At 44.9% G+C, this 72,089-nt stretch overlaps 1 protein-coding gene and 1 pseudogene across 1 annotated transcript; one reads left to right on the top strand and one right to left on the bottom strand.

Moving 5' to 3' along the window:
* Positions 1-18,725: 18,725 nt before the first annotated feature.
* On the top strand, positions 18,726-19,582 carry LOC128064764 (eukaryotic translation initiation factor 3 subunit F-like; annotated as a pseudogene).
* Positions 19,583-34,177: 14,595 nt separating this feature from the next.
* On the bottom strand, positions 34,178-56,366 carry SCPEP1 (serine carboxypeptidase 1). The gene is made up of 13 exons (XM_052658866.1): positions 56,270-56,366; positions 53,075-53,223; positions 51,104-51,193; positions 48,957-49,112; positions 48,503-48,577; positions 46,997-47,069; positions 41,786-41,823; positions 41,164-41,292; positions 40,463-40,556; positions 39,607-39,720; positions 37,513-37,650; positions 35,704-35,867; positions 34,178-34,758 (listed from the first exon to the last, which is right to left on the bottom strand). The coding sequence occupies exons 1-13, from the start codon at positions 56,343-56,345 to the stop codon at positions 34,696-34,698; spliced, it is 1,359 nt and encodes a 452-aa protein (XP_052514826.1). The 5' UTR covers positions 56,346-56,366; the 3' UTR covers positions 34,178-34,695.
* Positions 56,367-72,089: the final 15,723 nt, after the last annotated feature.

The following is a 72,089-nucleotide window of genomic DNA, read 5'->3' as shown; positions in this document are numbered from 1 at the left end:
AATAGAACTGCCTTATTGCCAGGATCCAGCCCTGGTGGATCCAGGGTAATTTGAAGAGGAGATGGAGTAGGCAAGGAAAAACTTATTTATTTAGAAATATAAAAGAGAGATTAGGAAAGAATAGTGTAGTAGGAAACTTAGTGGAGAAAAGAGGCTGAATAACTTGGTTTACCTGGAGAACTAATAAAGTTCCAAGACAAGGAACTTGCACCATCTACGTTAGGCCACCGGCGCCCATTTGAATAGCGGAGGGTGCCCCGCCTTGGGCTCCCTCTCTCATGGATCTTAGAAGCCCGGGCAAGTAAGTAGACATGGCGAGCCTCCATGCCTCAGATGGGAATTCAGCCAGAAAATAGAGTAAAGAAGACACGGGGGAAACCAGTCCAGTGACTGGCCCATCCTCTATTGTCTGGAAAGGCCTTATATACTTTTGATTTTATATAGAGATCAATGGATAATACAAAATTACGCAGCGTCAGCAGCCCTGACTCTTATCGAGACCAGGCTTTTTCTCTGCATACCTAGTTGTAGACATAAGTCTTAGGTGATTTACATCATCTTCCAGCCAGAAGGCCAATTAACATTTTACGGCCCTTTTCTGATAAGGGTTTGTCAACCCGAAGACTTATTTGCCTTAACAGTGTTGTTCTTCCCAAAGTCTGGTGCCACTCTCAGAAAGCACTAAATAAAGTTACATTCTTACATAGCAAGGATACAACATTTTATAACAAGAAAGTGGAGTACAGTGATTTATAACAAAGAGAAAATTAATTAACTCAAAAGTCTAGTATTGTTAACATCAAAACTACTATATTCCTATTTCTGCATCCTGATTACATTGATTAATATCCTCCCAGGTGCCTAAAAGATAAAGGATATGGAGGCCTGGCAGCAAACATTAACTCAACAATGGAACCCTTCACCAAACTAATTCTTAGCTCTAATAGGCTCTATATCTTTAAGATGTTTTAAGCTTCGTGCCTCTCAAGGTTGGGGGCGGTAAACAATCCATAAGTTGTAAAGTCCGGGCAAACCGGTCAGATAAGTTAGAAAGCCATCAAAGGGTTTTAAGCAGAGACATTCTTTTTATATGCAGGAGACTGTTAACTGGAGCTCTGAATTAACTCTCTCCAGAGAAAAGGTGGTAATATCAGAAGAATATAGTATAGCAGACAGTAAAGAGACAGATTTTGGTTTTGGGGTAGATGCTCAGACAGAGGACCCCTTGAGACCTGAGTTGCCTTGCCCATCAGGCCTCTCTGCATGACCTTGTCATGGGTGGGATCTCCTGTGCTGGCTTCCGGCACCTTACGACCCAGCAATTCCACTGCTGGGCATACACACCGAGGAAACCAGAATTGAAAGAGACACGTGTACGCCAATGTTCATCGCAGCACTGTTTATAATAGCCAGGACATGGAAGCAACCTAGATGTCCATCAGCAGATGAATGGATAAGAAAGCTGTGGTACATATACACAATGGAGTATTACTCAGCCATTAAAAAGAATACATTTGAATCAGTTCTAATGAGGTGGATGAAACTGGAGCTTATTATATAGAGTGAAGTAAGCCAGAAAGAAAAACACCAATACAGCATACTAATAAATATATATGGAATTTAGAAAGATGGTAATGATGACCCTGTATGCAAGACAGCAAAAGAGACACAGATGTATAGAATGGACTTTTGGACTCTGTGGGAGAGGGGGAGGGTGGGATGATTTGGGAGCATGGCACTGAAACATGTAATCTATCATGTAAGAAACGAATCACCAGTCTATGTTTGAATCAGGATACAGGATGCTTGGGGCTGGTGCACTGGGATGATCCAGAGAGATGATATGGGGAGGGAGGTGGGAGGGGGGTTCAGGACTGGGAACTCATGTACACCCGTGGCTGATTCATGTCAATGCATGGCAAAACCAATACAGTATTGTAAAGCAAAATTAAGTAAAAATAAAATTTAAAAAATATATATTATAAGTAATACATCCATCCTATTCTTTTGTCTCTCTAGGTACCTACATTCTACCCACCTCATTGAGCTCAGTTTAATTCTTCCTCCTAGAGAAAAGCTTTTCCTGGTCACCCCCTGTCTCTTTTGTACTACTATTATTACCACTTAAAATGGAGAGCCAGCTTTTTTGACTTGCCATCATCAAGGGGAATTCTCTGCTGGAAGAGCTGGGGTCTCAAGGGGGCAAGATGTCCCCTCATCCTGCTCCTTGCAGATATGATGCCGTGCCATGGTCCAGGCACACTAATCAGGCAAACGAAGCATGGGATATGCTTTAAAATGGTTCATTTCAGGGGATGCAGGCTAGAATAGGCGAAATGAATTTGTTCGTGAGTTGATAATTGTTGGAAAAGAGTGATAGATGCATGGTGATTCATTATATCATTGCCTCTACTTTTGTTTGAAATTTTCCATTTTTAAAAAAATATATACTTAGAATTTATTCCAGGTTCTAAAACTGGCCAGTTATGCAATTTCAACAGTTCATTTAATTAGGGTTTTAACAACCGGGAACAAGGCCATCAGTAAATTTTAAGGCAGGAGGCAAGTGTTATCACCTGCCTCAGTAAGAGCTGTTTCAATTGTAAGCGAAGGAAAATCTGATTCAAAATGGTTTAAACAATTTATTGGATCCCATATATGAGAAGTTGGAAAACACTTCTCACTTCAGCTTGTTAACCTAAAACAATAAACAACCAGTAATTTTTATCAGCAAAAAAGGGGTTTATTTGGGGGCAGCAAAAATTACAGTTTGTGACATGCAATTGTGGAAAACCACATGCAAGTCCCAGTAAAGCAAAAGAGAGGAAAACTTTTATAAAAGAGAAGGGGAAATGGAGAGGAACTATTATAAAAGTCCATTAGAGGAAAACGGAGTTTTCCAGAATAGAGGGTTTTCATTGGCTGAGCTGTTACCAGACAGTTCAGTTCCATCGCTCAGTCATGCCCAACGCTTTGCGACCCAATACACTGCAGTGCGCCAGGCCTCCCTGTCGATCATCAACTCCCGGAGTTCACTCAAACTCATGTCCATCGAGTCGGTGATGCCATCCAACCATCTCATCCTCTGTCATCCCCTTCTCCTTCTGCATTCAATCTGTCCCAGCATCAGGGTCCTTTCCAATGAGTCAGCTCTTTGCATCAGGTGGCCAAAGGACTGGAGTTTCAGCTTCAGCATCAGTCCTTCCAATGAATATTTAGGACTGATTTCCTTTAGGATGGACTGGTTGGATCTCCTTGCAGTCCAAGGGACTGTCAAGAATCTTCTCCAACACCACAGTTCAAAAGCATCAATTCTTCAGTGCTCAGCTTTCTTCACAGTCCAACTCTCACATCCATACATGACTACTGGAAAAACCATAGCCTTGACTAGACAGACCTTAGTCAGCAAAGTAATGTCTCTGCTTTTGAATATGCTATCTAGGGTGGTCATAACTTTCGTTCCAAGGAGTAAGCGTCTTTTAATTTCATGGCTGCAGTCACCATCTGCAGTGATTTTGGAGCCCCCCAAAATAAAGTCTGACACTGTTTCCCCTGTTTCCCCATCTATTTTCCATGAAGTGATGGGACCAGATGCCATGATCTTCGTTTTCTGAATGTTGAGCTTTAAGCCAACTTTTTCACTCTCCTTTTTCACTTTCATCAAGAGGCTTTTTAGTTCCTCTTCACTTTCTGCCATAAGGGTGGTGTCATCTGCATATCTGAGGTTATTGATATTTCTCCCGGCAATCTTGATTCCAGCTTGTGCTTGTTCCAGTCCAGCATTTCTCATGATGTACTCTGCACATAAGTTAAATAAACAGGGTGACAGTATACAGACTTGGCATACTCCTTTCCCTATTTGGAACCAGTCTGTTGTTCCATGTCCAGTTCTAACTGTTGCTTCCTGACATGCATATAGGTTTCTCCAGAGGCAGGTCAGGTGGGCTGGTATTCCCATCTCTTTCAGAATTTTCCACAGTTTATTGTGATCCACACAGTCAAAGGCTTTGGCATAGTCAATAAAGCAGAAATAGATGTTTTTCTGGAACTCTCTTGCTTTTTCGATGATCCAGCGGATGCTGGCAGTTTGATCTCTGGTTCCTCTGCCTTCTCTAAAACCAGCTTGGACATCTGGAAGTTCACGGTTCACGTATTGCTGAAGCCTGGCTTGGAGGATTTTGAGCATTAGTTTGCTAGCGTGGTAAAGCAGTGTCACTTCCTGCTGGAGACTCAGGATCCCTCTCTCCTGTTGGGATCTGAACTGTTTGCACATGTACTCACACTCAGTCGCTCAGTGGTGTCTGACTCTTTGCAGCCCCATAGACTGTAGCTGTCCCGACTTCTCTGTTCACAGGGTTTCCCAGCTAAGAATACTGCAGTGGGTTGCCATTTCCTACCACATGCCATGTCCTACCGCACGAGATCTCCTATTTCTGCTCTCCTGACTCGTTTTCATAGGGTTTCCCTTTATTACGTTTCACGAGGTGTTGTTTGACCCCGGGCTCAAACATGCCGTTGCACTGGCGCACTGCATCTGTCTCTTGGCTCTGACTTCTGCCAAGTTAGCTTTATCCCTGGACTTCACACGGTGCCTCCTCAGGCTCACACCTGCTCTGGTTCAAGTCCAGCAAAAACAAGACAGCAGCCGCTGCTGTTGCCACCCACTCTCCCATAAACACACACTCACACACACTATATTACATTCATTTCTGTATCCCAGCATCACCCAACACCGTCCATGTGCGTGAAACAGGTTCCACGAACACTTCTAAATGTTTTATTGAACGGAAAACTTTTTGCCAGTGTACAACTTCATGGCCAGCCAGGCAGACTTGGAAAAGGAATTTTGTGACACCATGGAGAGTAATTTCTTTAGACTATTCTGATGACCAATGTCTGATAATCCCATTGGGGGTAATACCATTTGCCAGGCTTCCCAAGAGGTAAGTCTTTCGAAAAAAAAAGGAAAATCCTCTTTCTGTGGAATGATTAACAATAACAACAGCTAGTGTTGACTGAGGACTTAGTTTATAAGCTCTGCATTTCTTCATCATAATAACCCTTTTATTATGTTAACCTCATTTTACAAATAAGGACCTTGAGGCACAGAACAATTAAGTCACTGACTGTAGGTCACCTGGCTAGTAGTGACGTGAGCCAGGATTGAATTCTGATGACAGAGCTTGCTCTTTTACCCACTTTGTTTCTTGGTCTTGTCAATACTTCTAAGCACTCTTTTGAACATTCTCCCTCGTGAGTCAGCCTCCAGCATCCGAAAGTTCGTGTTACAAGTTCTCACGGGGGTCTTCCTAGGCCCTCCGCTTGCAGTCTAGACCTACTCCTGAGCAATTGCATTAAGCCCCCTGGGTTCAGTTGCCATCAGTATCAGGACCGCGATTGCCTGTATACAGTTGACCCGTACCACGGATGCGGAACCCGCAGGTATGTGGAGGGCCAGCTTTGCATAATCTATCCTTGGATTTTGGTATCCTTGTGGGCAGGGTCCTACAACTGTTAGAGGAACCTGTGACTGAAACTGCCTACCCTGGCCAGACACGATGTAACCACTTGCGTGAGTTATTTTATAACAGGAGGTCCTGTAAGGAAAGAGGAACTAACTACTACCAATCAGAAGAATTTGGTTGAGGTCAAGAGAGAGGAGACTCCAGTCCAGATGCCCAGACTTCTCACTGGAGTCCACCTTGGCTGAGTGAGGCGCACCACCAGGAAGGACCCTGAGGCAGAATGATGGGCCAGAGACAGCCCTCAGGGTAAGACCTGAGGCTGCGAGCCACGTGCCGGAGTTCTCCTGGGTTCCCTTCCCCTGCTACTGTCCGTCCAGGCACCGCTTCCCAACAAAGTCTCTTGCTTTGTCAGCCTGTGTCTCCTTAGACGGATTTCTAAGTGTTGGACAGGAGTCCGCTCTCAGGCCCTGGAAGGGGTCCTCTTTCCTGCAGCAGAACGAATTCCCCATGGATACAGAGGGACAACTGTATAGCCGAAAAAGTGACTATACTAGCTCAACCAAAGGGGGGCTTGCTGTCTAGTAAGATTGAAAACACACGATCCGGGGCTGGCACCGCAGCCTGCCATGTCATCAGGGTCCGAGGGACCCTTGACTGTTCCCCTCTACCTCCCTCACATGTCACTTTCATTCTCAAGCTCTTTTTGCCTTAAATAACAGGATAGATGCTCTGCCCCTAGCTTCAAATCCATATCCCAAAGCAGGTATATGGGGGAATGACAAAGATGCATGAAAGTCCAATCTATCACTTTGTATAAACTTTCCTGAAACTCTCACCTGGCTACTTCTGTTTACCTGTCACTGGTCAGAACTGGTCATTTCCAGCAGTCAGGAAGTCAGGGAAAGTATCTTTTACCTGGGACATGGTGTCCTGAACAAAGTTAAGACTCTGATAGAATGAAGAAAAGTAATATATATACACACACAGTGGAATACCATTTAGCCAAGAGAAAGAAGGAAATTCAGCTGTTTGCAACAACATGGATGGAGCCTGTGGGCGTTGTGCTGAGGGAGACGAGCCAGACAGACAAAGACAAACTGTGTGGTGTCACTTGTATGTGGAATCTAAAAAGGTGACCTCGTGAAAAACAGAGCCGAATGGTGATTAGCAGGTGCTGCGGGTGGGGGGAGCCAAGTGGATGGGGGAACTGGGAAGATGTTTCAGGGTGCAAGTTTGCAACTGGTAAATACGTTCTGGAGATCTAACGCACAGCAAGTAACCATCATCAACAATGCTGTACTATAAACTTCAAAGTTGCTAAGAGACTAAATTTTAATAATTCTCATCACAAAAAGAAATGACAATTAGGTAACATGATAGAGGTGTTAGCAGACACTACGGTAGTAACCATATCGCAACATACAAATTATCAAAAGAACACACTGCATACCTTACACAGGTCATATATCAATTAGATCTCAAATGGGGAGAAAAAGAAGAGAAATTATATTGGGGAGCCAGTTAATATGCCATTTATATACCACTGATCCCAAAGGTATAATTCGATCTCAACCCCTGCAAAACTGAAGTTGAGTTTGTGCTGAAATCTCTGCCCTGTTGCAAATCTATCCTCACCACTTTAGCTAGTATTCAGCTTTGTTTATCTTTGATATCATCTGTTGTTCAGGCATACATTCTCTGCCTCTTTTTTTTTTCTTTACAGGATCCTTTGATCCTCAGATGTCCTTCATTTTCCATCGCAAAATCAAAGACTGTGGTGTCCTAATGTTTCTTAAGTAGGCTTCAGGCCCTTAGGCTGGAAAATCAAAAGTTAACTGTTTCTTTCTGCCTGCATTCCTGTTTTAACAACTCCAGTTCTTCCTGTGACATTTAAGATGTCTCTGGATCAGTAGAGAAGAAAACCATGAAGATGACTATTTCAAAATATTATCTTGCTGTAGATACAGAATGCTTGTGGCAATAAATATAAAGAGAAGCCAACAAGAGGTGAATGACATAAACTATTTTATATCAATTTCATAGAATTGCTATGAACAAATAAATTATATAATTACAAAAATTATATAAATAAACTGGAAAGTTTATTGTTGTTGTTTACTTACTGTTACTGGTTTATTATTCCCTGGAGAAGGAGATGGCTACTCACTCCAGTATTCTTGCCTGGAGAACGCCATGGACAGAGGAACCTGGCGGGCTACAGAACGTAGGGTCACGAAGAGTCAGGACACGACTGAGCGACTAACACTTTCACTTTCAGATGGAAGACATGCACAGGGCAAGGCGGGGGGTGAAGGGCACAGACCTTCCGTGTCCACTCTGGGTGCATCACCCTCTCAGCACGTGATGTGGTCACCAGTCTGAAAGCTCTTAGGATCCTGTTGTATGGGGGTTTTGTGGAGGTTTAATTACATAGGCATAGTCTTTGCCCACAAGTTGGGGAAACCCGAAACACAGGGGCTTTTATTACTGTTCGACTCTCCCACCACTGCTAGGAAAACAGCACGCAGTTCAGCTCACCTTGCTGATTTGTTCTCGCCTTCTTTGATCAGGGTCTTCCCTGGTGGCTACACTGGTAAAGAATCCGCCTGCAATCTGGGAGACCTGGGTTCAATCTCTGGGTTGCGAAGATCCCCCAGAGAAGGGAACGGCTACCCACTCCGGTATTCTGGCCTGGAAAATTCCATGGACTACATATACAGTCCATGGGGTCACAAATAGTCGGACACGACTGAGCAACTTTCACTTCACTTCACTTCTTTGATCAGAGTGGTGGCCTTCCAAACAGGATGCTATCTGTTCACCTTATGACTGTGATCCATAAACTAAGCAACTTTTTGTTGGTCAGTTGAGAATGGTTTACAAGGCATTTACAGGGCACTGTCCAAGTAATGGCAGAATCTGGCAGCTCCTCATACAGTTTCAAAGTCAGTCCTAGGGAAGAAGAGGCTCCTTGCTTGTGAGTCCTTGCATTCCACTGATAGCATGATGCTGTATAAACCATTTCACTTTCAGTTCAGTTCAGTCACTCAGTCATGTCCAACTCTTTGTGACCCCATGAATCACAGCATGCCAGGCCTCCCTGAGTTAACTCAAACAACTTCCAGAGTTAACTCAAACTCATGTCCATCAAGTCAGTGATGCCATCCAGCCATCTCATCCTCTGTCACCCCCTTCTCCTCCTGCCCTCAATCCCTCCCAGCATCAGGGTCTTTTCCAATGAGTCATTTCTTCACATCAGGTGGCCAAAGTACTGGAATTTCAGCTTCAGCATCAGTCCTTCCAATGAACACGCACGACTGATCTCCTTTAGGATGGAATGGTTGGATCTCCTTGCAGTCCAAGGGATTCTCAAGAGTCTTCTCCAACACCACAGTTCAAAAGCATCAATTCTTGGGCGCTCAGCTTTCTTCACAGTCCAACTCTCACATCCATACATGACCACTGGAAAAAACATAGCCTTGACTAGACGGACCTTTGTTGGCAAAGTAATGTCTCTGCTTTTGAATACGCTGTCTAGGTGGGTCATAAATTTCATTCCAAGGAGTAAGTGTCTTTTAATTTCATGGCTGCAATCACCATCTGCAGTGATTTGGGAGCCCCCCCAAAATAAAGTCTGACACTGTTTCCACTGTTTCCCCATCTCCCATGAAGTGATGGGACCAGATGCCACGATCTTCATTTTCTGAATGTTGAGCTTTAAGCCAACTTTTTCACTCTCCTCTTTCACTTTCATCAAGAGGCTTTTTAGTTCCTCTTCACTTTCTGCCATAAGGGTGGTGTCATCTGCATATCTGAGGTTATTGATATTTCTTCCGGCCATCTTGATTCCAGCTTGTGCTTCTTCCAGCCCAGCGTTTCTCATGATGTACTCTGCATAAAAGTTAAATAAGCAGGATGACAATATACAGCTTTGATGTACTCCTTTTCCTATTTGGCACCAGTCTGTTGTTCCATGTCCAGTTCTAACTGTTGTTTCCTGACCTGCATATAGGTTTCTCAAGAGGCAGGTCAGATGGTCTGGTATTCCCATCTCCTTCAGAATTTTCCACAGTTTATTGTGATCCACACAGTCAAATGGAAAAAAGAATTTCACTTTAGTTTATTTTAATTGTAGTATAGTTGATTTTTTAAAATTTCCATTTGATTATGGAACTCATCTGGGCAATGCGCTCCCTGATAGTGTTTTTCTGATGTCATCCAAGACATCATAGGCATTTCAGGTATCAAGATTTTTTTCCTATCCTTAAATCTTATGGGCAGTTTTGATTAATGTTTGATAGCAAGCTAGTATTGCCCCTCAGATGGAAATTCACTAACCTGGGAGGTGCTCACAGGCTTTTGCAATAAGTCCCAGTCTCTGGGCCACACACAGCTATTGCACAGAGAATTTGTCCATGTCAGGGCTCCGGTCTGTACTCTATACTGTTTGAGCTCAGGCAGTCTTATTGGTTTCAACCTAGCACATTCAATTAATACTGCCTGAAGGGTCGACTTACACACTTTCTGTTTTCAGAAACAGTTCCCTAGTCAGACACAATGTCCAGCCCCATAATCATTCAGATAAAAAGGATACAACCACTTCAAATATACAAAATTTCATCTAAACTTTCACCTTAACCCCATCAATCCTCACATCTCTAACTGTAGGTAAGGGAGGCAGTCCCCACTTAGACATGATATCCACCCCTCAGAATGTTCATGTAAAGAAGACACACTCTTTTCACATAAAGTCCATGTCAGCCTTAGAATTTTCACCCAAACCTTCATCTTCATCCTATCAGCCCATTTATCACTGTATTCTCTCCATCTCACTGAAGCCTGCCTCAGGCTTCACTGATACATTTTGGTACCACAGGGCATGGGGCTTCCATGTCCATGAGTCCTAGGGTTTTCTTCTTCATGCCCTTATTTCACCCACTTAAGTACATAAAGTCTTGGGTCCCCTTTGCAGCAAAGGGATGAGCCTGGGGACTCTGACCTTTTGTCAGGAGTATTAAAGAAAAAAATTCAACTGAGTAAAATTTAAAGATCTTACTGGCTTTATTCAGAAATTCATAAATTGGGGAACCTCAATCTAGCAATACATAGGAGCTTCAAAGAGCTGTACAAGGCAAGAATTATAGGCAGAAGGGAGCAGGAAGAAGTAAGTTACACTGGGCATTTGCAGCCTGGTTAAGCAGGGTTTCTTTCCGTGCATGGAGGAAAGGGAAGTCTTAGAAGCGCTGGGCCAGGTAACTTGCACTGAGCAGCCAAAAGCTGATGGCCTGCCTAGGTTCTCCTTTCCTGGGAGAGCCCAGCATAAACACTCAGTGCAGTTTTGGTTTGCTGACAAGTGGCTTAGCATGAATGACTCCATCTTGGCCCTAATCTGGTTACTTTAACAGCCTTTATCTTGGTTCACTGCCTAGCTATTGCCCCATCCCAGGTCAGGTTTCTCATTGCAATTCTTCATATGCCAGCTTCATAAATTAAAAAAAAAAAAAGTTCTTCAAACTGAAAGTAAATAGAATGAACTTATTTGGGTCCCACCAGGGGTTCCCTTTTGGACTTATTTGGAACCCACCAGGGGGTGAGGAGGGTCCCTTTTGTCCACCCAACCTTCAATCCTGCTGTATTAAGACTTTTGTTTCAATCCAATCCGATGTCCAGTTTAATTTATCTAATTTCTAAAGACTTCCACCCTGCTGGGTTGTGTTCCTTGACCCTCCGCCAACTTCAACATTTCCACATCCACTTGTTCATTAACCTGGTGTTTTATTAGCAACTGCAAAGCCCATGAGGAGAAGCTGAGACAGCGAATTCAAAAAGGCTTCCGGGGTTATTGCTGATTTCGCAGCAGTAAAGTTACATATGGTGCCCAGTGAAAAAGGGCACCTCCTTTCAGTTCAGTTCAGTTCAGTCGCTGAGTCGTGTCCGACTCTTTGCGACCCCATGAATTGCAGCACACCAGGCCTCCCTGTCCATCACCAACTCCTGGAGTTCACCCAAACTCATGTCCATCGAGTCAGTGATGCCATCCAGCCATCTCATCCTCTGTCATCCCCTTCTCCTCCTGCCCCCAATCCATCCCAGCATCAGAGTCTTTTCCAATGAGTCAACTCTTCACATGAGGTGGCCAAAGTACTGGAGTTTCAGCTTCAGCATCATTCCTTCCAAAGAACACCCAGGACCGATCTCCGTTAGAATGGACTGGTTGGATCTCCTTGCACCCCCCTTAACTATGGCCTTTATCATGACCTGGGTAACAGGTTGAAAATTAATAAACAGAACCCTCATTTAAAATGGAGTCAGGAGGCCAGAAGGGGGAGCTCTCAGGCACTAGCACCTGAAGTCAATTGTAGACCGTATAGGAAGCGATATTACCCTTGTATATCCAACGGGCAAAAGGTTAATACTTTACACCAAGCGGGAGGAGGAAGAATTTCTCCTTGCCCAGCAACAGCCCAGTCAATGAGAGCTTGTCATAACTCAGCCAATGAAAAGCCTCTGTATTTGGAACTTCCGTGTTCCTCCAATGGGCTCTTTTTGTTTTAATCCCTGCTGGTCAAGTCTTTTATTCATGTTTTTATTTTTGGCTGTGCTGGGGTCTTTGTTGTTGCGTGGGGACTTTCTGTAGTTGGGGCTAGCAGGGGCTACTCTTCGCTCTTTGTTGAGGCGTGTGGGGTGTCTCTTCGCTGTGGCTTCTCTCCTTGCAGAGCGCCGAGGCTCAGTAGTTGTGGTGCATGGGCTTGGTCCGCTTGCCCTGTGGAGTCTTCCTGGAGCGGGGATCGAATCTGTGTCCCCTGCATTGGCAGGCAGAGGCTCCACCACTGGACCACCAGGAAAGTCCACCAATGGACTCTATCTGCAACAGCTGTTCCCAGCTCCCCCTTTTCCTGTATTAAAAATAAAACCAAACAAACAACATTTTTTTTTCTTTTTCTCAAGACCTGGTGCTTCATCAAGGATTTTATGTCCTGATTTGAAGTTCTTTGGTGTTCCCAAATAAACCCATTTTTCTGCAGTCTTATTGTGCTATACTAACACGGGCATGGCAACCCACTCCAGTGTTCTTGCCTGGAGAATCCCAGGGACGGCGGAGCCTAGTGGGCTGCCGTCTATGGGGTCGCACAGAGTCGGACACGACTGAAGCGACTTAGCAGCAGCAGCAACACGGGCGTATTCAGCAGGTGAACATCCCCAGTTATCATAAAGTCGGTCCCACACAGCTTGCATCAGAACATACCAGCTGTCTCATGTGTGATGTTCATTTGGAATTTATAGGGAGAGTCAGACAGCCTCCCTTCTCAGGGTAAACAGAATTTAGTTGGCTTTCATTCACCAGACTGGTGTTTCCTTGGGAATAACCTACAACGATTCTGGATCTTGTATAGCCATCTGTGATTATTCCATAGTGAGCTGTGGGTCCTCCATCAACATAAACATGCTCTTCCACTTTGCAACCTTCAAAACCAAAGACATGCCCCTAAATTATTCTCATAATCTATTCTACTAATGGTTCTACAGGAAGCTGATACACCAAAATAAGGCAGATTCTTCATACTATACCCTCTTGTTTCCATAGTTTCTTGATTTTGCCCTCCGCCGACGTGGACCACCTCCATGGTGACCAGAGGTATTAGAGTTGCTCTGTTTTCCCACATGATCAATCCTTCCTTTTGGGGTAGCTTTGAGTCTAGAGGCTGAAGCTCAGACTGATAGATATCTGAGTTTGGTTCAGCATCAAGTTCTGATTCAGCACTCTTAATTTCATCTTAGTTTTTACAGGTAGTAATAACCAAAGGACTGTGTATTTGACTTTTTTTCGCATTAGTTGGTATTTCCTATGTATCCAGTGGACCAACGCCCCGTGAATGTTTAACTTTTACTGTTAGCATCAATAACTTATCCTAGCACAGCAGCTGCTCCATACTGTGGGTGACCACATGACCACCAGGGCTTAAAGGTTCCTCATACCCCATTCTTTCACTTTTCCCTCTTCCCAAACCATGTTTCACTGAGCAAAGACTGTTTTAGCAAACACCATATTTTCTTCATACAATGAAAGAACTGATTTAACTCATAATACTTTTCATGCCAAATGTGAGGGGTTCTTTCCCTCACCAACAACCAATTCTCTGTTTCTCTAACACCAATTAGGTGTCTTACAATTCAATTTAATTCTGACACTAACCACCTGAGTTAGCGTCAGAAGCCACAGGTTTAAGGGTTCTGTCTCATAATTCAGACATTAGTCACAAATGGGTGGTCAGGGTACCCACAGTTCAGTTCAGTTGCTCAGTCGTGTCCCACTCTTTGCAACCCCATGAATCACAGCACACCAGGCCTCCCTGTCCATCACCAACTCCCGGAGTTCACTCAGACTCACGTCCATCGAGTCAGTGATGCCATCCAGCCATCTCATCCTCTGTCGTCCCCTTCTCCTCCTGCCCCCAATCCCTCCCAGCATCAGAGTCTTTTCCAATGAGTCAACTCTTCTCATGAGGTGTCCAAAGTGCTGGAGTTTCAGCTTTAGCATCATTCCTTCCAAAGAAATCCCAAGGCTGATCTCCTTCAGAATGGACTGGTTGGATCTCCTTGCAGTCCAAGGGACTCTCAAGAGTCTTCTCCAACACCACGGTTCAAAAGCATCAATTCTTCAGCGCTCAGCCTTCTTCACAGTCCAACTCTCACATCCATACATGACCACAGGAAAAACCATAGCCTTGACTAGACGGACCTTAGTCGGCAAAGTAATGTCTCTGCTTTTGAATATACTATCTAGGTGGGTCATAACTTTTCTTCCAAGGAGTAAGCGTCTTTTAATTTCATGGCTGCAGTCACCATCTGCAGTGATTTTGGAGCCCCCAAAAATAAAGTCTGACACTGTTTCCACTGTTTCCCCATCTATTTCCCATGAAGTGATGGGACCGGACGCCATGATCTTTGTTTTCTGAATGTTGAGCTTTAAGCCAACTTTTTCACTCTCCTCTTTCACTTTCATCAAGAGGCTTTTTAGTTCCTCTTCACTTTCTGCCATAAGGGTGGTGTCATCTGCATATCTGAGGTTATTGATATTTCTCCTGGCAATCTTGATTCCAGCTTGTGTTTCTTCCAGCCCAGCGTTTCTCATGATGTACTCTGCATATAAGTTAAATAAGCAGGGTGACAATATACAGCCTTGACGTATTCCTTTTCCTGTTTGGAACCAGTCTGTTGTTCCATGTCCTATCTAAATTGGCCACAAATTGGGGGGTTCCTACAAATACCTCTCCAAGTTTCAATAATTCACTAGAACAACTCACTCAGGAAACATTCTTTCTGTTACTGGTTTATTACAAGGATACAACTCAGGAATAGACAAAGGGAAAATATGCATAGGGCACAGTATAGGCTCAGAGAGGGCAGTTTCCATGCCCTCTCTAAACACATGGTTCTCCCAGCACCTTGATGTGTTCACCAATCCAGAAGTTCCAATAACTAGAAAGTTTCATTTGAAATACTATTAAATGAAAAAAAAAGGTAGAGCATAAAATATAAATACACGATGATTAAAAACATAAAAAAATTAAATTTCCATATCGTTCCTGAGCTTGAACTCTTCTTGACCCCAGAAGAAGGTATGAAACTGCACCATGAATCCAGAAAAAGTTATTTGGAGAGTTAACTATTTTTTACAACTGTATTCAGATAATGATCATCAAGGATAGAGAAAAATCAGCTCAAGTGACTAATGGATTAATGAAGAAATCAAAGAGGAAATCAAAAAGTACCTACAGACATGTGAAAACGAAAACATAGCAATCCAAAATCTATATAACATTAAAAAAAACAATTCTAAGGGGAAAGTTTATAGTGATACAAGCTAACCTCAGCAAACAAGAAAAATCTCATACAAACAACCTAACTTTACACCTAAAGGAACTATAAAAAGATCAGAGCAGAAATAAATGAAATGGAGAGGAAAAACAGGATCAATGAAACTAAGAGTTGGTTCTTTTTTTTCAGTCTTTTAACAAGTATGTTAGCAACTGTTTTTATTGTATTAAGATTTATTTGTTTGTGGCTGCTCCGGGTCTTCATTGTTGCTGTGAGTGGGGGCTCCTCTTTGCTGCGGTGCGGAGGCTTCTCATTGCAGTGTCTTCTTTCATGGAGCACAGGCTCTAGGCACACGCGCTTCAGTAGTTGCAGTGTGTGGGCTCAGAAGTTGCAGCTCAAGGGTTCTAGAACTCTGGTTCAGTAGTTGTGGCACATGGGCTTAGCTGTTCCATGGCAAGCGGACTCTTCCCGGGCTAGGGACTGAACCCATGTCCCCTGCATTGACAGGCAGATTCTTTACCACTGAGCCACCAGGGAAGCCCAAGAGCTGGTTCTTTGAGAAGATTAACAACATTAATAAATCTTTAGCCAGACTCATCAAGAAAGAGAGAAGGCCCAAATTAATAAAATCAGAAATGAAAAATGAGACATTAAAACCAACACCACAGAAATATAAAGGATCATATTATTAACAAAATTGCTATGAACAATTACACAACAATAAAATGGACAACCTAGAAGAAATGGACAAACTTCTAGAAATGCACAATCTCTCAAGACTGAATTAAGAAGAAATAGAAAATATGGACAGACCAATTACCAGTAATGAAGTTGAACCAGTAATATTAAAACTTCCAACAAACAAAAGTCCAGGACCAGATGGCTTCATAGATGAATTTTACCAAATGCTTGGAGAAGAGTTAACATCTATCTTCCTCAAATAATTCCAAACAATTGCAGAGGAAGAAATGTTTCTGAACCCAATCAACAAGGCCAGCATCACCCTGATATACCAAAACCAGATAAAGCTATCACACACACACAAATTAAAGGCCAATACCACTGATGAACATAGATGAAAAATTCCTCAACAAAATATTAGCAAATTGAATTCAACAATACATCAAAAAGAGCACAGACAATGATCAAGTGGGATTTACCCCAGGGATGTAAGGGTGGATCAACATTCACAAGTCAATGTAACACATCATATTAACAAACTGAAGAACAAAAATCATATACTCATCTCATTAGAAACACAAACATTTTATTTAAAAGCTTTTGATAAATCCATAATTTAATTCATAATTTAAATTAAGTTTAATTAAATTCATAAATTCATGATTTAAATTTATGATTAAAAACTCTCCGGAAAGGGGATATAGAGGGAACATACCTCAAGATCATAAAGGTGATATACGCCAAGCCTATAGCTTAACACCATGCTGAACAGTGAAAAGCTGGGACTTCGTTGGTGGTCCAGTGGTGAACAATCCGCCCGCCAAGGCAAGGGACATAGGTTTGATCCCTGGTCCAGGAAGATCCCATATGCCAGGGAGAACTGAGCCCAGGCAGCACAACTACTGAAGCCTGTGCCCCCTAGAGCTCTGCAATGAGAGAAACCACCACAGTGACAAGCCCATGTATTGCAATTGGAGAGTAGCCCGACTCACTACAGCCAGAGAAAGCCCACGCACAGCACTGAAGACCCAGAACAGCCAAAACCAAACAAATCAATAAAATTTAAATGTTGAAAAGCTGAAAGTTCCTCTAGCATCAGGAACAAGATAAAGGTGTCCCCTCTCTCCACTTGTATTCAACATAGTGTTGGAACTCCCAGTCACAGAAATCAGACAAGAAAAAGAAAGAAAAGGAATCCAAACAGGAAAAGAATAAGTAAAACTGTCACAGTTTGCAGATGACATGCTACTATACATAGAATTTTCTAAAGATGCCATCAAAAAACGAATAGAACTCATCGATGAATTTGGTAAATTTGCAGGATATAAAATTAATATACATAAATTCTGTTGTGCTTCTAAAAACTTAATAGTTTCTTTAACTATTAGAAAGAGAAGGTAAGAAAATAGTCTCATTTAAAATCTCATCAAAAGGGCTTCTCAGGTGGCTCAATGGTAAAGAATTTGCCTGCCAATGCAGGAGTTTAATCCCTGATTTGGGAAGATTCCCACATGCTTCAGAGCAACTAAGCTTGTAGGCCTTAAGTATTGAGCCTGTGCTGCAGAGCCTGGGAGCCACAACTACTGAGCCCACATGCTGTAGCTACTGAAGCCCCCACGGCCGAGAGCCCACACTCCATCCATGGCAAAAGAAGCCGCTGCGATAAGAAACCTGAGCACCTCAACTAGAGAGCAGCCTCTGCTCAGCACAACTAGAGAAAAGCCCAGGCAGAACAGAGACCAAGCACAGCCAAAGCCTAAACAGATAAATAAACGAAATGAAATCTTTAAAAAGTAAAACTGCATCAAAAATAATAAAATACCTAGAAATAAACCTAATTAAGAAGGTGAAAGACCTGTAGTTGGAAACTATCAGATGCTGATGAGGGACATTGAAGGTGACGCAAACAGACGGACAGACACACTGTGCTCACGGACTGGAAGAATTAATATTGTTAAAATGACCATGCTCCCCAAAGCCATCTACAGACACAATGCAACACTTATCAAAATACCAATGGCATTATTTGTTGCAGAACTAGAATAAATAATTCTATAATTTGTAGGGAAGCACAAAAGATCTTGAATAGTCAAAACGATCTTGAGAAAGGAGCACAAAGCTGGAGGTCTCATGCACCCTGATTTCAAACTATACTACAAAGTTAAGAGATCAAAACAGTATCATACTCTTACAAAAATAGACATGCAGATCAATGAACAGAATATAGATCCAGAAATCAGCCTACATTTATATGGGCAATTAATCTCTGACAAAAGAGGCAAGAATATATCATGGCAAAAAGACAGCCTCTTCAATAAATGGTGTTGAAAAAACTTGACAGCTACATGCTGAATATGTCTCACACCACAGACAAAAATAAATTCAAAATGGATTAAAGACTTAAACGTAAGATCTGAGACCATAAAACTCCTAGAAGAAAACATGACCCAGTACACTTTTACATGAGTCTTAATAATATTTTTAATATACATCGCCTCAGGTGAAAAAAAGCAAAAATATGTAAATTGGGCTACATCAAATTAAACAACTTTTCACAGTGAAGGAAACTGTCAACAAAATGAAGAGACCACCTATTGAGGGGGAGAAAATCTTTGCAAACAGTATTTCCTATATGGGGTTAATATCCAAAATATGCAAAGAATACATACAACTCAACAACAAAAATGCAGAAAAACAGCCCAATTAAAAAGTGAGCAAATACCCTCTCGACAAGATGGTACACCAGCAGTACCGGCGAGCATGCCTCCTGCCGCCCCACCCAAAGCCCCCGCTGCGGCCTCATCCCCGGCCCCAGTGCAGACCTCCCCGTCTCCGCACGGTTGCTGTCTGGCCCTGCCCTCCCAGGCCCCTTCCCTGGTGGCTTTGTGGTCATCTTGGCCTCCATCGTGGACAGCGACGAGCGATGCAATGAGGGAGCTGCCCGAGTTATCTGGACCTTGCTGGGACCCGTTGACACGTACTCAGTGGAAGTCACCAACTGCCTTTTAGTGCCACACAATGAGTCAGGAGATGAGGTGACTGCTGACATGGAATTCGTTAAGAACATGTATCAAGTGCACAGGAAAGTCTCTCCAGAGGAGCTCATCCTGGGCTGGTACGCTTCAGCCCACGACATCACGGAGCACTCAGTGCTGATCCGTGAGTACTACAGCCCAGAAGCCCCCAACCCCATCCACCTCACGGTGGATACAAGCATCCAGGCCTCATCAGCACTTTAATGCATGTTCCCCGGAGGACCGTGGGGGCGATGGTCACCCTCTGATGGTGAAAGACCCATGTTAGACACTGGACGCATTGGAGCTGACCTGACCTGTTTTAGCCCCTACCGGGTAGTCGGCCTCTCCAGCGACCTGCGGCAAGTCGGCGGCCCCCCAGCACTGTGTTGCAGTGCACAGAGGACTCGCTGTCTGCAAAGGTGTCAGCCAACAGTACCCTGGGCCACTTCTTGATGAGTCTGGTTAACCAAGTGCCCAAAACAGTTCCCGAGGACTTCCAGACCATGCTCAACAGCAACATCAACGACCTGTTGCTGATGACCTATCTGGTCAACCTCTCGTAGTCACGTTGCCTGCAATGAGGAACCTGTGAATCTGTGAAGGCAGCCCTCCTGCCATACAGGGCCCCAGCCAACCCTGGGCCCAGATTGGAGGGAAGGAGAAATGGTGTCTTTGTGGTTTGAGTCACTGACTCAGTCAACTGCTTTGTGACTCTAAAGAAACACAGACTACCTTTTGTAAGTGAAAGAAAACAAGTGAGCAAATAATCTAAATATTTTCCCAAAGAAGACATACATATAGCCAACCAGCATATGAAAAGATGCTCAACAGCACTAACCAACAGGAAAATGTAAATCAAAACCGTAAGCAACAAGAACCTACTGTATACCATAGGGAACTATATTCAGTGTCTTGTAATAACTTGTATGGAAAAAGAATCTGAAAAAGTATATATTTAAGTTGAAGTGCTGTCAACTTTTCGCCATTAAATGTATATGTGCGTCTATGTGTGTGTATGTGTGTACACACATATCACTTTGCTATACACTTGAACACTGTAAATCAGCTATACTTCAAAAAAAAAAAATCCACAATGAGATATCACATCTTAGCTGTCAGAATGGCTACTGTTTGTTTTTTTAAATATAGAATGGCTATTACTAAAAGACAACAAGTACCAAGTGTGGGTGAGGGTGTGGAGAAATGAGAACTCTTTTTTATTGTCAATTAATGTTTGTTTCTTTATTTTTGACCATGTCGGGTTTTCACTGCGGCACATAGGTTCTTTCTTGCCGTGCACGTGCTTTCTCTAGCTGCAGTGAGCCGGAGATACTCTCCAGCTGGGGGCGCAAGTTGCTCGTCGCGGTGAGTTCCCTTGCGGAGCGCGGGCTCTAGCGCACGTGGGCTTAGTTGCCCTGCGGTATGTGGGGTCTTGGACCTCAGACTAGGGATCAGAGTCCCCTGCGTTGGCAGGTGGATTCTTAACCATCGGCCCATGAGGGAAGTCCTGAGCAATGACAACTCTTATGAACTGTTGATAAGCATGTAAGTTGTGCAGTCACCATGGACAATAGAATAGAGGTGCCTCAAAAAGTCAAAAATTGAACTACCAAACGATCCATCAATTTCACTACTGGGAATTTATCTGAAGAAAATGAAAACAATAATTAGAAAAGATATGTGCAGCCTATGTTTACTGTGCCATTATTTACAATAGTCAAAATATGGAAGCTACCTGAGTGTCCGTCAATCAATGAATAAAGAAGATATGACATATATACATACACAAACACACATGCACACAATGGAATTTTACTTTGCCCTAAAAAGGAATGAAATCTTTCCATTTGCCACAACGTGGACAAATCTAGAGGTTATTATGCTAAGTGAAACAAGTCAGACAGAGAAAGATAAATACTGCATAATCTCACTTATGTGTGGATTCCAAAACACAAAACAAGTGAACAAACTCAACAAAACAGAACAATAGATATAGAAATAAGCGGGTGGTAGCCACAGGGGAAGTGGTGGGGGGAGGAGAGAAATAGGTGAGGAAGATTAAGAGGCTCATATTTTCAGTTGCAAAATAAATGAGTCATGGGTATGAAAATTATAGTGTGGGGAACATAATCAATAATTACATAACATCTGTGTGTGGTGACAGATGGCAACTACACATTGTGATGATCATTTTGAAACATATAGAAATTTTCAATCACTATGTTGTACAACATGAACTAACGTAGCATTGCGTTGTAGGGTAATTATACTTCACAAACAATGCACAAACAATCTCATAGAAACAGAGATCAGATTGGTGTTTACCAGAGGTGGGAGGAAATGGCAACCCACTCCAGTATCCTTGCCTGGAGAATCCCAGGGACGGAGGAACCTGGTGGGTTGCCGTCTATGCGGTCGCACAGAGTCGGACACGACTGAAGCGACTCAGCAGCAGCAGAGGTGGGAGATGGGGTCGGGGAAACTGGACCAATTATAAAATAAAGAAGTACAGGGGATGTAGTGTACAACATAGTAAGTGTAATTAACACTGTTGTAGGGGGTTCCCTGGTGACTCAGCAATGAAGAACCCACATGCAGTACAGGAGATGTGGGTTTGATCCCTTAGGAAGATCCCCTGGAGAAGGGAATGGTAACCCTCGCCAGTATTCTTGCTTGTGAAATCCCATGGACAGAGGAGCCTGGCAGGCTACAATCCATGAGGTTGCAAAAGAGTCTGACACAACTTAGCCACTAAACAACAATGTTTTACATGGCAGTTGTTAAGAGGGTAAATCCTAAGTGTTTTCATCACAAGGCAAATATAGCTTCTTTCTACTTATTTCATTTTAAACCGATATGAGATGATGAATGTTCACCAAACTCATTGTGGTGATTGTTTCATGGTACAGAGAGATTATTAAAGACCTTTAACTTAAAACTGGGAGGAAAGATTCCATAGGAATCAAAATTGGAAGAGATTATTCTTAATCTCAGTAAACCCATTTCCTCATAAATAAAATAGGGTGGTGTTTTTAGGTGCCCATTTCTTGGGACTGATGTGAAGAATAAAAGGGATGAGGCATGTAAACACTTGCCCCAGCGTTTCGTACATGGCAATGGTTAGTTATTAGCAGTGTGTATGAAGAAATGTAAATCGTTGTAAGATGGAGAGTCAAGAAGGGCAAAAATACTTTTTTGTAAAGTTGTTTCAAGATCAACCAGTGATAAGAAAATAATTATCAGAAAACATTTTCAACTTAAAAAAATACCAAGTATCTGTGGATGGACTGCAGTCCTACGTATCTCCAATAAGACTTGGCATATCAAGGGACTCATCCAGACTCCAGGAGATAACAGTAGAAAATGCAACCCAAGCTAGGTTTCAAGTTGGGCCGTGCTAAATGTCAAATAGACGTAACACAAATGATACAACGAACATGCCCCAGGCAAGAGTCCCCCTAAGGTTATCGAGTGATCTGAGAGACGGGTGAAAGGATTGCGCAGTGAGGGGAAGTCTGACATCACCCAAGTCCCGAATGAAAATGGAAGCATTGAACTGGAGAGGCACTTCTCCACTACTTAGGTAGGTTCCAGGCTGCTGTGTGACGCTCAAGTTTAATTTGGTTTGTCGAGTGTTGGCCATGTGCTTTCAGGTACTGGGAAAGCCACAGGATCTGAAGATGAGTGAGATGTGTTCTGCTCCCGGAAGAGCTCTCCAGTCTGAGTGGTGATCCCAGGGAGTCAGTCTCTGAGCCGCGAGAGCCTTAGTCATCTGGGGACAAGGTGGCAGTGGGCTACACTCGGGGAAGACTTGCCCAGGTAGTTGAAGTAGCCTAAAATAGAAGACAGGTTCATTTTAAGACAGAGGACTTCTTTTTTAAATTTAATTTTTCTTAAAAATAGTTGATTTACATGTTATATTAGGGTCAGATGTATAGTGAAGTGATTCAGTTACATTAACATATATGCATATGTCCATTTTTCTAGATTCTTTTCCCAAATAGGTTATTACTGGAGTATGGACTAGAGTTCCCTTTGCTAAGTAGTAGATTCTTGTTGATTATCTGTTTTATATGTAGTAGTGAGTGTATGTTGATCTCAAACTCCTAATTTATCCCTCCCCCCGCCCACAATTTTCCCCTTGGGTAACCGTAAGTTTTGGTTTTGAAGTTTGTGAGTCTGTTTCTGTTTTGTAAAGAAATTCATTTTTATAATCTTTTTAGATCCCACAGGTAAGTGATATCATATGGTATTTGTCTCTGACTTATTTCACTTAGTATAATAATCCCTAGGTCCATCCCTGTTGCTACAGATGGCATTATTTCATTCTTTTTTATATCCCATTGTTATATGCATCACATCTCCTTTCTCCATTCCTCTACTGATGGACATTTAGTTTGCTTCCATGTCTTGTCCGTAGTAAATAAACATTGGCGTGCACGTTTCCTTTCAAATTATGATTTTCTCTGGATGTATGCCCAGGAATGGGCCTGCTGGATCCTGTGAGAGTTCTGCTTTTAGTTTTTAAAGAAACCTCCATCCTGTTCTCCAAAGCGGCCGTACAAATTTATGTTCCCACCAAGAGTGTAGGTGTAGGAGAGTTGCCTTTTCTCCGCACTCTCTCCAGCAGTCTTTGTGATAATGGCCATTCTGACCAGTGAGAGGTGAGTCCTCATTCAGAAAGTTTCTCTTATTGGACACTCGGCCTACAGCCTGCCTGATCACCTACCCTCAGCATAGGCTCCCTAAGGTGCAGCTAACCTCGCAACAGATGGCCCTAAGCCACAGTCCTTGGGAGAAATGCAGTTCTCCTCGCTGTCACTGAAGGCGCTGCTCCCAAGACTTCTGCTACAGTGAACTGCTACACCTGCCGAGAAAGCTGAAAAGAGAACAGCGCAGAAGAAAAACACATTTCTGAAATGAGAAAGTGTGGCCGGAAACTCCTTGGCGGTCCAGGGGTGGGGACTCTGCCCTCTCACTGCTGAGGGCCCGGGTTTGAGCCTCGGTCGGGAACCAATATCCCACAGGTCAGATGGCATGGCCTAAAGAGAGAGAGAGAATGTGACAAATTTCATGTGCAGACAAGACCAAAAGTGAGTGTCACTGAGGGGTGAAATTCCAGAGAAACGGGCTGTTCCCTGCCGCAGCAGTGGACAGAGGATGTTGAATTCATCTCTGCTTGCAGTGAGCGCCGAGGCAACTCAGGGATGAAAAGAATTCCTGCCACCTATCAGCCGCCAGCCTGCAGTTACTCCCTACGGTGAGCCCCGAGGAAACTCAGGCTGTGAAAATGCAGGGTACTGGCTCCAGATAGCTGAGCTGCATAGCACGGGGGTGCTTCTGTGAGCCCATGCTTCTGTGCCTCCCTATACATAGCTTGGGTTTTCTTTCTTTCTAAATATAAATTTATTTATTTTAATTGGAGGTTAATTACAATATTGTATTGGTTTTGCCATACATCAACATGAATCCACCACGGGTGTACATGTGTTCCCAATCCTGAACCCCCCTCCCCCCTCCCTCCCCGTACCATCCCTCTGGGTCGTCCCAGTGCACCAGCTCCAAGTATCCAGTATCCTGCATCGAACCTGGACTGGCGATTAGTTTCTTACATGATATTATACATGTTTCAGTGCCATTCTCCCAAATCATCCCACCCTCGCCCTCTCCCACAGAGTCCAAAAGACTGTTCTACACATCTGTGTCTCTTTTGCTGCCTCGCATACAGGGTTATCGTTACCATCTTTCTAAATTCCATATATATGCGTTAGTATACTGTATTGGTGTTTTTCTTTCTGGCTTACTTCACTCTGTATTATAGGCTCCAGTTTCATCCACCTCATTTGAACTGATTCAAATGGATTCTTTTGAATGGCTGAGTAATACTCCATTGTGTATATGTACCACAGCTTTCTTATCCATTCATCTGCTGATGGACATCTAGGTCGCTTCCATGTCCTGGCTATTATAAACAGTGCTGCGATGAACATTGGCGTACACGTGTCTCTTTCAATTCTGGTTTCCTCGGTGTGTATGCCCAGCAGTGGGATTGCTGGGTCATAAGGCAGTTCTATTTCCAGTTTTTTAAGGAATCTCCACACAGACACTGTTCTCCATAGTGGCTGTACTAGTTTGCATTCCCACCAACAGTGTAAGAGGGTTCCCTTTTCTCCACACCCTCTCCAGCATTTATTGCTTGTAGACTTTTGGATCGCAGCCATTCTGACTGGTGTGCAATGGTACCTCATTGTGGTTTTGACTTGCCTTTCTCTGATAATGAGTGATGCTGAGCATCTTTTCATGTGTTTGTCAGCCATCTGTATGTCTTCTTTGGAGAAATGTCTGTTTAGTCCTTTGGCCCATTTTTTGATTGGGTCATTTATTTTCCTGCTTTTATATTTTTGAGATTAGTTGTTTGTCAGTTGCTTCATTTGCTATTATTTTCTCCCATTCCGAAGGCTGTCTCACCTTGCTTATAGTTTCCTTCGTTGTGCAGAAGCTTTTAGTTTTAATTAGGTCCCATTTGTTTATTTTTGCTTTTATTTCCAATATTCTGGGAGGTGGGTCGTAGAGGATCCTTTCTTTAATTAGCAATAATCTTTTGATATTCAGCCTACCGGCCCTTCATTACAAAACTTCTACATAACCTGGCTCCTGCCCCATCTCCACCTCACCTCCTCGGAGCGGTTCTCTCTCTCAGGGTTACCTGAGATGCTGCCTCCCATGCTTGAAGTCCTAAAAAATTCCTGCCCAATAAAACACAACTCTCAACTTTTAGGTTGTGAATAACTCTTTAGTCAACACCAGACAGAGCCAGTGACATACGTAGGCGCCTGCAACAGCAAACTCAGGGGCCATACAAGCTGGAGGCGGCCCATTGTGTTCGTCCCTCACTCCTGCCCGGGGATGGCCGGTCGGCCAGCAAACGGGTGCACCTTGAAGGCCTGCTCTGTACCAGGGCCGCAGGAAGTAATCACCAGGAGCCTGAGGATCACAGGGTGCAGGTAGAGGTCAGGTGAGAGTGAGTAAGGGGGCTTCTAACTCAGCCTGGGGGAATCTGGGGAGGCTTCTGAGAGAAGGTCATGCTTACGCTGAGACCTGAAAGACGAGTAAGACGGTGGGGAGGGGCAGGAGGCCTTTCAGCAAGAAGGACACATGAGAAGTTCAGTGCTGGGTGCTGAGCAGGGGGCGGGGAAAGGCCTCTTCCCTGCTTAACGTTTCCTCTGAAGACTCCGAGGTCTTGCCCTACTTTAATCCTCTGCAAAGAGGAAGGCTGAGTTCCCCGATGGGTATCTATTTTGTCTGTCTCAGCCTACTGACAGTGATGCTATCTATCTGCGAGGAGTGCCTAGGGGCACTCACCTGGGCCCCCGCTACTTGTGATGAGTCTCCTCTTCTGCTACTAGAGCCAGTTGTTGTGGCTGGACCAGTTCCTATGGTTCTGATCATGATTGCACCTCACGGCAACACTCAGGGACATTTGAAAAGACAAGGGTTATTACTCACAAGACCTGGAGGGTACAGGCATGTCTGGGGCCACACTCTGAGGTCATGGCTAAAGAGAGCACAAAGCTGGATTCTGCCTTTCTTGGGGGTCAAGATGGGGTGCCTAGGGTTTCATGAGTTCACTCTTTATTGAAAGTGAAAAGTAAAAGTTCAGGTGTTAGTCACTCAGTTGTGTCCGTCTTTGTCCCCAAGGGCTGTAGCCCGCCAGGCTCCTCTGTCCATGGAATTTTCCAAGCAACAATACTGGAGTGGGTTGCCATTTCCTTCTCCAGGGGATCTTCCTGACCCAAGGATCAAACCCAGGTTTCCTGCAAGAATTTTTTTTACCATCTGAGCCATCAGGGAAGTCTCAATCTTAATTGGCGAATTTAAAACACAGGAATGGAAATGAGACACATAGGAGCAGGAAGGGAAAAAGCAGAATCTCTCAAGTAGTCAGTTATCTGGGTCACCCAGAGCTTTCTAAAGGGGGAACTCCACAGGTGGGGTGGTCTGGCTCTTTATGTAGCCATGTAGTGAGCAATGTGCTTTCTCAATCAAATGTTTAATGCCAGGCACCTATGATGCAACATATAAGCTACTTGTCAGGCACTTACATTACAGTATCATTCAAAGTTTAGTGCGGGAAATAGCACTGTAGATATTTTGGGCAGGGAAGGGTTTATCAGGTTTCACTGCCCACCCCTTGACTGGAAAGACCGGAAGGAGGGAAGAGCTCGCTCAAGGAGAGGGCATCCATGGGTGAGTCTAAGAACATGGAAGGACTGGTGCACAAGTGAAGCTCCTACCACTGGAGCCTCCGATTTCACAGAGATCTCCATAGTTCATGTCAGGGACTGCTGCTGCTGCTGCTGCTGCTGCTAAGTCGTCAGTCGTGTCTGACTCTGTGCGATCCCACAGACGGCAGCCCACCAGGCTCCGCCGTCCCTGGGATTCTCCAGGCAAGAACACTGGAGTGGGTTGCCATTTCCTTCTCCAATGCATGAAAGTGAAAAGTGAAAGTGAAGTCGCTCAGTTGTGTCCGACTCTTAGTGACCCCATGGACTGCAGCCCACCAGGCTCCTCCGTCCAGGGGACTTTCCAGGCAAGAGTACTGGAGTGGGGTGCCATCGCCTTCTCCGAAGTCAGGGACTAGGAGCTGTCAGATAAGAAGTTGTCGCCCCAGGGGAATTCCCTGGTGGTTCAGTGGTTAAGAATCTGCCTTGCAATGCAGGGGACACGAATTTGATTACTAGTCAGGGAGCTAGAATCCCACATGCTGAGTGAGGCACAGCTAAAGCCAGGCAGGAGAAGCCCGTGCCCCACAACTGCTGAGCCCACACGCTGCAGGGAAAGATCCTGAATGATGTCATGAAGATACCACGCACTCCAGTTAAAGACCCGAAGCAGTTGAATAAAAAAAAAAAAAAAAAGCAGCTGCCACCCCAACAGATCCTTCATATACAAAGGAAAAATGGATACTGGAACATTACTACAGAAAAATCTCTTGATTCCGTAACCTGGCTTGCCAGATAAATAAATAAGGGCCAGCATCTAATTTCCACTTTGCTTACAACCAGAACCCTAGGTGCAAAGGCTTCTGTGAGTATAGTTTAGCTTTCTGACTCTGCACTCAGGAAGGTGCCTATGAGGGCGGGCTGGAAGGTAAAAGCTGATTCACGGTGTTCATCGCAGTGGGGCACAGATGCTGGTCTACACTTCTTGACCAGGTTGAGCCTATTTACCCTAGATCCTGGCTTAGGGGATTTGGTTTTCTTTTTTCTCTCTACCAGTGATAGGGCCAGAGTAAGAGGACGAAGTCTAAGTGATTAAATCCCCCTAGAGGTCCCACTAGGGAACTGTGAGTAGAAAAAGTATGGGAGACCCCTGTTAGTTAACGATCACTCAAGAAAGCACATTTGCTTGGGCACAAAAAAACCAGGGAGACTTGCTTAGCGACAAAACCATGCAATAGAAGCACAAGATGTGCCCCCAAACAGTGAAACAATAGTGGCAGGAGCCCCATATCCTGCCCAGAGAGCTCAGCAAGTTAATAATCCCTAGGACATGCTCTCTGCACACGTGAAAAACAAGATTCGTGGATCTAGCTTGGCCATGCCGGGACAAGAAAACTGCCCTGGTCAACCTGGACGAGGAGCTGATGATGGAAGCATGACGTCTACTCAGGGAAGACCAAGAAGTTCTTCACCCCCTCCCCACTCTTCCATTGATTATAAAACCATAGCCCAGGAAGTTCTTGGGGAAGCACCCCTTGCCCACCTGCTTGTAAGCCTCACAAGCCTCTTATTGTAATAAATCACTTATCTATCACTTTGTCTCTCGCTGAATTCTTTTCTGCACTGAGACGTAAAGGACTATGGTACTGGAGCTCTTCGGAGCCCCTGAAACAACACCAGATGGTTTCACTAGAATGAGCAAGAGGCAGGGTCTGCCCTACACACTGCGTCGTTCCCTTGGATGGGCTGGTTCAAGGTCAATTAGCAAGTGCATTCTGATTCAAACGCTAAGCTCTGTCCCCTAATCTATTTTGGTTTTCTTATCTGCTGACTTTATTGTGTTGTTTTCAGTTGTTTCAGAACTTGGGTGAGAACGGGATAAAATTTATAGGGCCTTCCCAAGGAACACATCTTCTAATATGGCTGCAGTGAAAAGTGATGGGATAGAGAGACAGGAGGCTGAAGAGGCCCCTGATTCTATTAGGTCAGAGTCCCTTGGACTGCAAGGAGATCCAACCAGTCCATTCTGAAGGAGATCAGCCCTGGGTGTTCTTTGGAAGGAATGACGCTGAAGCTGAAACTCCAGTACTCTGGCCACCGCAGGGGATCACAGCAAAATCTAGGCACCTCTGCCATTAGTGAATAGGGCCCCAAGGAAGGTTCCCAATACAGATAGCCCACGACTTGCGACAGTTTGCCTTCCAATTTTCTGATGATGATGCAAAGCAAACTGCATTCAGTAGAAACCATACATCAGATTTTGCTTTCTTTTTAAAATTATTGACTTCTTTATTGACTTGTTTTCAGTTGCGCTGGGTCTCTGCTGCCGCGTGCGGGCTTTCTCTGGTTGCAGTGAGCAGGAGCTACCCTTTCTCGTGGGCTCCGTAGTTGTGGCTCTATGCCCGAGAGTGTGCAGGCTCCAGCGGTTGAGTGTAGGCCCAGCAGTTGCAGAATATGGGCTTTACTTGCTCCGAGGCAGGTAAAATCTCCCTGGACCAGGGGTCGAACCCGTGTCCCCTGCACTGACGGGGATTCCTATCCACTGCACCAGGGAAGCCCCGTCCTGTGCTGAACTGTGCTCTTTCCCTGGGTAGTGGTACCTGGTGCAACGCTCTTTTGGGGTGCTGGACAGTGGCAGCAGCCACAGCTCCCGGTCAGCCACATGATCGTGAGACCCCGACAACCACTCTGGTTTTCACTTTCAGTACAGCAGCCAACAGATCGCACGAGGGAGTCTGCACTTTATTATATAATAGCTCTATTGTATTGTTAGATGATTTCGCCCAACTGCAGGCTAATGTAAGTGTTCTAAGCTTGTTTAAGATAGGCTGGGGCTACGCTAGATAAGGTAGGTTCAGTTAGGTATATTAAATGCAGTTTCAGCTTACTATTTTATAACGTGTGATGGATTTGTCAGGATGTAACGCCATCAAAAGTTGAGGAAGATCTGTTCTTATTGCTCACGATCCCAGCATCTACCTCCCTTAGGCAGATAAACAACTAAACAGACCATATGGACCCATGACATCCAATCTTCCAGAATAAAAACTAAGGGAACAATCTAGAAATTAACCAAACAAACAGGATGGGGAATGAGATTATTCTATTACTACCCTCATTCAAAGGGTACCCGCATTCATATGCACAGACAAGCAAGCATGAAAAATACCCATAACCAATCTCGACTAAAATGGAGGAAATTAACACAAAAGACAGATGAAATAGACGAGGAACAGTCCTTGGAAGGTTTGCACTAGGCAATTCTAAATGCTTTGCTCCCACTCGAAGAAACTAAAGCAAACACGGAGTTCATGAAACAAGAAATTGGGAATCAGATGAGAAGACAAGAGTTAATAAGGTGAAATAGCCGCTCACATGAGTAGGGAAAAATCAATTTCCATCCTACAAATGTTATGGAATCTCCAGTCTTGTGGGCCATTCTAATCAGAAACGCAAAGGAAATTTAATTCTGGAAAACAGTTTGGCTGAAGTAAGTTGGAACATTACAAAGACTACGGTCGACCCCTTTTTAACTTGGTACCCATACATTGCCTGAAACCACATTTACTCTCAAATAGAGACAAAGACAACGCCATGCTCCTGTTTAACACGACACACTAGGCCTTCTACAACCAAAACCATTCTAACATCATTCCCAGGAAATCATCAGGGTCAGGGTCCCTTTTTTGCCTTTGGATAATGTTCATTCTTTTCCTAGCTGATTTACACTCCTGTGTTGACATCTTGTAACTTAAAATACTTACATATAAAGTGATTACGAGTCACGTCCGATTCAATGATGAGAGAGGAGATAAAACCATTTTGGTTAATATTTATTAAAATATATTCACATCAAAGTAAGGAAGAAATACTTATAACTATTAGAGGCCTCATTCCAGAGCTGGTCACAAGGCCACCTGCTAGTATATACAACTACTATGATCTACTATTCATTTCGTATTTCTTTTGCCTTCTGCAAGCACCTCAGTTGTTAGGTTCTTGCCTGGTGGGATGACTCCAGCCTTTTGTGAAGTCTGGGACATTCACTGTCTAAACTGGGGTGTCGTAGTTTTCCGTTTATCTTTTAGTTTTTAAACTGATGTTTAGTTGACTTACAATGTTGTGTTAATTTCTGCTGTACAGGAAAGTGATTCAGTTATATTTACATATAGATTCAGTTATATATATATATATATATATATTCTTAAAACTTTTTTTCCATGATTGTTTATCATAGGATACCAAGTTCTCTGTGCTGTACAGTAGGATCTTATTGTTTATCCCTTTTCCATTGGTCTTAATCAGAGGATATGGGAGTACTAAGAGGCACCCCAAAAGGTCTCCTGCAGTATCCCTTCTCACCCCCACTGTGTAGCAGCAACCCATTTTCCCCTTACTAGTTTGGTCAATCACCCCAGCCAATACTTTATTGATTCAGTGCCCAAAGATGCCAGATGGCAGCTTCAAGTTCCAATTTAATGCAGTCTTTGCTGCATCTCCCAGTGAAAGTGTTTTCCCCTTGGTAATGAAGAGCTTTAGACCAGCAAATGCTAAAGCTACAGAGATGGGAAGCAAAACTTTGTTGGATCATTAACCCTGAGAAGACTGACGTTCGTATTTATCGCTTGATTCCTGAACTTTGGAATCGAGGGTACGGGAGAAACTAACATTGATTTAGATCATTCACCGCCAACTGGTGGACACTGCCCCAGTCCTGCCCGGTGTCACCACCTACGCGGCGATATAACTGAATCTTCAAAAAGCCATTCAGTCAATCATCTGTCAAAGGGGTTGCTTCAAGACGATGGGGAATAAGGATGGACCAGTGAATTCCGAGAGCGAGAACCCACGGCTGCATTTCATTTGCAGTGAATTCCACGATGGCGGATGAGGCGTTCTGGAAATCCACAGAAGGCAGTTTTGGCAGAAGCTTTGTGGGCAGTGAAATCTATGTCCAGGGCAAGTGGCAGTTCCAGCAGGAGAGGCTGGCTGCCTCTTCCATAATGAAAGTGATTCAGGGTGATCAACCTGATGCCAGGTGGCTGGCTGAGTCCTTCCAACAATGGTGCTACGTTAGGGGCTCGGTGCCGCCTCCGCTGCTGGCAGATTGGGCACTCAGCAGTATGTGTAGCCAGGTCAGTCTTGATGGACACATGCTCCTGGTACTGAGCCCATACATAGCCCCCATCATAGCCAGGACCACTTCATTCACGAGCTCACAGGAGTTGCTGGGGAGACGGGCACTGTCTGATGTCTACCAAATGGGTCGTCCCAACCACTCGATTATTAAGCCCTTCCTCTGCCCTGTGATGAGCATTCTATGGAACTGAAATGTCTTCCTCCTCTGCCATTCAGAAGGCTCTATCCTCAGACCTCTTCTTCAGACCTTTCCATTTTTCCGTTGTGCTCCTCCCAGGTCCACTCTCCAACCAAACCATGATTTGGTGCAGACCCTTCCTTCCAGCCCCTTCTCCTTGCAGGCAAAATGAACCAACAGGTGAGCCGCCCCACATTCTGCCCACTGGGAGCACTCCCCTTCACCACCATCTGGGCTGTGCTGGAGAGGAGCTTCAGTGCCAAAGCTGCTCACTTTCAGGTGATGCACGGCAATCACGCAGAACCATCTGAAAACCAACCTGAGACTCTTCTCCCTGAGTCCACTGGCAGAAAATCTCCATGAAGGCATGGGCACAGCTTGAGAGGATATACTGTAGCAGCAACAGAGGCCTTAGGCAAGTCTGGGAATTGGTTACAGCATATCAGGGCAAGAGACTAACCTCCTCAGGCAGCGATAGAAGGGATTCCAGTGGCAAAAAAGCTCTGCAGTCCCAGCTTCATTGGACTCTGCTACGCATATGACATATTCTAACGCTCAAACTTGCATTCCTTTCCCCAGCATACCCTAACTTCCAACAAAAAAGACCCTGTGTGGTTGGGAACGCATATGACATATTCTAACGCTCAAACTTGCATTCCTTTCCCCAGCATACCCTAACTTCCAACAAAAAAGACCCTGTGTGGTTGGGAATTCAACTTGTCCACTTCAATGTCTCAAGGGCTCCTAAGACTCAGTAACTAGCTATACTCATAGCTAAATTTTTTCCCAGCAAAAGATACCCAGCAGAAGCAACAGAGACTGCCATTCATTGGCGGAGTCTCGGGGGACCCAGCACAAGACTCTCCGTTCTTCCTGGTCCACACAGGAGTAGACACACAGCACACAGGAGTTGCTGTCTCCCCAGCAGCAAACCAACTCATGGGGGAAAGTGTGGCGCACCGCCCAAGGGAGCCTGTTTTAGCATCAGGTCAGAAGGGGCTGGTCACACAGGCATAACCCCTCCTTCCCCACACTCAGCAGGGTAAGACTCTGGGCTGGGTTTTCAAATCCTTAGCTCCACAACTATCAGAAGTGGTATTTGTTTCAAGGCTATCATCGAAGCCTTTGCAGATCATAAGCCATGAATTAAAAGTCCCGAACTCACCATTTTAAAAATGTTACAATTCTTTGACCCAACCAGTTTACTAGGGAATTTTTGTAATAAAATGATAAGGATGTGTATAAAAATGTAACTATTCACCGTTTATAAAAGCAACAAACTAGGAGAAGGTAATGGCACCCCACTCCACTACTCTTGCCCAGAAAATCCCATGGACGGGGGAGCCTGGTGGGCTGCAGTCCATGGGGTTGCAAAGAGTTGGACGCAACTGAGCGACTTCACTTTCACTTTTCACTTTCATGCATTGGAGAAGGAAATGGCAACGCACTTCAGTGTTCTTGCCTGGAGAATCCCAGGGACGGGGGAGCCTGGTGAGCTGCTGTCTATGGGGTTGCACAGAGTCAGACACGATTGAAGCGACTTAGCAGCAGCAAAAACTGCTTACGGGCAACAACTGAGCATTTAGTAGGTAAATTACGGTACACCTATAAAATTGAATGCCCAGCACACAGTAAAATGTTATAGGAGAACAATTTATTGACAGGAAAAGGGGTTTAGGACATACTGATGTGTGAACAAAGTAGACCATGACATAACATAGCAATGACTGTGTTTTTGTAAAAAAATACGTATGTATATATAGCAAAAAAAGCACTGTAGGAAGAACACTTAACTGGTAACAGTGCTTGTCCCTGGGGAAGGAGCATAGAGATATTTATTTGGTTCTTTGTTTGCATTTCCAGTTTTCTCTGTAAGTCACACAATTTGCTTCTATAATAAGAAAATGTTAAGCTATTTCAACTCTTCATTTTGATTAAAACAAATCCATTTTTTGAAAAAAGTTTTCACAAGCAGAAATGATTTGCAAGTTGCTACAGAGGCAATGATTCTGTTCTCTGCCAAAGCTGACAGGAACTTTCACAATCAGCCCAAGTCAGCTTGTCCCCGGAGTCAGACTCGAGGGGAGAAGGGTGGTTCCTACAGCACCAGACTCCTCACAGGGGCTCCCGTGCCCTGAGGCCCAGCAGTTCACCTGCAGCCAGCCCAGGCCATCCTATTCTTGCTGAGTCACCAGCCTCATCATTTTCAGGGCCGCTTCCGGTTGGTCGGAAGGAACCTGGAAGCAAGGAGGATCCGCGTTAGTGCTCCCAGTTCCTTGCCTGGGGCTGGGGTCAGGGCTGGCTCTGAGACCTTGCTCCGGGAAGGGCCCAGCTTTCTGACAACACCCTGGGAGGACAGCCGCACCTGGGTGCCATCCTCAAGAGAGCACCCTTTCCGTGAAACGACCCCCGTGCTGGACACATAATTTCCCGAGCTCCCATGCTGCTGGGCTGCAGGGGTCCAGAGGAGTCAACATTCAGGAAGGAAACGTGCCTCCTTTTCCATAATTTCCAGAGCCACTGCTGCTGGAAATGCACCCTGCACTGCGCGCAGCCTTACAGATGACTGAGCTCGAATATCTCTCCCTCAAAACGTCAGGGAGGACTTCCCTGGTATTCCAGTGGTTACAAATCCTCCTGCCAAAGCAGGGGACACAGCTTTGATTCCTGGTCTGGGAAGATTCCACATGCTGCAGGGCAACTCAGCCCTTGTAGCCCAGGCTACTGAGCTGGTGCTCTGGAGCCCACAACCTGCAAAGACTGAAGCCTGTGTGCCTCAAGCCCCTGCTCTGCTATGAGAGAATCCACTGTTTTTCTCTTGTGAACCGCAACTAGAGAAAAACCTAGCGCAGTCAAAAAATCAGATAAATAAATAAAACAAAACGGTACAGCCGTTAAAAAAAAAAAAAGCAAAAAACGTTAGGGAAAGACAATTCCTCCCTCTCTCCTATTCAGGACAAACTGTCCAGAGGAAAAAGCAACATTCAACTCATCTAACCTGAAGAGCAGAGGGCAGAGACCCCAGCGTTAAACCTCTCAGCAGATTGGCTACTTCAGTGAAGCATTAACAGAGCTTCACCAGAGACCCTGAAGCACACCAAGCCCCACGCACCTATGAGACCAGCGCATGTGGCTCCCACCACCCCCAGAGCCATGAATCTGGAACAGACGCTGCCTCTCACCATGTGTCCAGCTCTGAGAATCCAGTAGAAGGCCAGGTTCTTGTAGGACTTCACAAAGGCAGATGTTTCTGAAGATGTGGGGTCACTGTGCAGGGGCTTCCACTTCAGCTGATTGAATTTGGGCAATTCTTTCCATTTCAGTTCTCGCATCCAGGACTCCTGACCTGGTGAGAGGGACAAAGCATGGCCCAGCATGATGGGCTGAGAAGAGCAGAAACCGAAATCCGGGTCCTATAACTCGGCATAGAATTCGAAAGCTGGGAGGCACAGAAAATGCGCTCGGGATCCTCCTAAAATGCAAACTCCAGTGTAGAACACCGGGCGGGACCTGAGACTCTGCATTTGCAGCACTGCGTGCCCCAGCCACAGCCAGGCTGCCCAGGACAAACCTGACAGCTGTGCTTTTTGCCCATGACCCTCCTGTGGCTCCCCGACTCCGAAGGAAGGAGCCAGGGACCCCTGGAGGCAGACAGGGCTGCCAGGAGGACACAGAAGCCCCAGGTAGGGAGACGGCGGACCATGTGCGGAGTTCATGGAAGCAATGCAGAACTGTTTCGAAATGTCCTCCGTGATCTCGGCTCACAAGTCGCAGAAACATTCAATGCTGCTCACACTCGCCAGATCACATGGCTCAATCTGTCTGAGCCTCTCCCTGGCCCTCCTGAAACCAGGAGATGGGCACAGGGTGGCAGCCAGGGTGGCAGTGACCCCACAAAGACCACGACCCCTGGGTCCTCAGCTTTATAGGGTCAGCAGTCTTCCCCTTGCAGTGTTACCTTGGCCTTGACACAAAAAGAGAGGTTTTCCCTTAGCTAACTGGTGTCTTTGTCCAATGGTCAAGGAAACGTCTTCTTTCTAAATTCGGAGGTGGGGGTGGGAATTATCCTTTTCTTTAATTATACCTCTAAAGGTCAACATTCAGAAAAATTCAACATTCAGAAAACGAAGATCATGGCATCTGGTCCCATCACTTCAGAGCAAATAGATGGGGAAACAGTGGAAACAGTGTCAGACTTTATTTTGGGGGGCTCCAAAATCACTGCAGATGGTGACTGCAGCCATGAAATTAAAAGACGCTTACTCCTTGGAAGAAAAGCTATGACCAACCTAGATAGTATATTCAGAAGCAGAGACACTACTTTGCCGTCAAAGGTCCATCTGGTTCAAGTTATGGTTTTTCCAGTAGTCATGTATGGATATGAGAGTTAGCTGAGTGCCAAAGAATTGACACTTTTGAACTCTGGTGTTGGAGAAGACTCTTGAGAGTCCCTTGGACTGCAAGGAGATCCAACCAGTCCATCCTAAAGGAAATCAGTTCTGAATATTCATTGGAAGGACTGATGCTGAAGCTGAAACTCCTACACTTTGGCCAACTGATGAGAAGAACTGACTCATTGGAAAAGACCCTGGTGCTGGGAAAGATTGAAGGCGGGAGGAGAAGGGGACAACAGAGGATGAGATGGTTGGATGGCATCACCGTCTCAACAGACATGAGTTTGAGCCAGCTCTGGGAGTTGGTGATGGACAGGGAGGCCTGGCATGATGCAGTCCATGGGGTCGCAGAGTCGGACACGACTGAGCGACTGAACTGACTGACTGAAGACCTCAAAAGAAGGACCAGCTGGACTTCTCTGAGGGGGTCACAACCTCAGGCAGCCCTGCCCTCTTCAAAGAGCGAAGGTCAGAGGTGGATGCAGGTAACGGAAAATGGCCTTTCTCCTGCCACATCAATATCACTCCCCACCCCCCAGTAAGGGGCCAGTTCTATCCACGACACCACCTCCTCACTCCCCTTGGACCGGTTCCTACCCATGGTGTCCACGATGAGGTCGAGCTGTCCATTATACACGGTCACGTTGACCCCAGCTTCCAGCAGCTCGTCCACAATGCTGACGACCGGCTTCATGAAGTCCCCCTCCATGTTCAGGAAGACGAAGGAGGCCTGGCCTGTACAAGGGGAAGGAGAAAGAGAGAGCGGCTTGGAACCTGCCTGAACAAGAGACACTCTTCAGTCCAGAGCCTCCAGGACCCCAAGAGTGACCGCCACGCACCACATGGGGAAGACTGAACACACAGCTGCTTCCCCAACAGAACCCGCTGGCCCAGAAATCCATGCCCCAGGCTGGCCGTGCAGAAGGCCAGCACCAACAGCGCACACGCTCTGCTCACTTGGGTGCTTGTGACGAGAGCAGATGCCGTTTGTCATGAGGGTTGGAAATCGAAAGAAGGCCAATGCCCAAGGAAACAGGACTGATCTCCTTTAGGATGGACTGGTTGGATCTCCTTACAGTCCAAGGGACTCTCAAGAGTCTTCTCCAACACCACGGCTTTGGGGTTAGCATTAGTTTTCCTCCTTTACTGAGTAACACCAAGGCTAAGGTTTCTGATTTTTGTTTGCCCCCAGGGCCAGGTGTTAAGTTCTGAACAAGTAGGGCTAACAGAAATCATCAACAAACCGGCCCTGAACCTAGCTGGAGCTTGTCCCTGGTACAGCTGCATGGATGACCAACCCTGGGCAACAGGGGAGGCGGTCTGCACAGCCTTCTTGTTGGATCCCTGACCACGTTGAAAAACAAGGGCAACAGCCACCACTGAATTTTATCTGCTAGTCACTGTGCTAAGTATGTCCTGTGTCAGCAACATCCCATGGCCTCCTTCCTTCATCAACTCTGTGCAAGGAACATGAGGCTCAGAGAGGCTGAGAAACACACCCTGGGCAACACAGCCCATGGCAAGCTGGGACAGCTACCCACACCTGGCAGACTACAGCCTGGGCTCAGGACACTGAGGGTGCCCAGAAAGGAGTCTCCTTTCCAGACCCTACACAGGCACACCCAGAGCCGGGGGAGTTCGCTCTTAGCAGTTTTCATCTGCAAAAGTCCCTGTGACGAGAGAAGCTGGGGCCAGACGACACAGCCATGAGGGTAAGAGGAGGCGGCTGAGCTGACAAGGTGTGTTCTCGTGAGCCTGGCCTGCACCTGGCCTCCCGGGGGTACTCACATCTGCTCTTCCTCAGCGCCACAGCCCCCCACGGCTGTCTGCACCCCTCACGGCTCTGAAACCGCATTCTTTTGTTTGAGCGAACTTTCCCTTTATTTCTAAAAAACTCCAGCGGGTGACGGGGACATGAAGACACCAGGTCTAGGGCGAGTGTTCTGCTGACCTCTCTGAGGGTTGGGAGGCTGGCCCAGTCCCAGGTCTCTACAGCTGTCAAGGTTCCACCCCACGGAGCATAGCTTTGGGGGCTCTTGGACATGAACAAAACCCTCCTAAGCTTGGCAGGTTCCCCCTCCAGGAGCATGGGAGATCTGCTTGCTCATGGCTTCCCAGTAAGATTGAGCAGGAACTTACGCTAGATTATTTCTCCCTGAGGACCCCCTATGTCCCCCTGTGACCTTCAGACCAGAAGGTCACAGATGCCAGCCCTCATCATACCCATCAGGATGCCTGCAGAGGCCGACCTGCTCAAACCCTGTCGAAAAATGATATTTTTTTTTTTCCCAGTACACTCACAACGAACCGTGGCCTTGGGCATGGCTTTTTAAAATCTCAAGTTTTTATTACAGAAAAGTTCACACTGATAAAAAAGTAACGAGGAGAGGGTGATGATGATTCTCATGGACCCACTCCTGGCTTCAGCAGTGATCAACTTATAACCAACCGCTTCATTTCTTTCCCCGCCCGCCTCCCTCACCAATCCTTTATTCTGAACCAGTTTTGGCACGCCACTCATTGTCTCTGTATGTCTGCCCATCTATCAAATGTGAACGGTAATAGTGTTCTACCTCCAACTAAACACACTATCACCACCAATAACACCCGTTCTACAAATCAAGGCTTTGAATTGTCACCTCTTTCACCCCTGGCTCTAGAAACACCACTTCATTAAGTCACACAAGTTACCTCCCCAGGTGCAAACGTCAGGAATAATTCTGAGCTTCTTCCTGATGGGACCATTCATGAGCTGACTTAAGGGATCCTGCTGCAGACGTCTCACGTGGCGTTGGAAAAGGTGAACTAAAACAAACTGGTACACGGTGAGTCAAAGGACTGGAAACGAGACGAAGAGGCCCTCCCTCTTTCCTAAGCGGCAGGGACGCTGTGAGAGGGAGGCTTGCACCTGGAAGATGAAAAGTGGTCCCCTGATTCCCCCCAGATGGGGGGCAAGTCAGGAACGTGTTCCAAGTGGAGAGGCTTTATTGGCTTTGACTGGGGCATTTTATGTCCTTTGGGGCCAGTAAGGTTCTCCAGCACGGCCTAAGGAAATCAGCTGAGTGGAACCTAGAGGCCTCTGGCAGCTTCTGTATAAAGGGAGGACATCAGGCATTCAGCACCCGCAGGGAAGACAACTCAATCCAGCCTTTAGGAGGCTTAACATTGTAATTCACTGTGTAGAAGCTGGTTTCCAAATTTCAAAAACACCGTGTAAGTGCAAGACTACCTCACGCGTGATTCCATCCACGTGAAATGTCCTGAACAGGCAAATCTAGAGAGACAGAAAGCAGGCTAGTGGTTGCCTGAGGCTGGAAGTGGGAAAAGAAATTGACTGCAGACAGACATGTGGGATCTTTCTGGGGTGATGGAAATGTTCTAAAACAGGCTTGTGGTGATGAAATGTTCCAAATACACTAAAACCTACTGAATTATACAACATAGGTGAATGTTATGGTAGGTAAACTATATGTCAATGAAACTTTTCCAAAAATTGGTAAAGGCAGGGAGGCTGAGATATGGTCTCACAAGGTCAAGGTCCACTCACCGAGGTGTATCTGGGTGAATCCTAGACTTGACGCCACTGCAGACATAGAAGAGTTCTTAGTTAAGATGTTATAGAAGTTCACCTCATCTGTGTTCTGAAACACACAAGAAATGAATTGGGTTATTTGTTTTCTTTGTTTATCCGTTACCAGAGCTGCAAAACAGTAAGGTACCTGGCTCCCCATCTTGTCCAAGGACAGCTTTAATTTTGTACATTTACTCAGACCAGAAGGAAATAAGCTCTGGAAGCCCAGAGACCAGCAGTGCCAGCCCAGTCTCCTGGGGGTAGCTCATCCAAGGAGGGCTCCAATGCCACAGGAGAAAACCAAGAACCTGTGTGTTAATTTCCAGGAAGAATCTGCAGAGGGTCCTACATACTCAAGTCCTCAACCTGCGGATTCTTCCCTCCTGGCTCACTGCGGCCAGAATGCTGGCTGGCAAGGACCCCAACACTCACCTTGGCGGGACATATTCTTTCTTACAGAATCCATACTTTCAGCTGAGGGACAGGCAAGTCTTACAGGCTGGGTGGCTTTCTGACCTTGTCATTGCTCAGACCGGTCAGATGTATCGTTTAGCTTGACATCATTTCCAGACTTGTGGGCAGTCTCCGGATAGACCCCAGCCCTGACAACACCAACCAAGGTCCCTTCACCCCCAGGGAAAAGCCAAGTAGGCTGGCCCGAACGCGTCCCCTCTTACCTGCTGAATGACCATTTCTGTGTTCTCCCACAGCCTGGTGGCCTTTTGGTAGAGTCCCTTGTTCAGGGCATCCAGGACTTCCTCTGCAGCCTGAGACACCTCTGCCAGACCTTGGTCATCTAGAAGAGACTGGAATGCAAACAAGAACACTCTGACTTTGCAAGAGACAGAACTCCGGCATCGCTCGGGGTAGGGATGGGGAACAGAAAGAGTGGGCGGCAGGAGCAAGGGGGACGTCCATAGACAAGCACAGCATAACAAGCGCTGTGTTTACTGATGAATACCAGAAAATCGCAACTGAGTCTCGGTGATGGGTATATGGGTATTCACCATGATCGTTCAACCTTTCTGCATATCTGGAAATGTCTATAATAAAAACCTGGGCATATTTTAAAACGTGCATGTCTAGTACCTGGAGCAATGGGATAACTAGGTTGATGTTTCTTTAAATTTGTCCCCAAGGCCGGCTGTTGCTTAGGGTTTTCAACCTGATTATTAGATAGGTCCCTAAGGGGCAGTGTCAACCGCACAGACAAACCCAACTAGCTTGGTTCCTCCTGCAGACAGACCCAGAGGAAGTCAGCTGGGCTGTCGGGGTGAGACTCTGGGCTCGTCTACTTACCACACTGTACAGGAAAGGTCCCCAGGAGAGCACCGAATCTAAAGGACAGCACGTAGGGACAGTGAGTTTTCTGTGATTGTCCCCCTTCAAAATACCTGACCAGCTTTCCTCCCAAAGCAGAGACAGAAGCAAGAAACACAATGGCTTTGGGTCTGAAGGCTCCTTAACCCACCAGGGCTCATGTCTTGGTGGCTGGGAGGTGGGGTGAGGGTGTGGAACCTTTCTGTTGAGTCAGGGCTAAAGGGCGACATTAATCTGGCCTGATACCGGCCCAGCCAGTGAGTCAGCGCTAGGGACGGCTCCACAGACAGGCCGTGCGTGTGCAGCGGCGGCGCTTATCTGCACGCTTCTAGACTGTGATGGTTTAAGGTATTTCCCCACCCTCTGCTCTGCTCTGCACCCTGCCCGCTCCTCCGAGGACACAGGCTTCTGCCAGGGAACTAATTAAGGATGAATACTGATTGCATTAAGTTTCTGGGGCTATACTGCCAATCAATTCATTTCAATTCCAAAAATACACTGAGAATTTAAAGGTGTGAGAATTGAAGTAAAGCCAATGACGAGTTTTATGAGACAAATGTGAGTAAGACAACACCTAACTTCCAGAGAACAGTGGGCTTGGTTTGGACAAGTTCACAGTTACCGTAACTACGTAGGGCTAGTCCCCTGATAGAAGTGCCAAGGAGGAAGCAAGCAGAACTTTTTTTTTTTTTTTTGCTTATGTGGTTTTCTTTTGTTTTCTGTAATTTTTCTTAAATTGAAGTACAGTTGACTTATATCAATGGAGAAGGAAATGGTAACCCACTCCAGCATTCTTGCCTGGAGAATCCCATGGACAGAGGAGCCCAGCGGTCTACAGTCCATGGGGTCACAAAGAGCTGGACACAACTGAGTGACTCACATACACTTTGACTTCTATGAAGGACCGTAACTTATAGAGCACATTGGAATACATGGCGCTCATGCTCTGTACTCAGTCATGTCTGACTCTTTGTGACCCCATGGACTGCAGCCCACCAGGCTCCTTTGTACATGGAATTTTCCAGGCAAGAATACTGGAGCAGGATGCCACTTCCTACTCCAATCATTAGGGTCAAGTAACAAAATAGCTTCTCCAAAAGGAGAAAAGAGTAAATGAAAACACAGCCCTTATTTATTCAATGTCTCTCTTTTATATCCCTGACAGCCATCATACTGGAGATGTTGAGCAACAGGAACATTTTTAGCTTACAAGAGGGCATTAAGATGACGCAATGGCCAATACACCACTCATTTGCTACAAAGCCTTCGACAGTTCCCCCAAAGCCCAAGCATCTCAAAGTCTGTTTCAAATAATCTCACTGCTGCAGGATGTTACCCTAGGTATTAACACAGAAATATGATTTGTTGGCTAAATACCTTTGAGGTTATGCAAGACAACACATTTTTTTTTTTTTTTAACTATAGGACTTATCAGAGCCTTTAATGTGCCTGTGAACCTTGAGGAGGTGGGGCCAGTATTTGGCACTTCCAAAACTTATCTGGCCATGGAGCCCTTTGCATAGCACTTCACTGGGCTGGTATTCTTCAGGACACACCCTGAGAAATGCAGACACACCAGGTCCTGCAGAAACTAGCCTTCATTCTCCTCTCCAGCTAAACCGTCAAGCCTGGGCCTCAGTTTCTTATAAAGAATCAACTGCAGTCCTCCAAGGCATCCCATTTCCTGCTTTATTTAGACCAGGGATGGGTAAACCATTTCTGTAAAGGGACAAACAGTAAATGTGTTTGGCTTTGCAGGTCACCTGCCTCTGTTGCAATTACTCAACTCTGTTACTGCAGGCTCCAAACAGATGACCTGTGTTCTACCAATGAATGGGCACGCTAGTGTCCCAGCAAAAAGCTTATTTACTAAAGCAGGGTGGCAGGACAAGCTTGACTTAGAAGCCGTAGTTTGATCCTGGATGTGTACCTATGATGGCCAACAGAACTTTCTGTAGTGACGGAAACGTTCTGTATCTGTGTGGTCCACAACAAGTCCACAGCCACCTGTGGCTACTGGATACTTTGAAATGTTAGCAGCGCAGACAAAAGATTGTGATTTTTATTGAATTTTAATTAATATAAATTTAAACGTCATATGTGGCTCAGTTCAGTTGCTCAGTTGTGTCTGACTCTTTGCGACCCCATGGACTACAGCACGCCAGGCCTCCCTGTCCATCACTAACCTCAGAGCTTGTTCAAACTCATGTCCATCGAGTCTGTGATGCCATCCAACCATCTCATCCTCTGTTGTCCCCTTCTCCTCCTGCCTTCAATCATTCCCAGCATCAGGGTCTTTTCAAATGAGTCAGTTCTCATCAGGTGGCCAAAGTATTGGAGGTTCAGCTTCAGCATCAGTCCTTCCAATGAATATTCAGGACTGATTTCCTTTAGGATGGACTGGTTGGATCTCCTTGCAGTCCAAGGGGCTCTCAAGAGTCTTCTCCAACACCACAGTTCAAAAGCATCAATTCTTCAGCGCTCAGCTTTCCTCATAGTCCAACTCTCACATCCATACATGACTACTGGAAAAACCATAGCTTTGACTAGATGGATGTTTGATGGCAAAGTAATGTCTCTGCTTTTTAATATGCTGTCTAGGCTGGTCATAGCTTTTCTTCCAAGGAGCAAGCATCTTTTAATTTCATGGCTGTAGTCACCATCTGCAGTGATTTTGGAGGCCAAAAAAATTAAGTCTGTCACTGTTTTCATTGTTTCCCCATTTATTTGCCATGAAGTGATGGGACCAGATGCCATGATTTTAATTTTCTGAATGTTGAGTTTTAAGCCAACTTTTTCACTTTCCTCTTTCACTTTTTTCAAGAGGCTCTTTAGTTCTTCAGTTTCTGCCATAAGGGTGGTATCATCTGCATATCTAAGGTTACTGATATTTCTCCCGGAAATCTTGATTCCAGCTTGTGCTTCACCCAGCCCGGCATTTCGCATGATGTACTCTGCATGTAAGTTAAATAATAAGCAGGGTGACAATATGCAGCCTTGACATACTCCTTTCCCAATTTGGAACCAGTCTGTTGTTCCATATTAAGTTCTAACTGTTGCTTCTTGACCTGCATATGGATTTCTCAGGAGGCAGGTCAGGTGGACTGGTATTCCCATCTCTTTAAGAATTTTCCACAGTTTGCTGTGAACCACACAGTCAAAGGCTTCGGCATAGTCAATAAAGCAGAAGTAGATGTTATTCTGGAATTCTCTTGTTTTTTTGATGATCCAACGGATGCTGGCAATTTGATCTCTGGTTCCTCTGCCCTTTCTAAATCCAGCCTGAAGATCTGGAATTTTATGGTTCATGTTCTGTTGAAGCCTAGGTTGGAGAATTTGAGCATTACTTTGCTAGTGTGTGAGATGAGTGCAATTGTACGGTAGCCTGAACATTCTTTGGCATTGCCTTTCTTTGGGATTAGAATGAAAACTAACCTTTTCCAGTCCTGTGGCCACTGCTGAGTTTTCCAAATATGTTGGCATATTGAGTGCAGCACTTTAACAGCATCATCTTTTAGGATTTGAAATAGCTCCACTGGAATTCCATTCCCTCCGCTAGCTTTGTTTGTGCTTCCTAAGGCCCATTTGACTTCGCATTCCAGGATGTCTGGCTCTAGGTGAGTGATCATACCATCGTCATTATCTGGGACATGAAGATCTGTTTTGTATAGTTCTGTGTATTCTTGCCACCTCTTCTTAATATCTTCTGGTTCTGTTAGGTCCATACTGTTTCTGTCCTTTATTGTGCCCATCTTTGCATGAAACGTTCTCTTGGTATCTCTAGTTTTCTTGAAGAGATCTCTAGTATTTCCCATTCTATTGTTTTCCTCTGTTTCTTTGCACTGATCACTGAGGAAGGCTTTCTTATCTCTCCTTGCTTTCTCTGGAGCTCTGCATTCAGATGGGTGTATCTTTCCTTTGCTCCTTTGCCTTTCACTTCTCTTCATTTCTCAGCTATTTGTAAGGCCTCCTCAGACAACCACTTTGCCTTTCTGCATTTCTTTTTCTTGGCGATGGTCTTGATCCCTGCCTCCTGCACAATGTCACGAACCTCTGTCCATAGTTCTTCAGGCACTCTGTCCATCAGATCTAATCCCTGGAATCTATTTGTCACTTCCACTGTATCATCATAAGGGATTTGATTTAGGTCATACCTGAATGGTCTAGTGGTTTTGCCTATTTTCTTCAATTTAAGTCTGAATTTTGCAATAAGAAGTTCATGATCTGAGCCCCAGTCAGCTCCTGGTCTTGTTTTTGCTGACTATATAGAGCTTCGCCATCTTTGGCTGCAAAGAATATAATCAATCTGATTTCGGTACTGTGGCTATGGTTACCACATTGAACTGTGCGGATGTTCTTGAAGGCATGAAGCAGGTCTGTGTATCTTTCCTAGCACGGAGCACAACACCTGCTCCCTAGCAAGCAATTAATAATTGCACATGGAAGTGAACAGCAATTCTCCTCCAAAAAGGGAGTACTTCTGGGGTAGAGGAGCGACACGTAAGGTGCACGTGGACAAAGGGACTCAAGGCTGGGTAGACAGACTCACAAGGGCAGGTGTGTCATGTGAGCTGCACTCGGGAGACTCTGGACCAGACAAAGAGGACCTGCAAAGGAGGAGGCTGACCTACTGGTCTCAAGGAGGAACGCACGGTGATGGCTAAGTGCTCGCTGCCTTCACGTGCATCCTGGGTTTAGCTGTGTGACTTTCGGAAAAATGCTTAACCCGAGTCTCAGTTTCATCACCTCCAAACCTGGGATAATAACACCAACCATCCCATGGAGATGTCGTTAAGCTTCAGCAAAGTTAACACATATAAAGTGTTTAGTATTGTTAATGCAGCTGAGATGAGACCCTTGAAGGACGCAGGAGGCCAGTTCTGTCACTCTGAGCGAGACACTTGGCAGGATACCTGCTGACCCCTTAGGTCTCGGGTCAAGGCTCCTGCAACGTCACAGTGTCCTAGGAGGTTCATCCAGAAAGGACACATAAAGGGCAGTCCTTTTCACAATGTGGACTGAAGGATGTCCCTGGTAGCCCAGTCGCTCCCAGTGTAGGAGGCCCAGGTTTGATCCCTGGTCAGGGAACTAAGACCTTGCACATGGTGCAGCTCAGCCCCATCAACACACCTTTCCCAACCGCCACCCCTGCCCCCTGCCAAAAAAGAAATCTGAAAATGTCCTACTTACTGATGGGAGAGATCCAAGAGTCACCCAGAGCAACCCCGGCAAAGTTGCACTGGATGGTCCTTTGCTGAATAGCCTGAAAGAGAAGCCAAGAAACATCCTTGTCAAGAAGACCCAGGGGCCTCCCTCCCTTCCTCACCAGGAGGGAGTCACTCCTTAATACACGGCCTTTCCTGAGCACATAACCGCTTCTGCCCACCTGGGATGCTCTGGGTACCCAAAGACCTCAGACACCCACTAGAGGACAAAGGTAACTGTCCTGCTGCCCACCATCTGCAAAATGAACAGGAATTGTGAAGTTCTCCCAAGGGTGTTGGCAGGCTTTGTGTGGGGCCTGGTGTAGCCCCTGTCTTCTTTAGAAGGGACACAGGAAATATACAGAGTATAATCTTTACAAACTGTAAATCATTATATTGTTCATGAGAGTCTTCCCTGTGGCTCAAACGGTAAAGAATCTGCCTGCACTGCAGGAGACCTGGCTTCGATCTCTGGGTCGGGAAGATCCTCTGGAGAATGGAATGGCAATCCACTTCAGTTTTCCCACCTGGAGAATGCCATGGACAGAGGAGCCTGGGGGGCTACAGTCTGTGGGATCACAGAGAGTCGGACACGACTGAGCGACTAACACTACCTCTACTATATTGTAAACAGGGAACATATAATATTGAACGTCAATTATACTTCAATGAAAAACAAAGGTCATACAAGTTCACTGTAAAATATTTACTCACAGAACTGCTGTTCTGGACTTCTCTTGTGGTCCAGTGGTTAAGACTGCCCCTGCCAATGCAGGGGACATGGATTCCATCCCTGGCCCGGGAAGATTTCGCATGCCTCGGGGCAACTGAGCCCATGAACCACAACTCCTGAGCCCTGCAGCTCATGAGCCGCAACTACTGAAGCCCACACACCCTCAACCCGTGCTCCACAACAGGAGAAGCCTGTGCACCGCAACGAAGAGTAGGGTCTGCTCACCGCAACTAGAGAAAGCCCCGGTGCGGCCACAGAGACCCAGCGCAGTCAAAACAAAACACTGATGTTTTATGCAAGGCAGGAATCCAACTTTACTAACTTCCAAAGTAATAGCCATTTATCTCCAAACCATTGGCTGAACCTTCTGTCTCTCCTTCAGTGATATGAAATACCACCCTATCATTTATATATGATCCTATGTAAGTATGACATATATGTATCACATACATACAGTCACATGCATATACACCCATATATACAAGTACAGATAAAATATGCTTCCAGACTCTTTAACCTGCTACATTTATCTGTGTTTGTTGCTATGCCAGCACCAAATTGCTTCACTCAGCTGAATAGCTTGTTTAATATTGGACAGTGCCAACTTCACTATTCTTTTTGAAACTTCTTATGGTATTCAGACTTACTCTTACTTTCCATGTACAAGGTCCTATTCAAAGTATATTTAATTATCAGGCGGGTACAAGTAACATAATGTTTCTGTCTGGAACCAAACAACAAAGTCATCTTCCCTGTTACCTTATGAAGTTCTAGAGCAATGCCAGCAGCCATCTTTCCTCCATAAGACTCTGAGAAAATGTAGAATGGAATACTCTAGGAAGAAAAGGAATTTATAAAGAATTAAATATCCTGAATGCCTTTTTTCTTTCCTGAATGCCTTTTAATTCATGTGAATCCATTTCAAATTTCTACTGCATGTAATGGCTAGGCAAAACAAATCTGCTTCTGTTTATCTTTCCTCCCATATCTGATTTTTATGTTTCAGGAGAACACTGGGTGCGGGGTCATTCTTTCAAGCTAAAACCATCTTTAGAGATGACAGAAACAGAAGCCTACAACCTGATCCCTGGGTACAAAAAGGCTTTCTCTGGAATGAGCTGGGCGTGTAACTCTTTGCGGGTGTTTGCACCTGATGGATTCAGTGCTATGACCACGAGCCCCTCGCTGAGCTGTTTCCAAGGCCCCCGCTTACCTGGAATTCTTTGTGATCATCAAAGAAGACCTTCAGGAGAAACATCATGTCTGATGTCACAGTGGCCAGGTCTTTGGCGTACGCATCAGCCTTGTCCACATAACTGAATCCAGCGCCCACGGGGTTATCCACAAACAGGAGGCTGGCCGACTGGAGCTACACGCCACCCCGGGAAAGTCAAATGGTGCAATCAGCCAGCCAGTCCCCAACTATCTTTTGATCATCTGTGAGCTCAACAAAAGCCACACATGTGAGGATATCAGTGTGGTTATGGTCTGTTATTAAAATGGGTTTAAAAAAAATCTGGACTAGGGACACGGACTAGTACAGCAAAGAAAAGGAGAGCCAAGAAGGAAAGAGTCACATATGCACGGGACTGAGGCATCCAGGCTGTCACTTTCACACGATACGGACGTCCTGGATGTGATGCGCTAGCGCAGAGAGAGCTGTGCGGTGTCAGTCTCAGCAACAGCTCGAAGAAGGAGGAGGTCCAGACCACACATATGCTTTCTTTAAGATGAATCCCGTTTCCACGTTGGCTGGCTTTGCGGAACACTACAAAAACAGAATCTATTCTACTACCTTTCCCACAGAAGTTTAGAACCCCTAGTAATAACACAGTCCAGCCATGTCCTTTACTGTTTAGGAAATCAAAGCCCAGAAAAGGCCCAGGACCTGTCCAGGGTCACAAAGCTGGATAGGTAATGGCAGCATCAGGACCAAGGCCAGCACCTCCTCACTTCCTGTTCCAGCTCTCTGCCCCAGTCACGTGGCTCTCTTTGTCATGGGAGGCTTGGGGACAAGCCAGAGGGGGCACTCTGCTACTGCAAGTGAAAGTGATATTTCACCTGGAAGCATGTATAAATAAGAATGTTTCAGGCTGAGGGAAGAGTCTGTGCAAAGCCCCTGAGTCAAAAGTAAAATCCACTTGAAGACCAGTGTGGAGACAGACAAGAAAATCAAAGGACTCTGAGGGGAGCTTCCAGAGGAGGTGTTCCTGCAGTGAGACTCAGGTGAACATGGTGAGCTGGGTGTGACTGGGTGGCCCAAGGAATGAAGTCGAGGCCCAGGAATCGCCCTTGCAAAGGCCTGAAGGAAGAGGGCACTGGAGAGGAGCTGGGAGGTGTGACTGGGGGCAGCAGGCGCCAATTTCTGTGTCGGAAACTGGATCTGATCTTCTGGGAACCTGAAAGAACTGAGGAGGGACTGGCATTGTAGAGTTTCACTCGTGCGGCATCTAGATTATGGGGTGGGGGTGGGGGAGACCTTTGAAAGCACCCCCAAAAGGCAGTCAAAGAGGGGTGGATGAAAAATATTAACAACCTTGGGTATTAAACACAGAGCTACAAAAGGACCCAGAAATTCCCCCCCAAACTGAAACTAGGGGACCCAACCAGTATTTGTATGCTAATGTTGCCCTCATTACTCATCACAGCCAAAAGGTGGAAATAACCTAAGGGTCCATCAGCAGATGGGGGTGGGGCAGAGGCACAGAGCAGAGGGTGGCCACGAGCCCAGAGCAAAACCCCCACTCGCCGAGCCCCTCAGCACCTGGCAGCCTGGGGGCAGAGGTCGAGCGTGGGGACAGCGGGACGGACCCCAGACTGGAGGGAGAAGGACAAGGGAGCCGGGGGGTGGGGGCTGGTCAGAGAGGGGCTAGGTGAGAAGGTGAAGCTAAGAGTGAAGGCACAGAGTCAGAGAACCAGAGAGGCGTCCGAAGGGCAGAAGACAAGGAGTCTGAAGTCTGGAGGAAGACAAGCGCTGAGATAAGAGAGGAGGAGGAGCAGAAAGAAAGGACTGGAGGTCGTGGCCAGAGGGTGGGACTCTGGTGTCTGAGACTGTAGGAAGGTCCAGCACCTGGGTAATGCCAAGGTCCAGGTGTCTGCTAGAGCAGACAGAGGTTTCTGCAGGGAAGTGGAGAGTGACGGAGTTGGGAAGGTGACCGGTGTAGGACCAGCTGCCTTCAGAAATGGAAGCAGCTGGTAGAGAGGAGGCCTGTGGACAAGCACCCAAGGGCCCCCTGCATACAGAGAAAGAGGGCGGGGGTGGGGCAGGGCCCCTCAACCTGGGGATGGGATGGGATCAGGTGGGGCTCAGTCTGCGAGAGGCCACGTGGCACTGAGAGTTCGGGGCCTTCCTCACTGTACCCAAGTGGTCTTTCGTGGTTGGAGATTCCTATCAAGTGGCCCGATTTCCTCAAAGTTTCCAAAGCCAGTGCTGGAACCACCTGGACCACCCTGTGGAAGAAAGAAAGAACCAAAAATGAACACGGAGAAAATGTCTGTCAAACCTTCATCATTACAACAATGACCACACTCACTGTAAACGATTTATGACTCAGCGATGGCTGGGTCAGCCTTACACACAGGACACAGCTGGTCCAGTGAACCAGGGATGCTGAAAGCTCAGCTTTTCTCTGAACCGGTGCTGAATCACATCTCAGAGACAGAGTTGTGGGTGAAGTAGAACAGGGCAGCTTTATCACTTCACCAGGTAATGGGGGACAGAGCAGGCTAATGCCTTCAAAACCAAGCATCCCAACTTGGGGAAGACAGTGACAAGTTTTATATTAACCGAAATTGTTCAAAGAGGGTGTGATCAGCTCATGGACATTCTTCTCATGGGTTGGTGGTAAGGTAAGGAGTCAACCTCATCAACCTTCAGGTCCAACTGGTCTGGGGTCTACACGCTGGTGAGCTATCATTAATCATTAACTTCTCCTACCTGGAGGGGGTTTCAATATAAGCAACATTGCTCAAAGGTACTGTCGTATGTAATCTTTGATGACGCCTTCATGGATCACAGCCTTGTTGTGGCAAAGGGGCCTGTGTAACTCAATGAAGCTATAAGCCATGCCAGGCAGGGCCAAGACAGGTGGTTCACAGTGAAGAGTTCTGATGAAATGCGGTCCACGGGAGGAGGAAATGGCAAACCATTTCAGTATTCTTGCTGAGAAACTCATGAAGAGTATGAAAAGGCAAAAATATATGACACTGGAAGATGCTCCTGCCAGGTCAGAAGGTGTCCAATGTGCTACCGGGGAAAAGTGGAAAGCAGTTACTGATAGCTCCAGAAAGAATGACGAGGCTGGGCCAAAGGGAAAATGACGCTCAGCTGCGGATGCGCCTGCTGCTGAAAATAAAGTCTGATGCTAGAAAGAATACTGCATATGAACCTGGAATGTTAGGTCCGTGAATCAAGGCAAATTCATATTGGGTATGACAGAAATCAAACCTTTACAACACTGTAAAGGGATCATCAATCAACTGAAAAAAAGTCTGTATCTATCGGCACAGCTGGGAGAACTGGGAAGCTGCTTAGGAACAATAACATCTTGGGATGAAGTGACACTTACATCTCATGGAGACGAGTACCAGGGAACCCCCACATACTGGTAAGCAACCCGGCACCCCAGCTAGGACGAGCCTGTAGTTTCCAGAAGGTGAAGCAAGACTTCGTTCCTCCACCCCTCCCTAGACTGTGGATTCCAGGTGGGTGTGGGCCAACTTCTGAGAGACATTTTAGGAATGGAAGGAAGGATCCTCTGCCTGCCCTTCCAAGAACTTTCAACCAGTTTCTCGGCTTCAATCCTACCACCAGAGCTCAAGATTAACACGCAAATACACTTTAAGGAGAAGCAAAGGGTCCCACACTCAACACTGATGCAAAAGGCTGAGTTCTTTCAAAATATCAATTTTCTAGGGCATGGAAGTCAGGTCGAGGAAAGGACTGGGAGGGGAGGGAGATGAAAGGCTGGTCAGGGTAGCTCAGTGTTTGCTTTGGAACCTTCCAGAAACACTTTGTATCAGCATATTGTCAAATGTGACTTTAAGAGCATCCGGTAAGGGTTCCTGCCCGTCTGGTTTGGGCTTAGTAGAAAAGGACCCCAGCAAAAGGCCAGAACCTCTCTCTCACTCTCTGATTTGGCTTCCTTGGCAATAACACTGCCTTTGTCTGCCTCAGAAGGATGCTGAATCCTGAGGTCTAGGAGACCCCGACCTCGCTGCTGAACCACATCAGTTCTGCACTGCTGAGCTGCGTGCCTTCAAAGGTGAGCAAGATGCTAAGTGGGGGAAACCTGGCCTCAACCTCAGGTCAGGCAGTAAAACTACTTTTACCTGAAGCCACATGATCAAGGGCAGTTCTGTGAAGTTCTTGTAGGAGCTGGCGGCATAATAGAGCCACCAGAACATGTGGGCATCCTTCCGGACAGTCAAATAACCCCAGACCTCGTCGCTCTTTTCCTTGGGCTGGCTGATGACAGCTCCTGAAACACAAACACGGCTTTCCTGAAGAATGTCCATGTCCGGGTAAATGCCAAGCCTAGGAGTGATGGCTGGGCTAGGTTGCAGGTCATTTGGTTTCTGTTTATGTATTTACTTCAATACATTGTGGAGAAAAAGAAAAAAAATTCAACTTAGAGTGAATAAATTTTCAACTTATGAAAAAACAAACCCAACTTAACAGAGGCCCAGGGGGCTGAAAGCTTTCACATTTTCCTCTACACCCTCTGAAATGTTTGGATTTTTAACAGGAAAGCATGAAACATGCTCATAATTGTTTAAAAGAGAGAGAGATTTACATTTAGGCGAAAAAAGAAAAAATCTCAAAATCCATCACATTGATTTTGGTTTCTCACTTAGTATACAATTAAACAGGCATCGACAAGTGAGTGGGGCAAAATTACTCAATATATTATCCCAGGGCAACTGTTAGCTTCCTTGAAGCAAAAAAAAAAAAAAAAGAAAGAAAGAAAAAAGAAATACAGATCCTCTCTTAACACTATTAACCAAAATGAATTCCCAGTGGATCAAATATTTCATTTTTAAAATTTAGATGTGAAAAAAATATGAAAATAGAGTTGAATGTTTTTTTGACCTCTGGATGGGGAAACGATTTAAGCAGACTTCCAGAGACTATAGAGCAAAATAGCAAGTGCTGAGGACAGAAACTTGTTACATTTCTATACAATGAAAATAAAAGGCAAAACAACAAATAAAGATTAGAAATAAATATGAAGAAGGGTACTTCCTTAATCATTAGATCAATTAAAAAATATAAGATATTTGCAACAATCACGATAGTTGGCAATGCCTAGCAAGGAAGTGGCAACCCACTCCAGTACTCTTGCCTGGAGAATCCCATGGGCGGAGGAGCAGTCCATGGGGTCGCTGAGGGTCGGACACGACTGACGAGACTTAGCAACAGCAGCAGCAGCAGCACTTACTAGGCATTCAATAAATAGCAGTAGTCATAACAACAACAACAAAAGCAAGATCTTAATAATTAAATGGATAAATGCCACAAGAAAATAATTCATGAAAACAAAAATATGAATGTCATAAGTAGGTGAAAAAAATCACTAATATTCAAAGATATGAAAATTAAAAGCAATAGTGAGGTTACTAAAAAATCTTTGCTTATTTGACAGATGGCAGCGGCTCTATTTGCACGAGACAGGAGACCGGCCTCACCACTGTGGGCAAAAGTGCATACTGGCACATAATTTTCTGAGGAGGCAACTTGGCAGAAAATTTACAGAAGCCATACATATATTCTTTAATCCCGCAACTCCAATTTTCCTCCAATTTAGAGTTAACCAAAGTTAACTTTTTTAGCATTTGCAAAATATGTATCAGAAAAGAGTAGGTTAAATACATTAACTATGTCACCTTTGCTAAAGTAATAACTTCCAAGCTGTGATACCTTTTCTTTTCTCAAATACCACTCTGGGTAAAAAAGGCTAATGTCAAACTGTAACGAAAGCGTGATCCTTGGTTACCAGAGTTTTCTGCCTCTACTTCCTCTTTTTTGAATTTCATGCCTCTGTGGCAAGTGAAAGGACAAAAACTGGTCCCCAAAATAAGACAGAGTAGGTGAGGAGACAATGTTGTTTCGAAACTTAATAAGGATGGAGATTAAGGCAACCAGAAAGTGGTCTGATGAGCAAAACAGAAAGGCTGGAAAGTTTATTTTAGGTATGGCTGTAAGATAGTACATACCAAGTAACATAAAATTACAGTCTCCTTGAAAATGGCAGATAAGGCTTGGTCTGTTTTAACTTAAACTCTGGCACTCCTCCCTTTGCTGATAGTGTTTGTTGTTGCTGTTTAGACCCTAAGTTGGGTCCAACTTTTTTGGGACTATAGCCCACCAGGCTCCTCTGTCCATGGGATTTCCCAGTCAAGAATACTGGCTGCTGCTGCTAAGTCACTTCAGTCGTGTCTGACTCTGCAACCCCATAGACGGCAGCCCACAGGCTCCTCCATCCCTGGGATTCTCCAGGCAAGAACACTGGAGTGGGTTGCCATTTTCTTCTCCAAAGCATGGATGTGAAAAGTGAAAGTGAAGATGCTCAGTCGTGTGGGACCCTCAGCAAACTCGTGGACAGCAGCCTTCCAGGCTCCTCCGTCCATGCGATTTTCCAGGCAAGAGTACTGGAGTGGGGTGCCATTGCCAGAATACTGGAGTGGGTTGCCATTTCCTTTTCCAGGGGATTTTCTCAACCTGGGGATGGAACCCACATCTCCTGCATTGCAGGCAGATCCTTTACGGCTGAGCCACCAGGGAAGCCTCCCTGCCAGTGACCACTGTTAAAATCTGATGGGCAACCTACTGGATAGTTCCCAGGCAGAAGCACAAGAGTCATATGATCCCCATTTTACAGAAGGGAAAACAAGTAAAGCAACTGGCCTCAGATCACAAGACAAGTCTGTGGCCAGTTGGAACTCTCAGTTCTTGATTCAGATCAGGAGTCATTTCGCTTGAAGAAAAGACTGAAAATCAACTTGCAAGCCATCATATTAAACATGAACTTGTTTTTGTCAAAAAGGACTGCAATGAGGGACGATATTATCTTGCCTGTTCTGATGAGGTACAGGGAGAAAGTCTTACTCTCAATAAAGTGTCCCATTCCTGGTATTATTTTTTAGAGTCTTCTGGACAGAGTGTTTCAGCTGAAAACAACAACTTTATAATCTCATTTTGCAGCCAATCACGGCAGGAAGAGGGAGGTGGCCCTTAGATAGTGGAAACTTCATTGATCATCAGCTTCTTCAAACCTTACACGTTGCAAAACTGCTTCTAACTACGCGCAGGGAAGAAAGGAAGCATCAGAATACCAGGAGTCAGAAAAAAGCAGAAAAATAACTCCGAATTAAAAAAACAGTGAGTTTCAAAAGCGAAATAATGCCACAAGGTAGAAACAGGGGGAAAGGAATATAGTTTAAAAAGCACAAACCCACTAACTGATTCTCATCCCTGGAGGAGAGAAGGAGGCACCGGGCGCTGAAGCATCTTTTGCCCAAACCTACCCGTGCTCAGGCCCAAAAGCAGCAGCAGCAGCAGCAGCAGCAGCGGCACGGGACAGCTTCGCGGGGCCAGCTCCATGATGAATACCTCCCGACTGCATCAGCTACCGGCTAGTCTAGGCGCCTCACCACGTGACTCCGGTGGGTGGAGCAAAGCTGGGCGGGCGGAGGCGGGGCCTGGTTGGGGGCGGAGCGGGGATTCGGGTGGGCGGGGCTTGGGAGAGGCTTAACGGGTGATGGGGAGAAGCTCGGCCGGGCAGAGCGGCTGGCCCCGTTCCGGGCGCCCTCTGCAGATCGGTCCCACCGGCATCTCTGCAGCCGCGCCCAGGGTGTTCCGTTTCGCCCCGCTACGCCTGTCTTTCCGTTTTGGGGACAAGCAGACAGGAAGAGGCGCTTAATGCATTGATTTGACTTGGTTTGTACGACAGGACTGAGACGCTACAGAGAAATAACCAGAGGACCGTTCTTCCTGCGCCGCCCATCTCTTCCTTCCCCAACAAAAGACCTTTCCTTTCCAACTGCTGCATCTGCCCCAAATCAGATTAAGAATGGTCAGATGGTCATTGGAAGCTGTGGGCTTCCATTTTCACAGATTTGTTCTTAAAATTATTTTTCCTTTAAAATTACGTATATTATAGACATATCGGAAATTAGGAAAAAATTTAGGCACTACTTAAACATTGTTAGCATTTGAGATTCCCCCCACCCAGTGCTTTACGTCATCCTTTAAAATACAATAGTAAATGTTTTTTATTTTGTTTTTTTCTTGGTAATTTGTCATCAGCTTAATTCTGTGTTGTTAACACGACAACAGTCATTTCAAACAGGCAGTTAGAGGTTTGGGAAGGGGAAGGGAAAAAAGGATGCAAGTTTGTGTGTGTAGGTCATTTTTATCTTAGGGTGTACCGAATAAGTCCTCTTACAGCTAGGAAACAAAACTGTGCAGGGCTGTGTGAGGGTCAGGTTACTCCTAAATCAGTTCAGTTCAGTTGCTCAGTCCTGTCCGACTCTTTGTGACTCCATGGACTGCAGCACGCCAGGCTTCCCTGTCCATCGCCAACTCCTGGAGCTTGCTCAAACTCATGTCCATAGAGTCAGTGATGCCATCCAACCATCTCATCATTTGTCATCCCTTTCTCCTGCCTTCAGTCTTTCCCAGCATCAGGGTCTTTTCCAATGTGTCAGTACTTCGCATCAAGTGGCCAAAGTATTGGAGTTTTAGCTTCAGCATCAGTCCTTCCAATGAATATTCAGGACTGATTTCCTTTAGGATGGACTAGTTGGATCTCCTTGCAGACCAAGGGACTCTCAAGAGTCTTCTCCAACACCACAGTTCTAAAGCATCATTTCTTTGGTGCTCAGCTTTCTTTATGGTCCAACTCTCACATCCATATATGACCACTGGAAAGACCATAGCTTTGACTAGATGGACCTTTGTTGGCAAAGTAATGTCTCTGCTTTTTAATATGCTGTCTAGGTTGGTCATAACTTTTCTTCCAGGGAGCAAGCGTCTTTTAATTTCATGGCTGCAGTCACCATCTACAGTGATTTTGGAGCCCAGGAAAATAAAGTCTGTCACTGTTTCCATTGTTTCCCCATCTATTTGCCATGAAGTTATGGAACTGGATGCCATGATCTTAGTTTTCTGAATGTTGTTTTAAGCCAGATTTGTCACTCTCCTCTTTCACTTTCATCAAGAGGCTCTTTAGTGCTTCTTTGCTTTCTGCCATAAGGGTGGTGTCATCTGCATATATGAGGTTATTGATATTTGTCCCTGCAATCAAATAATGGAAATAGTGACAGACTTTATTTTTGGTTGGATGGCATCACCGACTCAACGGAAGTGAGTCTGAGTATGCTCTGGGAGTTGGTAATGTACAGGGAAGCCTGGTGTACTGCAGTCCATGGGGTTGCAAAGAGTCAGACACGACTGAGTGACTACCTTCTGATACTCATCATAATTGTTTTAAAATAATCATTTGTGCAGTTATTTATTTTAATTTTCTTTTCCTCGCTAATCTGTGCACTCCATGAGACTGGGGATCAGGCCGTACTGGGTGGTTGGCCAAATAGAAGCATAAAGTCGGATTTGAGAACACTCTGTGAGAGCCATGTGGGCCTATTGAAACTACTCTGCCATGATGTCAGGGAGGCAAACAGCATTTTTCCTTTTTCCAAGTTTAAGATAAATTATACTTATACTGTATGTAAGCCCTCAAAGGCCACAGTATATTCAGGGAGCTACAGTCTGGGCCTCCCTGGTGGCTCAGATGGTAAAGAATCCGCCTGCAATGCGGGAGACCTGGGTTTGATCCCTGGGTCAGGAAGATCCCCTGGAGGAGGGCATGCAACCCACTCCAGTGTTCTCACCTGGAGAATCTCCGCGGACAGAGGAGCCTGGCATGCTACAGTCTATGGGGTCGAAAAGAGTTGGACACAACTGAGCGACTAAACACACAGCACACACAGTCATGGGGGGGATTGTTGGAGAATAAAGTATAAAGGGATTTGGGTAAGTCTGGATCAGAACGTGGGATCCTGACTACTGCTGCTGTTGTTTAGCCCTCCTGGCTCCTCTGTCCCTGGGACTTTGCAGGCAATAATATTGGAGTGGGTTGCTATTTCCTTCTCCAGAGGATCTTCCCAACCCAGGGATCAACCTGCATCTCCTGCACTGGCAGGGGTTGGCAGGTGAATTCTTTACCACTGAGCCACCAGGGAAGCCCCTGACAAGCTACCAATTCACTGCCAGTGGTGTGAATCTGGAAAGAGGTGTAGGCAGGCAGTCTCATCACCAGATCTGTGTGGCAGGCAATTTTGTTGCATAATTGCAACAAAAGTGTCTTTTCTCTTCTTCAGGGCTAATTTCCTGAAGGAATAGGGCTAGAGGGCACAGCACCTGATTTCCAAAACTCAAACAGGATCATAGCAGGCAGGGAACCATAACAAAGCCCACAAGTCAAGGAGGAGGGACGATACAAAGGGCATGACAAAGCTGAGTGAGAACAGGAAAATACAGGAGAAGAAATGGACTGGAAATAGTTCTTAGGAGTGAGGAAAACCCAGAGAAGCCAAAGCTATTTTTCATGCTCCCTATTTTCAGCTTCAGTTTCTAAGTTTAAATCCGGTAGGTGCTACAACAGGGATCCACCTCTATACGTGCGGTGTCTCAGAATGCAGCTTGTTTTTCAAATTTCCAAACTCATATAAAAATAAATTAGGAGCCAAAGACAAATGAGCTTGCCTAAATCCATTTATACTTGTCAGCCAGGACAGGGCCTTATGTAAGGAAGCCCCACCATTGGCAGCAGCAGTGAGGCCTCCCTGCCACTCCCACCTTTGGGTGTTAACAGAGCCCAAGTAAGGAACTCGGACTTCGGTCCCCAACTGGCAGTATCTCCCCTCCCCACCAGAGCAGAATCAGAGAAAGCCAGCAGGATAAGATCTGGACTGTCCGACCATAATGTGAAAATGTTCAGATTCTAACTTCTTCAATTTCATACCCAGAACCAGTAAGACATCAGACTGAAAAAAGACAATTAATAAATGCTGACACTGAGATAAGGGAGATGTTAGAATTATCTGACAGGCATTTGAAAGCAGACAAGATTATCACATTTGAAATGAATGAAAGGATAGAAAGACTCAGCAAGGAAATAGAAAGTCCCAGCAATGGAATAGAAGATGAAAAAAAAAAAAAAAAAAAACCAAAAGGAAATTTTCTTGTGTTTATTTTTGTTTCTTTTTAAAAATTTTTTATTGAAGTATAATTGATTTACAATATTGTGGCAATCTCTGCTGTACAGCAAAGTGACTCAGTTATACATATATAGACATTATTTTAAAATATTCTTTTCCACTATGGTTTATCCCAGGATATTGAATATAGTTCCCTGGAGGACCTCCTGTATGGTAAGACCTTGTTGTTTATCTGTTCTGTATGGAATAGTTTACATCTGCTAACCCCTAAACTCCCAGTCCTTCCCTTCCCCAGCGCCTTCCCCTCTTGGCAACCACAAGTCTATGTTCTGTGAGTTTGTTATGTTTTAATTTTTTAATTAACTAATTAACTTTGGCTGCACTGGATCTTCACTGCTGAGAGTGGACTTTCTCTAGCTGCAGTGAATAGGGGCCACTCTCTAGTTGTGATACACTGGCTTCTCACTATGGTGGCCTCTCTTGTTGCAGAGCACAGACTCTAGAGAGCAGGCTCAGAAACTGCGGTCCCTGGGCTTAGTTGCCCCATGGCACCTGGAATCTTCCCAGACTAGGGATCAAACCCGTGCCCCCTGCATTGGCAGGCAGATTCTTACCACCAGACTACCAGGGAAGTCCTATGCCATGTTTTAGTTTCCACGTATAAGTGATATCATACGGTGTTTGTCTTTCTCTTTCTGACTTACTTCGCTTGGTATGATAATCTCTAGATTCACCCATGTTGCCACAAATGGCAATCTTTCATTCTTTTTTATGACAAATGTACTGGTCATAGCAAACACCCTCTTCCAACAGCACAAGAGAAGACTCCACACGTGGACATCACCAGATGGTCAACACCAAAATCAGATTGATTATATTCTTTGCAGCCAAAGATGGAGAAGCTCTATACAGTCAGCAAAAACAAGACCGGGAGCTGACTGTGGCTCAGACATGAACTCCTTATTGCCAAATTCAGACTGAAATTGAAGAAAGTAGGGAAAACCGCTAGACCATTCAGGTATGACCTCAATCAAATCCCTTATGATTATACAGTGCAAGTGAGAAATAGATTTAAGGGTCTAGATCTGATAGATAGAGTACCTGATGAACTATGGACTGAGGTTCGTGACATTGTACAGGAGACAGGGATCAAGACCATCCCCATAGAAAAGAAATGCAAAAAAGCAAAATGGCTGTCTGGGGAGGCCTTACAAATAGCTGTGAAAAGACGAGAGGCAAAAAGCAAAGGAGAAAAGCAAAGATATAAGCATCTGAATGCAGAGTTCCAAAGAATAGCAAGAAGAGATAAGAAAGCCTTCAGCAATCAATGCAAAGAAATAGAGGAAAAGAACAGAGTGGGAAAGACTAGAGATCTCTTCAAGAAAATTAGAGATACCAAGGGAACACTTCATGCAAAGATGGGCTCGATAAAGGACAGAAATGGTCTAGACCTAACAGAAGCAGAAGATATTAAGAAGAGGTGGCAAGAATACACAGAAGAACTGTACAAAAAAGATCTTCACGACCCAGATAATCATGATGATGTGATCACTAATCTAGAGCCAGACATCTTGGAATGTGAAGTCAAGTGGGCCTTAGAAAGCATCACTACAAACAAAGCTAGTGGAGGTGATGGAATTCCAGTTGAGCTATTTCAAATCCTGAAAGATGATGCTGTGAAAGTGCTGCACTCAATATGCCAGCAAATTTGGAAAACTCAGCAGTGGCCACAGGACTGGAAAAGGTCAGTTTTCATTCCAATCCCAAAGAAAGGCAATGCCAAAGAATGCTCAAACTACCTCACAATTGCACTCATCTCACATGCTAGTAAAGTAATGCTCAAAATTCTCCAAGCCAGACTTCAGCAATACATGAACCGTGAACTCCCTGATGTTCAAGCTGGTTTTAGAAAAGGCAGAGGAACCAGAGATCAAATTGCCAACATACACTGGATCATGGAGAAAGCAAGAGAGTTCCAGAAAAACATCTATTTCTGCTCTCTTGACTATGCCAAAGCCTTTGACTGTGTGGATCACAATACACTGTGGAAAATTCTGAAAGAGATGGGAATACCAGACCACCTGACCTGCCTCTTGAGAAATCTGTATGCAGGTCAGGAAGCAACAGTTAGAACTGGACATGGAACAACAGACTGGTGCCAAATAGGAAAAGGCTGTATATTGTCACCCTGCTTATTTAACTTCTATGCAGAGTACATCATGAGAAACGCTGGACTGGAAGAAACACAAGCTGGAATCAAGATTGCCGGGAGAAATATCAATAACCTCAGATATGCAGATGACACCACACTTATGGCAGAAAGGGAAGAGGAACTAAAAAGCCTCTTGATGAAAGTGAGAGAGGAGAGTGAAAAAGTTGGCTTAAAGCTCAACGTTCAGAAAACGAAGATCATGGCATCTGGTTCCATCACTTCATGGGAAATAGATGGGGAAACAGTAGAAACAGTGTCAGACTTTATTTTTTGGGCTCCAAAATCACTGCAGATGGTGACTACAGCCATGAAATTAAAAGACGCTTACTCCTTGGAAGAAAAGTTATGACGAACCTAGATAGCATATTCAAAAGCAGAGACATGACTTTGCCGACTAAGGTCCGTCTAGTCAAGGCTATGGTTTTTCCTGTGGTCATGTATGGATGTGAGAGTTGGACTGTGAAGAAGGCTGAGCGCCGAAGAATTGATGCTTTTGAACTGTGGTGTTGGAGAAGACTCTTGAGAGTCCCTTGGACTGCAAGGAGATCCAACCAGTCCATTCTGAAGGAGTTCAACCCTGGGATTTCTTTGGAAGGAATGATGCTAAAGCTGAAACTCCAGTACTTTGGCCGCCTCATGTGAAGAGTTGACTTATTGGAAAAGACTCTGATGCTGGGAGGGTTTGGGGGCAGGAGCAGAAGGGGACGGCAGAGGGTGAGATGGCTGGATGGCATCATGGACTCGATGGACGTGAGTCTGAGTGAACTCTGGGAGTTGGTGATGGACAGGGAGGCCAGGCGTGCTGCGATTCATGGGGTCGCAAAAAGTCGGACACGACTGAGTGACTAAACTCAACTGAACTCAATACTCTGTTATATAGAGGACACAGCCTCTTTATCTCTTCCTCTGTCGACGGACATTTGGGATATTTCCACGTCTTAGCCAGCGTGAACTTAGGGGTTCATGGGTATTTTTTAATTCAAGTTTTGTCTGGGTATACACCCAGGAATGGGATTTCTGGATCATATGATAATTGATCTAAAACTAGAACCTATTTTTAGTTTTCTGAGGAACCTCCACACTGTTTTCCACTAATAGTGTCAGAGGGTTCACTTTTCTCCACACCTTCTCCAGCATTTAATTTGTAGACTTTTTAATGATGGCCATTCTGACCAGCATGAGGGGATACTATTAGGCAAGAAGTTAGCTGAGAGCAACCAGAAGCAACCCTTTCAGCTAAGGATCTAATAGCCACCTAATCCCACCAAACAATTCACCAACTCCACGCCTAATGAGCCCCCACAAGTACTCCAGAAATAGTCAGGGGGCTGTAAAACACTCCCATCCACTGACTGGCTGGACTTTTCCTGTTCTAGCCCATGGGCACACAAATCACACCGTGTGTTAGTTGCTCAGTCGTGTCCGACTCTTTGTGACCCTATGGACTGTAGCCCACCAGGCTCCTCTGTTCATGGGATTCTGCAGACAAGAATACTGGAGTGGGTTCCCTCTCATTATCCTGTGCTAAACTAACCTTGGGCAGCCATTAGACTCATTAACTGCTCATAGATAGTCCCCGAATACACACATATTATTAGACTGAATTATGGGAAGGACCGGAGAAGGCAATGGCACCCCACTCCAGTACTCTTGCCTGGAAAATCCCATGGATGGAGGAGCCTGGTGGGCTGCAGTCCACGGGGTCGCGAAGAGTCGGACACGACTGAGCGACTTCACTTTTACTTTTCACTTTCATGCATTGGAGAAGGAAATGGCAACCCACTCCAGTGTTCTTGCCTGGAGAATCCCAGGGACGGGGGAGCCTGGTGGGCTGCTGTCTATGGGGTCGCACAGAGTCGGGCACGACTGAAGCAACTTAGCAACAGCAGAAGCATGGGAAGGACATGTGCAGGAGAGCATCTTGTTATAATATTAATATAACCTGTAGCTGTCAATCAATGACCCCTCTGGATTATGCAAATGGCCCTGCCTTAAAAACTCTGTATCTCAGCCCTCTAAGGCCATTTGCCTCTTTTGGCATGGCCCACCTCTCTCTTGGGGCTTCCGTCTTGAGAGGTTATCTTTGTCCTTTCTTTGTGTGTTCTCACGTTGCTCAGTCGTGTCCAACTTTACAACCTGTTCTTTCTTTCCTTACTGTCAGCAAACTTTCTTGCAGTGGGTAAGACCTTACATTCTTCTTTGCATCCTTACTAAGAACCAAGGCCCACAGGAAGAAGGGTCTCTAGACTCTCCTGCTAACAGTACCTCATTGTAGTTTTTGATTTGCATTTCTCTAATGATTACTGACGTTGAACATCTTTTCATATGCCTACTGGCCATCTATGTCTCCTTTGGAGAAATTCTGTTAAGGGCATCTCCTCGTTTTTCAATGGCATTGTTCTTTGTGTGTGTTAACTTGTGTGAGCTGTTTGTATTGATATATTTTGGTGATTAAACCCTTGTCTGATGCATCATTTGCAAATATTTTCTCCCATTCTGGAGATTGTCTTTTTGTTTTCCTTTGCTGTGCAAAAGTTTGTAAGTTTGATTACGTCACATCTATTTACTTTTGTTTTTATTTCTATTGCCTTTGGAGACTGACTGTAAGAAAACACTGGTATGATTTATGTCAGAGAATGTTTTGCCTATGCTCTCTTCTAGGAGTTTTATGGTACCATGTCTTGTGTTCAAGTCTTTAAGCCATTTTGAGTTTATTTTTGTGCATGGTGTGAGGGTGTATTCTAACTTAACTGATTTACATGCAGCTGTCCAACTTTTCCAGCACCATTGCTGAAAAGACTTTTTCCCATTTTATATTCTTGTCTCCTTTGTCGCGAGAAATTGACCATAGATATGTGGGTTTATTTCTGTGATCTCGGTCCTGTTCTGTTGATCTGTATGTCTGTTTTTGTACCAATAGTATATTGTTTTGATTACCTTAGCTTTGCAGTATTTTCTGATGTCTGGGAGAGTTATGCCTCCTGCTTCATTTTCTCCCCCGCTACCCCAGGATTGCTTTGGCAATTCTGGGTCTTTTATGGTTTCATGTAAATATTTGGATTATTTGTTCTAGTTCTGTGAAAATTGTCACAGATATTTTGTTAGGGATCGCATTAACTCTGTAGATTGCTTTGGGCAGTAGTGCCATTTTAACAATGTTAATTCTTCCAATCCAAGAGCATGGGATATCTTTCAATTTCTTGGAATCCTCTTTAATTTTCTTAGCTGTTTTATAGTTCTCAGTACATAAATCTTTCACCTCCTTGGTCAGGTTTACTCCCAGGGTTTTTGTTTTTTGGTGTTATTTTTAAAAGGTATTAATTTTTAACATTCCCTTTCTGATATTTCACTGTTACTATAAAGAAATGCAACCAATTTTTTGAATGTTAATCTTGTATCCTCCTACTTTGCTGGATTCATTTATTAGATATAACAGGTTTTGTGTGGAGTTCTTAGAGTTTTCTATATATAGTATCATGTCAACTGCATATAGTGACAATTGTACTTCTCTTCCAATTTGGATACTTTTCTTGCTTTTTCTTCTCTGATTGCTGTGACTAGGACTTCTAACACCTGCTGGGGTCCAGCCTCAGCAGGATCCAGGGATACCCTCAGGATGGATGGTGTCAGCGAGAGAGATGGCACAGTGAGACCAGGCTCAGGTTTAAAGCAGGGTCTGTCACTTTATTCTCTCAGGGAGTTTTTATACCCTGAGTTTGCATGTTAAGGATGACCAAGCCAAAGTTAGTTTAACATTACATCAGTTTGACCTTAGAATGTTTTCTGCATACTTCTTTGTTTATAAGTCTTTTGTGCACTATCTTCTGGCCTTGGGGCCTATTGATATTTTTTTACCTTTTCCTGCAGGCTGGGTGAATGTAAAACCTGTTTTCCGGAATCTATTCTTTATTTTCCATTTGCCTTGAGCTTAACAAAAGACAGTTGCGGTTGCATAGGGTAAAGGTACAGCAGGTTGCAACATAGTAGAAATGTAACAGAAAGATCAGTTCTTTCGCAGAAGTCACCAGGTACATTTGTACTCTTGGCTAAACTTAACAATTGTCTTATTGTTTTCACACTAGGGCTAAACTCTCATCTTCTAAATTCCTAACTGTATTAACAATAGTTCTCATTGTACAACGTCAGCACATTAAGAGCAAAAACACAGCAAGCAAGCATTGATCCAGTAACAACTTTATAGAATAATATTTTTTATGTTCTCTAATAGGGCTTCATTCCAATCTCAAAGAAAGGCAATGCCAAAGAATGCTCAAACTACTGCACAATTGCATTCATCTCACATGCTAGTAGAGTAATGCCCCAAATTCTCCAAGCCAGGGTTCAGCAATACGTGAACCGTGAACTTCCACATGTTCAAGCTGGTTTTAGAAAAGGCAGAGGAACCAGAGATCAAATTGCCACATCCACTGGATCATGGAAAAAGCAAGAGCATTCCAGAAAAACATCTATTTCTGCTCTCTTGACTATGCCCAAGCCTTTGACTGTGTGGATCACAATACACTGTGGAAAATTCTGAAAGAGATGGGAATACCAGACCACCTGACCTGCCTCTTGAGAAACCTGTATGCAGGTCAGGAAGCAATAGTTAGAACTGGACATGGAACAACAGACTGGTTCCAAACAGGAAAAGGAGTACGTCACCCTGCTTATTTAACTTCTATGCAGAGTACATCATGAGAAACGCTGGGCACAAGAAACGTTGAAGCACAAGCTGGAATCAAGATTGCCGGGAAAATATCAATAACCTCAGATATGCAGATGACACCACCCTTATGGCAGAAAGTGAAGAGGATCTAAAAAGCCTCTTGATTAAAGTGAAAGAGGAGAGTGAAAAAGTTGGCTTAAAGCTCAACATTCAGAAAACGAAGATCATGGCATCCGGTCCCATCACTTCATGGGAAATAGATGGGGAAACAGTAGAAACAGTGTGAGACTTTATTTTTTGGGGCTCCAAAATCACTGCAGATGGTGATTGCAGCCATGAAATTAAAAGATGCTTACTCCTTGGAAGGAAAGTTATGACCAACCTAGATAGAATATTCAAAAGCAGAGACATTACTTTGCCGACTAAGGTCCGTCTAGTCAAGGCTATGGTTTTTCCTGTGGTCATGTATGGATGTGAGAGTTGGACTGTGAAGAAAGCTGAGCGCCGAAGAATTGATGCTTTTGAACTGTGGTGTTGGAGAAGACTCTTGAGAGTCCCTTGGACTGCAAGGAGATCCAACCAGTCCATTCTGAAGGAGATCAGTCCTGGGATTTCTTTGGAAGGAATGATGCTAAAGCTGAAACTCCAGTACTTTGGCCACCTCATGTGAAGAGTTGACTCATTGGAAAAGACTCTGATGCTGGGAGGGATTGGGGGCAGGAGGAGAAGGGGACGACCGAGGATGAGATGGCTGGATGGCATCACTGACTCAATGGACGTGAGTCTGGGTGAACTCCGGGAGTTGGTGATGGACAGGGAGGCCTCGCGTGCTGTGATTCATGGGGTCGCAAAGAGTCGGACACGACTGAGCGACTGAACTGAACTGAACTGAACTGAATAGGGCTTCCTCACCCCCCGCAGTGCTCTGTGCCTATTAGGGCCTTTTGTGTGTTCAGGTTCTTTATGCTGTTTATGATTAAGGTGTTGTGAACAGTCATGTGCATTAGTACCAAGGGCATTAACACATTTGTCAAGCAAACTAAAATGCTAGCAAAAAGGGGTTTAGATTGAAATAGTCTTTTCATCCCGGATAATCTTATAGGATGCCACCATCCGGGAGACATATTGATTAAAGTTTTAAGTTGATTTTGTTTGGAAAGAGATCAGGGAAGGCCTTCTGCCTGTGTCACAGAAATTAGGGAGCAGTCAAGTCGGTGACTGAACTGAACTGAACTGAACTAGTATAGTAAGCATCAGAAAGATAGGTATCATCTTTAAGGTGAGTGCCGGGGCAGCTTTTCGAAATGTCTGGAGGCCTGATCTGCCTTGCTTGTCAGGTCTTCTCATGACCTTGTCATGGGTGGGATCTCGTGTGCAGGCTCCCGGCAAATACCACGTTGAATAGAAATGGTGAGAGTGGACATTTTAGTCTCAGTCCAGGTTTTAGTGGGAAGGTTTTTAGCTTTTCACAGTTGAGTAATATACCAGTTGTGGGTTTGTCATGAATAGTTTTTATTATGTTGAGATATGTTCCCTCTAGTCCCACTTTGGTAAGAGGGTTTTTTGTTTTTTTTTTAATCATGAATGGATGTTGAATTTAGTCAAATGCTTTTTCTGCATCTATTGAGATGATCACGTGGTTTTTGACTTTTGTTAATGTGGTGTGTGACATTGATTGATTTCCAAATGTTGAACCACCCTTGTGAATTTGGGATGAATTCCACTTGTTCATAGTATATGATCTTTTTTGTGAATTGCTGGATTTCATTTGCTAATATTTTGTTGAGAATTTTTACATCTATATTCATCAAAGATATTGGCCTATAATTTTCTTTTTTTGGTGGTATCTTTTCTAGTTTTGTTATCAGATTGATGGTGGCTTCACAGACTGTCTTTGAGAGTATTCCCTCCTCTTCAGTCTTTTGGAAAAGTTTGAGAAGAATTGGCATAAGTTCTTTTTTGTTTGTTTGGTAGAATTGGCCTGTGAAACCACCTGGTCTGGACTTTTGTTAGGAGTTAAAAAAAAAATTATTATTGTTACAGATGCACTTTCACCTCTAGGGACTGATCTGTTGAAAGCACCTGTTTCTTCTTGATTCAGTTTTGGTGGGCTGTATGTTTCTAGAAAGTTGTCCATTTGCTCTAGGTTGTCACTGAAAGAAAACTTTAGAACTGAAAAATACAATTACCAAAATAAGAAGCTCAGTGGAAGGATTCCACAGCAGAATGGAGGTGACAGAGGAAATAATCAGTGGATTAAAAGAACAATATAAAGCACCCAATTTGAACTGAAGAAAAAAAAAAAAAAGAGCCACAAAGACCTGTTGGACTGTAATTAAGAGTTCTAACATTTAAGTCATTGGAGTCCTAGAAAGAGAGACTGGAAAAGGACCCAAAGAAATCATGGCTGAAAAGTGCCTCAAAGTTTCAGACTGGAGTCCTGAGGAGTGTCCTAAGGGGTATAACACACTAACCAGACATAGGTATGTTGCAGGAAGGGGGACCACTTCCAGGGCCCGAAAGTGGGCTTTATCTAACACTCGGAAATGAATGATCCGAGGAGACACTTGGGCTGACAAAGCGAGAGATTTTATTGGGAAGGAGTGCGTGGGTGGACAGCAGCAGGGAAAGGGAACCCAGGAGAACAGCTCTGCCACGTGGTTCGCAGTTTCGGATTTTATGGTGATGGGATTGGTTTCTGGGTTGTCTCTGACCAATCATTCTGACTCAGAGCCCTTCCTGGTGGTGCACGCATTGCTCAGCCAAGATGGATGGCAGCGAGGAGGATTTTTTGACCTTTCCTGATCTCTTCTGGAGGGTGGTGGCTTGTTAGCTCCATGTTCTTTACCAGGGTCTTTTGTCCTAAAACAACTCATGCAAACAGTTACTATGGTGCCTGACCAGGATGGGCGGTTTCAGTCAGTGTTGTACCCCTAAAAGGATGCGTGCTTTTAAGAAAATTCAGTTCATCTCCCTTTTTCACTGGGACACCTTCCTAAAGATGATTCCCTGACAATGAGCCTGTGCACTGTTTATTTTTTTCCTCCCCAAGGTAAAGTATCTTTCTCCCTCTTGACCCTATCTACATAGCCTAACAGCACATACTATACTTGTTTTCTTTTTTCACCATCGAATATTAAACTTAGATTAACTTTAGGGAAACATGTAGTGGATTCTGCTGTAAATCAAGCACATAACAGCATTGATACATGAAAGATAGTTCTGCCTGAATTTGAGAAAACAGCTTCACTGTATTGGGAGTAACTCTTCTTTCTTAGATGTTGATATACTATTCCAGTTCTATCAAATCAATGTTTCAGTTCAGTTCAGTTCAGTCCAGTCGCTCAGTCGTGTCCGACTCTTTGTGACCCCATGAATAGCAGCACACCAGGCCACCCTGTCCAACACCAACTCCTGGAGTTCACTCAAACTCACGCCCATCGGGTCGGTGATGCCATCCAGCCATCTCATCCTCTGTCATCCCCTTCTCCTCCTGCCCCCAATCCCTCCCAGCATCAAAGTCTTTTCCAATGAGTCAACTCTTCGCATGAGGTGGCCAAAGTATTGGAGTTTCAGCTTTAGCATCAGTCCTTCCAAAGAAATCCCAGGACTGATCTCCTTCAGAATGGACTGGTTGGATCTCCTTGCAGTCCAAGGGACTCTCAAGAGTCTTCTCCAACACCACAGTTCAAAAGCATCAATTCTTTGGCACTCAGCCTTCTTCACAGTCCAACTCTCATATCCATACATAACCACAGGAAAAACCATAGCCTTGACTAAACGGACCTTAGTTGGCAAAGTAATGTCTCTGCTTTTGAATATTCTATCTAGGTTGGTCATAACTTTCTTTCCAAGGAGTAAGCGTCTTTTAATTTCATGGCTGCAACCACCATCTGCAGTGATTTTGGAGCCCAAAAAATAAAGTCTGACACTGTTTCCACTGTTTCCCCATCTATTTCCCATGAAGTGATGGGAAAGGTCAGTTTTCATTCCAATCCCAAAGAAAGGCAATGCCAAAGAATGCTCAAACTACCGCACAGTTGCACTCATTTCACACGCTAGTAAAGTAATGCTCAAAATTCTCCAAGCCAGGCTTCAGCAATACATGAACCGTGAACTTCCAGATGTTTAAGCTGGTTTTAGAAAAGGCAGAGGAACCAGAGATCAAATTGCCAACAACTGCTGGATCATGGAGAAAGCAAGAGAGTTCCAGAAAAACATCTATTTCTGCTTTCTTGACTATGCCAAAGCCTTTGACTGTGGATCACAATACACTGTGGAAAATTCTGAAAGAGATGGGAATACCAGACCACCTGACCTGCCTCTGGTCAGGAAGCAACAGTTAGAACTGGACATGGAACAACAGACTAGTTCCAAATAGGAAAAGCAGTACGTCAAGGCTGTACATTGTCACCCTGCTTATTTAACTTCTATGCAGAGTACATCATGAGAAATGCTGGGCTGGAAGAAGCACAAGCTGGAATCAAGATTGCTGGGAGAAATATCAATCACCTCAGATATGCAGATGACACCACCCTTATGGCAGAAAGTGAAGAGGAACAAAAAAGCCTCTTGATGAAAGTGAAGGAGGAGAGTGAAAAAGTTGGCTTAAAGCTCAACATTCAGAAAACAAAGATCATGGCATCTGGTCCCATCACTTCGTGGGAGATAGATAGGGAAATAGTGGAATGTTTATAAACATAATTGGAATGCAATGTTTCAATACAACTTGGAATTACAAGTGCTTATTTGCTCAGCCATGTCCAACTCTTTGCAATCCTATGGACTGTAGCCCATCAGGCTCCTCTGTCCATGGGATTTTTCAGGCAAGAATAATGGCGTGGGTAGTCATTCCCTTCTCCAGGGGATTTGACCCAGGAATGGAGCCTAGGTCGTCTCCTGCATTGCAGGTAGATTCTTTACCATCTGAGCCACCAGGGAAGCCCCAGAGAGATGATAAATTTTGTTTGGCTACTCAAGTCTTCTTTTGCTTAATATATTGAAGTACATTTCATTGAAAAAAGTGGAAAAAATTTCTAGAGCAGGTATTTTACAGAATTTATAGCAAAAAAAATATTCAGAAGTAAAATGCATATCCATATATAAGATTAAATTGCTAACAAACCTATATGTAATAGTTCAGAATCATTTATCTTTCTATTCACCAATCCAGTTCAGTCGCTCAGTCGTGTCTGACTCTAAGCAACCCTATGGACTGCAGCACGCCAGGCTTCCCTGTCCATCAC

This window comes from Budorcas taxicolor, chromosome 19 (genome assembly GCF_023091745.1).
Source record: "Budorcas taxicolor isolate Tak-1 chromosome 19, Takin1.1, whole genome shotgun sequence".
NCBI classification, from domain to species: Eukaryota; Metazoa; Chordata; class Mammalia; order Artiodactyla; family Bovidae; genus Budorcas; species Budorcas taxicolor.
Note: the sequence above shows the minus strand (reverse complement) of the source record. Positions and strands in the feature narration are given on the sequence as shown.

Bases quoted from the DNA above. Each gene is read 5' to 3' on its own strand.
- SCPEP1 (XM_052658866.1), bottom strand. From the start codon at position 56,345: ATGGAGCTGGCCCCGCGAAGCTGTCCCGTGCCGCTGCTGCTGCTGCTG. The intron at 39,721-40,462 runs GTGAGTGGACCT...AGTTTGTTTTAG, and splicing joins ATTCACCCAGATACACCTCG to TTCACCTTTTCCAACGCCAC. The intron at 34,759-35,703 runs GTGAGAGGCAGC...CCTTGCTTCCAG, and splicing joins TTCTCAGAGCTGGACACATG to GTTCCTTCCGACCAACCGGA.